The 68,810-nt window shown below is 38.0% G+C and overlaps 11 protein-coding genes across 14 annotated transcripts in view; 4 read left to right on the forward strand and 7 right to left on the reverse strand.

Moving 5' to 3' along the window:
• The first annotated feature begins 7,368 nt into the window (after nt 1-7,368).
• LOC116175649 (TOX high mobility group box family member 3-like) lies at nt 7,369-13,473 on the forward strand. The gene is made up of 6 exons (XM_031493875.1): nt 7,369-7,857; nt 7,904-8,019; nt 11,668-11,803; nt 11,994-12,365; nt 12,415-12,662; nt 12,843-13,473. The coding sequence occupies exons 1-6, from the start codon at nt 7,369-7,371 to the stop codon at nt 12,907-12,909; spliced, it is 1,428 nt and encodes a 475-aa protein (XP_031349735.1). The 3' UTR covers nt 12,910-13,473.
• A 4,873-nt stretch (nt 13,474-18,346) lies between these two features.
• Nucleotides 18,347-21,324, forward strand: LOC116175957 (matrix metalloproteinase-25-like). The gene is made up of 9 exons (XM_031494349.1): nt 18,347-18,619; nt 18,663-18,812; nt 18,871-18,977; nt 19,026-19,187; nt 19,238-19,521; nt 19,566-20,129; nt 20,177-20,299; nt 20,347-20,487; nt 20,540-21,324. The coding sequence occupies exons 1-9, from the start codon at nt 18,518-18,520 to the stop codon at nt 20,731-20,733; spliced, it is 1,827 nt and encodes a 608-aa protein (XP_031350209.1). The 5' UTR covers nt 18,347-18,517; the 3' UTR covers nt 20,734-21,324.
• Nucleotides 21,325-21,607: 283 nt separating this feature from the next.
• On the reverse strand, nt 21,608-22,462 carry LOC116175960 (RWD domain-containing protein 4). Its single transcript, XM_031494353.1, has 3 exons — nt 22,251-22,462; nt 22,097-22,206; nt 21,608-22,049 (listed from the first exon to the last, which is right to left on the reverse strand). Exons 1-3 carry the CDS (start codon nt 22,353-22,355, stop codon nt 21,683-21,685), a joined length of 582 nt encoding a protein of 193 aa, XP_031350213.1. The 5' UTR covers nt 22,356-22,462; the 3' UTR covers nt 21,608-21,682.
• A 26-nt stretch (nt 22,463-22,488) lies between these two features.
• On the reverse strand, nt 22,489-23,393 carry LOC116175959 (probable DNA replication complex GINS protein PSF2). Its single transcript, XM_031494352.1, has 3 exons — nt 22,972-23,393; nt 22,660-22,927; nt 22,489-22,610 (listed from the first exon to the last, which is right to left on the reverse strand). The coding sequence occupies exons 1-3, from the start codon at nt 23,214-23,216 to the stop codon at nt 22,527-22,529; spliced, it is 597 nt and encodes a 198-aa protein (XP_031350212.1). The 5' UTR covers nt 23,217-23,393; the 3' UTR covers nt 22,489-22,526.
• A 314-nt stretch (nt 23,394-23,707) lies between these two features.
• LOC116175958 (RUS1 family protein C16orf58) lies at nt 23,708-26,008 on the reverse strand. 2 transcript variants are annotated; one of them, XM_031494350.1, is made up of 8 exons: nt 25,715-26,008; nt 25,353-25,671; nt 25,153-25,297; nt 24,939-25,102; nt 24,523-24,722; nt 24,228-24,481; nt 23,996-24,179; nt 23,708-23,948 (listed from the first exon to the last, which is right to left on the reverse strand). In XM_031494350.1, exons 1-8 carry the CDS (start codon nt 25,788-25,790, stop codon nt 23,833-23,835), a joined length of 1,458 nt encoding a protein of 485 aa, XP_031350210.1. In that variant the 5' UTR covers nt 25,791-26,008; the 3' UTR covers nt 23,708-23,832. The 2 variants fall into 2 exon arrangements, with proteins under 2 accessions (XP_031350210.1, XP_031350211.1); XM_031494351.1 differs by lacking the exon at nt 23,708-23,948 and having other exon boundaries at nt 24,038-24,179; nt 24,228-24,319; nt 24,370-24,481.
• Nucleotides 26,009-29,285: 3,277 nt separating this feature from the next.
• On the forward strand, nt 29,286-38,844 carry LOC116175404. Its single transcript, XM_031493512.1, has 2 exons — nt 29,286-29,596; nt 29,644-38,844. The coding sequence occupies exons 1-2, from the start codon at nt 29,567-29,569 to the stop codon at nt 38,353-38,355; spliced, it is 8,742 nt and encodes a 2,913-aa protein (XP_031349372.1). The 5' UTR covers nt 29,286-29,566; the 3' UTR covers nt 38,356-38,844.
• Nucleotides 38,845-43,223: 4,379 nt separating this feature from the next.
• On the reverse strand, nt 43,224-44,103 carry LOC116176952 (mpv17-like protein). Its single transcript, XM_031495800.1, has 3 exons — nt 43,950-44,103; nt 43,637-43,904; nt 43,224-43,589 (listed from the first exon to the last, which is right to left on the reverse strand). Exons 2-3 carry the CDS (start codon nt 43,895-43,897, stop codon nt 43,266-43,268), a joined length of 585 nt encoding a protein of 194 aa, XP_031351660.1. The 5' UTR covers nt 43,898-43,904; nt 43,950-44,103; the 3' UTR covers nt 43,224-43,265.
• A 433-nt stretch (nt 44,104-44,536) lies between these two features.
• On the forward strand, nt 44,537-46,119 carry LOC116176951 (neuferricin). Of its 2 annotated transcripts, XM_031495799.1 has the most exons (4): nt 44,537-45,295; nt 45,348-45,488; nt 45,536-45,722; nt 45,771-46,119. In XM_031495799.1, the coding sequence occupies exons 1-4, from the start codon at nt 45,031-45,033 to the stop codon at nt 45,943-45,945; spliced, it is 768 nt and encodes a 255-aa protein (XP_031351659.1). In that variant the 5' UTR covers nt 44,537-45,030; the 3' UTR covers nt 45,946-46,119. The 2 variants fall into 2 exon arrangements, with proteins under 2 accessions (XP_031351659.1, XP_031351658.1); XM_031495798.1 differs by having other exon boundaries at nt 45,536-46,119.
• A 5,044-nt stretch (nt 46,120-51,163) lies between these two features.
• LOC116176954 lies at nt 51,164-60,285 on the reverse strand. The gene is given in 3 exon segments (XM_031495801.1): nt 51,164-53,167; nt 53,170-59,976; nt 60,025-60,285. Coding segments are annotated over 3 exon segments (8,724 nt in total). The 5' UTR covers nt 60,055-60,285; the 3' UTR covers nt 51,164-51,280.
• Nucleotides 60,286-65,274: 4,989 nt separating this feature from the next.
• On the reverse strand, nt 65,275-67,562 carry LOC116175650 (laccase-11-like). The gene is made up of 6 exons (XM_031493876.1): nt 67,536-67,562; nt 66,996-66,998; nt 66,020-66,215; nt 65,762-65,974; nt 65,482-65,712; nt 65,275-65,435 (listed from the first exon to the last, which is right to left on the reverse strand). The coding sequence occupies exons 1-6, from the start codon at nt 67,560-67,562 to the stop codon at nt 65,275-65,277; spliced, it is 831 nt and encodes a 276-aa protein (XP_031349736.1).
• Nucleotides 67,062-68,810, reverse strand: part of LOC116176661 (laccase-1-like) — a 16,598-nt gene continuing 14,849 nt past the window's right edge. For both annotated transcript variants that reach the window (XM_031495384.1, XM_031495382.1), the window contains 3 exons: nt 68,361-68,556; nt 68,102-68,314; nt 67,062-68,056 (listed from right to left, as the gene is read on the reverse strand). In XM_031495384.1, the coding sequence (XP_031351244.1) occupies nt 67,659-68,056; nt 68,102-68,314; nt 68,361-68,556 (807 nt within the window). In that variant the 3' untranslated portion in view covers nt 67,062-67,658. The remainder of the gene's footprint in view (nt 68,057-68,101; nt 68,315-68,360; nt 68,557-68,810) is intronic.

The raw sequence follows: 68,810 nt of genomic DNA on the forward strand, positions 1-68,810 counted from the left end.
CATTGTATTTATCACTATTTTATCAAAATGTCGGCAATAAGCAAGGAATTTTTTTTGTAAATATTGGTGTATGCAATAGCATGCGGTCACCAGGCCACCCACAAAACACCTCAATATTGACTAAATTTAATTTAAAAATTTGGGTTAAGAGTAGCCTCGATCAACTTCCGAAAATTCAAGGAATTAACTAAGTACCTGACAAATCTTGGGCACAAATAGAAAAATCATGAAAAACTTTATCCGGGTCGCACAATGGGTTCGAATCAACACACTATTATTAATTGATTCACAATGACAAAAATTTATTCCGAAGCACATGAAAGAAATAAATACAAAATCCCTGAAAGAAAGAAAAGCTTACAAGGCTTGTTTGGACATATTACCCCGCGACAATAAAATAAGACATCTTAAAATGAATTACAATTTTTTAAATCCAAATAATCTGGTCTTACCATGTTTGCGATACTAGGCGCACTTAACTCACACAAACGCCGACAGTATCTGAATTTGATGACAAACAAAGCTGACTTGATGAATAAGATGACAAATTGGTAGCTGTTCGAACGGTAGAAAACGTAACTTTTAATAGGAAGAGAACCTTAATAGAAGGTCTTACTTTTTTTTCAACTCGGCAAAACTTTTTCCGTGATCAGACAAAACGCGTTCTGACACCACTTTGGTTAACTTGCTTCTGCACAAACTTATTATAAAAATTACGAACTGCGGCTACAAGTAAACTGGCTGACTGCTCGTAAAAAAATTCGCTTAAACAAATGAACACGCTGTTCAACTGTCGCGAAACTAGCAGCCTCGTTGTTACGTTGACTCCAGTATTTAAGGAAACATCGGCCTAAAATGGATCCTTGTGGGACACCAGATTGTACACATATTTCTTTTGAAAATAAACCGTTATATCTAACAGTTTGAGACCGTTCTTCGAACTATGAACGGTCTCAAACAGTTACATAACGGTTTATTTTCAAAAGAAATATGTGTACAATCTGGTGTCTCACAAGGTTCCATTTTAGGCCCTGTGCTTTTCTTAATTTATATAAATGACTTGCCTTTCACAGTTGATGGTCATTTCATATTATATGCCGATGACACTACAATATTAAACTCTGGTTCAAGTCTAGAAATAACAAATATAAGAAGTATAGATCTTCAGGGGCAGTCCAAATCCTGGTTCCACTTGAACAAGTTGTCTCTAAGTGAAGACAAAACAGACACTTGGATAAACTACTGGAAATCGCGAGTTCTTGGCTTATGCAAAATATTTTCTGGCGTTGGTGGTTAAAGGGGATTTCAGTTATACTTACCCTCAAAGTTTATTCTGTACCGGGGGTGGCTTTTGCCCTTTTACTCCTCGGCGATGAAAAATGTTCCATTGAAAATAAGTTTGGGATGATTAGGTTGACTAATTCTTATACGAAAAACTCTCTGAAAACGTGAGTGTTTTGTTGAAAAATTGACATCGGAAAAAAACTTTATAAACCAAAGGTTGCTTCAAATTAGTCAAGAAGAGGCAACCATCCCCAGGACGAAACTCGAAAGCAACCCCAGCAGTCCAGGCTATATTTGCAAAAAAAATTAGTTACCCGGTTCAAACCGGGTTTTTCATGCTGGTGAAATGATTAAAAATTGGGGAAAAATAATGAAAACAGCTGAATTTTTTCGCGGGTAAAATCACGGGGGTTGAAAGGGGTGGTAACTGGTATTTTGCAATTTGTGGCAAAACTATTAATTTTAGGCGAACATGTTCAATATAAAAGTTATAGAGAATAAACAATTGAACAACTTTTGTAGCACCATTTACACATAACCTCCAATTTTCCTAGAAAAACCGGAAAAACTGTTTTTCGTTTCAAACCCCTACGACTTTTTCGCAAAAATAAGAATAAAAAACGAAAAAAAAAACAGTTTTTCCGGGTTTTCTAGGAAAATTTGAGGTTAGGTGAAAATGGTGCAGATACAAAAGTTGCTCATTTTTTTAATCTCTATAACTTTTACATTGAACATTTTCGTCTAAAATTAATAGTTTTGCCACAATTTGCAAATCACCACTTTCCACCCCTTTCAACCCCCGGGATTTCGCCCGCGGAAAAATTCAGCTGTTTGAATTATTTTTCTCCAATTTACTAATCATTTGACCTACCTGAAAAACCCGGTTTCGCCCGGTAACTAATTTTTTTTGAAAATAAATTATTTTAGAGCTATGTAGCCTGGACTACTCCAGGCATAGGGTCAACTTTAAAGTAGAACCTAAATCTAAATGTTTGTGCAAATCGGTACAGGTCAAAATTATACAGGATCGTCGTATTGAACTGAACTGATCTAAAATTAATATCGTACGTACTTTTGTTATGAGTAGTGACTTGAAGCTAGACTGCAGATAAATTAATTTATTTTCTTTTGTTACAGGTAAGGATTTTTATCCGTGCTCAAATTGTGGCATCTCTTCAATGATTTCGGTAAAAGATAAGTAAGGCACATATTTTTTAACATTATTAAGGTGCTGATTTTCGGATAGTTTCATTATACAGGGTGAAAATTTTGTCTGGAATACATAACTTCAGAATAACATTTTTTGTAAAGAAGCTTTTTATGGTATCCAAAATGATAAAATGTGTGCCTTCAATCTACACACTTTATAATTGTGGTCAGTGGTGTACGTCTGCAAAGTCAAGGGGGGCATATACAGGGTGTTACACGACCGTTCGAAAAAAAAAATCGGGTTGTAGAGGGCATCAAAACAAGCACTTTTTCCAAATAAACCGAGGGTCCAACGTGTTTCGTTTGGAAGCCACCCCCCAAAGAGTGTTGAAATCTGCATTTCTTCTTTAATTTTTTTCTCAGCAACCATAAGAGTTACAAAGTCGGGTGGCATGTCTTTGAATAGGTTTTTGGGTATGCTCTTTCCGATTTTGCAATTTGTTTTTCAAAATTCCTACCCCTAAAGGGCGCACCCCTAAACTAGGGTGCAAAAAAAAATTCTGATTTCGACGAAATTTGGTATCTGGGGTTTTTTTTACATGAAAATCACGAATCTGAAATTAGTTTTTGAAAATTCGAAAAAAAAAGTTCCACTGCAATTCTTGGCGGGACAACGAAAATAGAGATAATTCCACGAAAATTGTTGTGTACATACTAAACGAGTTAAGGAACAAAACTGTCGAACAGTTTTTTAAAATACTTTTCAAACAAAAGTTATACTCATTTGAATGAATGTTGGTCCTTCGGGTCGCGAAGTGTCCCAAGCCTACTAGTAAGCCATAATTTCGCATGTGTTGGTTGACAATGTCGCAAAAACAAAAGATTAACGGTTTGAGTCGATATTTTGTTATTTGGAATTAATTCGGTCATTAAATGATTAAAAAATTCGATGTATCGATTAAAACACCTACCAAGGTATCTTAATTAATTAATTAATTAATTCCAAATAACAAAATATCGACTCAAACCGTTAATCTTTTGTTTTTGCGACATTGTCAACCAACACATGCGAAATTATGGCTTACTAGTAGGCTTGGGAATCTTCGCGACCCGAAGGACCAACATTCAAATGAGTATAACTTTTGTTTGAAAAGTTATTTTAAAAAACTGTTCGACAGTTTTGTTCCTTAACTCGTTTAGTATGTACACAACAAATTTCGTGGAATTATCTCTATTTTCGTTGTCTCGCCAAGAATTGCAGTGGAACTTTTTTTTTTGAATTTTCAAAAACTAATTTCAGATTCGTGATTTTCATGTTAAAAAACCCCCAGATACCAAATTTCGTCGAAATCAGAATTTTTTTTTGCACCCTAGTTTAGGGGTGCGCCCTTTAGGGGTAGGAATTTTGAAAAAAAAATTGCAAAATCGGAAAGAGCAAAAACCTATTCAAAGACATGCCACCCGACTTTGTAACTCTTATGGTTGCTGAGAAAAAAATTAAAGAAGAAATGCAGATTTCAACACTCTTTGGGGGGTGGCTCCCAAACGAAACACGTTGGACCCTCGGTTTATTTGGAAAAAGTGCTTGTTTTGATGCCCTCTACAACCCGATTTTTTTTTTTCGAACGGTCGTGTAACACCCTGTATAAGTCATAAGAACATTCAAACCATACACCTAAACAACCTAGTAGAGCTAGCTTCTTCCAGAAATAGATTCCTAGGATGAAACCATCTGTATCAGGCTAAGGATTATGATGTGAGCAGATTGGATTTTTACTGCGTGAAATATGCTATAAAACATCCCTGAATCGGCTTTTAAATAGTTCATATTCAAGTCAGGTACTTCAAATTATGAAGAGCCTTGAAACATTTCGTTGGATCATCAAATCCTCCACAGATATATAGATCGCGATCTTCTTGTACTTGTGTATATCTAGGAGTGGCAGTACAGAGCATTCGAACGAGCTGTATCTAATTTATTTTCAGGGTTTGAAAAGAAATTATTACAATTTTTGGCATTTTTGTGCGATCATTTGAAATTACAAAATTTTTAATCTCTTGACCTTTACTACGTAAAGTTGACTAAAGTTTTTATCGAAATATCATCAATTCGTCTTATTATATTTAGCTGCAAGAAAATGTTACAGATTTTTTTGAAGAACGCCTCAGAAAATCGCCAAAGGTGTTGAACTTTTTTTAATTGAATTCACTGAACAAGTGCCATTCCATTAACAATATTAATTTTTGTAGTATTCAAATTTAAAACGTCTTCTGTCGCGTGTTTGTGGTTATTTTCAATTTCGAGAGCCAGTTCCCATTTTGAAAATTTCCTGTAACATCCTTCTGCGTCCAAATTTTATATTTTAAAGTTATATTATCATATTTGTTGCTGCTATATATTCGTCTTCCTTGCAAGTACTTGTGAGTTTGCGTTATATTTATATATTATTTTTATTGACGTGTAAATAATTGTTAATGCAATTTCTTTTGCAAATATATGATGTGCTTGATATGATATCTAACAAGGACAATGTCGACGCTCTTTTCACATTTTCTCATATCGATATATTTGCATTTTTTGGAAGATTATTGATTTTTCTCGTGTACCTATTTAATTTATGAATTCTTTATTCATCATTTCTGTTTTATTTCATTTGCCAAACTTTAATTATGGTTAATCATAAAAAAAAACAATAATTGTCACAAAATTATCATCAGGATAGAAATATAACATGCACTCAGGCAACTTACTCTCGGCGCAAGCGGAGGGGATATAACACAAAATTGGACCAAGAGGTGTTCCGGCAACATCCGAATTATTAATCTACAAACTTTTCTGAACTGGGATCAATTGGCAGAATGCGGTCCTCGGTTTTTGCACACTCAAAGCCATCCAGCGCCTGCACTACTATAAACATCAAATAAAATTATAAAAAAATATTTATTGCTAAACTAATAATATAATGAGATAGAAAAATAGCGTTGTAAACGACACTACTACACTACACTTAGTGGAATGCATATGCGATTTGTTTTCTCTTGCGCGAAATCTTAACAGAAAGAAAAAGTGCATGGGCGCCGCATTTGTTGAGAAGTGAATGAAATACATTTTCACACCGCTTTTCTTTCGTGAAGGGTGTCATTTTCGAAGGGAGTCGTAGGAAAAAGAATTATACCTATATTTATTCTTATTATATTGCTACGTTGCGTAATTCCTAAACTACACAGAGGAAATTAAATTTCTGAACTTTTTATTACTATTATATTAACAGCATCTTTAGAAATGCAACAACAAACAATGGATAATCTCCTCAACCTTTTCCCTACTCACGTCAAACTTTTACTTTCTTATAGAGTCATTTGGGAATTGGGATATAGCGTTTTTATAAAGATTAAGAGAGCTTAAAGAAAGTAAATGTTATGTCTCTATGCAACACTATATGACGTACAGTTTTCTTAATACTAAAAAGATCGACACGTGGATGGACAGGTGGACAAAGCTCATTGTAGAACAGTAGCTCACATTTTATTCTCGGCTTATTCAGACTTTCACGTTTGTTACATTATTCCATTTCTTTTTTATGCGATTTGGCTTGATTTCGCTATCCAAATTACTAGAGCGTCTTGTCCAAACCAAAAGGCGTAGTCGCAATATGAGAAGTTTCGGTTTGCGTATAACAGGTTTCCGAAGATATAATGACAGCAAGTGTAAAATAGTTATTTAAATCCCTTTGAAAGCGAAGAAACTTCAACGAACTTTTCTAGCAGCCGGCTGAGTTGTGCAACGTCCATTTAAAATTCGTGTAACGGTTAGGGTGCCTTTAAATCTCCGAAAGTATTTACATTGTGTACGACCACTACTAAACCTTTCATTATTATTGGCGTTATTCTTGCCCAAGTTAAACAGAATGTCACTTTTGACACTATAATTGCGGGCAAACAAAGGCGAGCCTGTCAGAATTTTCTTCTTCGGTAACACCCTATGTGAACGTTGTCTTGGGGAGACCTATTAAGTGTTAATTCTCGAAGAAATAAATTTAAATTGTGTTGTAAACAACATTTAATTACACGAGGAGAGAAAGGGTCACAAACCTTCACGAGGTTCAAAGCTCAGTCATCGACAGGAAACGTTTTTAACATGCCCTTGAAATTATGTATAATTTTTTTCGTTATTATGATTGTTCGTTCGGACGAAAAAAAAACTTCTGAAATAAATGTGGCGGAAAGAGTTGCGCAATCAGAAAAATTCTCATTGTGCTGCTGTTCGGTAATTGAAAATGTTAATGGAAGTCGCGAGTGGCTCACGGCAACTTTACGATATACTGTAAAATTTCGAGTTTAAAATGACGTGCAGAAGGAATTTCATTCAAGAGATTGAGTGTATTTTCTTGTTTGAATTTAAGTAGTCAATCAAAATTCATTTCTTTCAAGTGAAATACCTCTAAAATCTGGCGTCGGCAGCGCCGCGGTGGTGACCTACGAAACCAACTTTAATAGAGTTGAGCTGAATACCCCTTGGATGTAATTTATTTGGCAGCTAAGAAATATGGCCCATAACTTTGTATAAAAATAAAGAAGAATTATATGAACATTATAAATCAGCTCGTACCCATTTTTATTTCACTTGCCAAATTTATTGTTGAATCTAATTATAGTCGGCGGCGGTAAGTGTGTATACACGTAATGAATAATTTTCGCCGCAATGGTTGCATTAATCATTTTAGTTCTATTGTTTCATAAAGCCCCATTCATTGACGCCGTTTTCATGTGCAACTTTTGTACGACTGGTTCCAGCATCCTTAATTTCTGTTAGACCGCCGCCACTTTTAATGCATCTACCATTCTTCGAATCTCTACAAAACGAAACTAATTTCAAACTCTCCCAACTTAGAAAACTCGAATTATAGTTAAGTTTCCGTCTTCAGTTAGTTCTAAATGAGTGTTTCCTTTTTCTTCCAGACGTTTCATACTCCGAGTTTTGGCGATGAGGAATTCGACATTCCAGCGATCAATCCAGAGCAGCAACACGCGGCAAATCAGTATCAGCAGCAGCAACAACTTAATATGCAACAAATGAACCAGCAGCAGGACAATATGGGAATGCACGACCCTTCCGGCGGATACCAACAGCCGTTGTACCTCTCAGGCCCCGATCACGGCATCGTAAACCCCTCCTATCACAGCCCTCAGCCGCAACCGAATTATGCGATGAGTCCCGGACAACAACAGCACAACAATCAGTTGTTGATGATGCAACAGCAGCAGCAGATGATGATGAGCCACGGTCAGCCACCCCCCGGCGCTTTAGGACAGTACAACGCCTCTCCGACGCAAGGACGGGGTGGAAATAGCCCACCTGCCGCTCCGGGACAAGAACCAACTACCAGCGAGGACTCAGACGATAGCACTCCACATCCTGCAATTGTAAGTTTCGCCTAGTCCTCGTTCGCATATGAATACGTTCTTTCAGATCACCGCAATGAAACGGCCGTCTCCCGAACCTGCGGATCAAGGGTTAGCAAAAGTTCAAAAGAAGCCCAAAGTACAGAAAAAAAAGAAGAAGAAGGATCCTAACGAACCACAAAAGTACGCTTATTTATTTATTTTAAATTAAAAAATCACTTTGAAGGAAAAACCGAAATACAAAAGCCTGCAATTTTAATTTCCATTATCGTAAAACTGTCGTAAACATAAAAGTTTTCTTAAATTTTCTTGCAAGTTAGCTGTATAGGTATATACTCGTACTATATATTTATCTTTATATATGGCGCCATAAAGAGGGAATAAAAGTAAAAAAGGATCCCAAGAAGGAATATGACAGATGTAGTTCGTGCACTTAACGGCGTTTATGTTTGGATATCAAAATTTACTAGTATGCTTGCCGAAATTTTGTTTAGACAAAGCATGTAGAACGCCCAAAACGTAAGAAATTTAGAATTGAATTGCCCTGGTATAAAGTATAAGGCTATTGATTTTTACTCGGCTATTAAACGGTATTAAAATGTTGAGAATGCCATTTTCCCCCTTGTATCGAGAATGGAAGGGGGGGAGCGTTTATATGGCCCATAAACCTAACATTCTCCTGCGCAAGTTGTAAAGCAGATTTATTGTTGCAATTTTCTTTTACATACTATGTATTTCTATGTTTTGAAAAATTGATGGCTTTAATTTTGAAGTCTGTATTTTTGCGACGTTACTCGATTTTTTTGTTGTGCAATTACGTTTTATGTTTACGATTTTGGGAAATCAATACGCTTTTACGCCTTCTCACGGAAAAGAATAAATCCACCTCCACTTGTAATGGAAATGTGATGAAGTTCTCCGATCAGCTTTGGGAATAATTAATTGTTTAAAGAGAGAACGAAACTAACATTGAACTTCTTTTGTAGGGAAAGTCATAATTCATAATCATAAGTAAGGTAACTAGGTACTTGTGAAGACGCAAGTGTATTTTTTAATAACAAACGAAGGGCTAAACAAGGGGTCTGCAAGTAAAAGAAATATAGTTCTCGACTTCAAGTCAATCATTCAATCTTTCACGTTTTACAAATGAGACATAAAACTGAAATCCCTTCTTTACTTTAAAATCCACGTTTTCTCACCTCCTCACCCCTCATCCAGCACCTCACTCTTATTTGTTGCTGTCATTTCCACCTTCGAAAAGTTCCATAACATGCGTTCTATGTCCTCTTCTTCGTCACCGCATATTCTACATTATCTTTCTTCTTCTTCTTGTTTTCATTTCTTTCCCTCCCTCTTTATTTCCGCATCTGAATCTCGCTATTGTTTTAATATTTTTTCTTCCTTCCCACAAATATTTTGGTAACCACTTCCTTATTAGATCTTTCTTCCTTTTGCGCTCTGTTATCATATTTGTACATCTAGACCCTTTTGAGCTCATTTTCCATCTTTTCTTCTACCCCTCTCCTCCTTTCGACTTCAACCCGTCCGTATTCATTTCTTTCGTAATATTTTCCTCTGTAGTTCTTCCCACATTCATTTTGCGTTCATCCTTGTCAAGCATTCTTTCACCAATTCGCTTTCTCTATCTCCCCTTTCCTGCGCCCCGACGATATTTTTATCTTTTCCATTTTAGATTCTTCTTGTAGTTTACAACGGGGTTAAGTAGAGAATCGTGCTTGTCTACTCAAAATTGATCATGAACGTAGCAATCTGAGGATGTCGAGGTAGAATTAACATTTCAGCATTGTAAGATTTCACTTAACATCAAATTCTAGGAACTCTGTTGACTATTTGGCCTTCTGAAATCAACTCCTGACTTGACAATAAATTTACATTTTCTTTTGTAATTTAGTTGTAAAGTAAATGGTCCATTTTTGCTAAATAATAGTTATTTACATAAAAATCAGAAAAATGACGCATAAAGGGCGAGGAAATATTAAAGTACGAGGCCCCTTTAGCACTGAGTATTTTAATTTCCGAGAACTTACGCATAAAATATGTAGATGACGCGGAAATTTACACTAATCATTTTCGATCGCGCTGTATATAATCCAATTATTAATTTAATGTTCCTTTGACATTTGACAACGACGTCAAAAGTCTCACTAAAGTGTCAAATTTACGCTAAAACGTATATTTTGTGAGATTCTAGTTTTGCTATCTAATCGAAAAGAGGCAAAAAAAAAATGTAAGTAACGTGTACAAAAAACATATCCGTAAACAAGGTTTGCTATGAATTTTGAACAACAATTAGTCACACAGGGACATTTGACAGTCCAAACGGGTTGTAACTATTTTAAACAAAAGAAATGTTTGTCAGCTGAAATTCTCAAATCCTCATTTACCTACATGTCACATTTTATCTCTTTGCAGTGGCGGATTTACATATAGGCACACTAGGCACGTGCCTAGGGGTGGCAGCTTTAGGGGGCGGCATTTTTTGCACTATATTTATTTTACGTAACATTTTAAGTTTTAAAATAAGTCCGTTAATAAGTTACAAATGACAAAAATGTTTAATTAAAATTATGAAATAAATTGGAATTGGTAGATAGCGAGGTAGATCGTTTCTTTTCATATTAGTTTTAAAAATGTCATGTTATAATTTGAATTTTATTTTAGAATGTATTGCAATTTAAAGATTATTTTGGGGCGCATATCTTTCGGTGTGCTTAGGGGCAAAATTTAAATCTGCCACTGTCTCTTTGTCAATATGTTTAATGAAATCCACACATAGCGACTGCAAAGGGACCGGTATATTGCGTCGTACTAACAGGATGACGCAAAAAAACGGATCATTTTTTAAATTAATTTTATTAATATACTAAGCGGCGATAAGGTAATCCGGCACCCAAATTTTTCGCTTAAGTATGCCGCATTAATAGATTTGTATGGGAAATAAAGCATTTTTTATATCCTACATGTACTATGTGAGAAATAAATTCTCTCATAGACTCCTACAGTAAAAGAGTGCGAAAGTAGGTACATAAAAGTCCACCATTTTGTTTAAGCAACCGACGCGCGCGGTCTACTACTAAATACTCTCCGCACGCCCGCGACAGGCGCCAACGAAAACAAAAAGACGCGTGATTTCCTTGGCAAGGTAAGTCCATAAATAGGTACCCACCTACCAAAATACCGATTTACATTGCCGCAAAACAATAATCAGGCTTATACAGGGAAAAGGGCGCGTGGGAGAACAGCGTTTTACTGTTTACTTGTGAAGACATATGGCGCACGCCGTCGATTTTATGAAAAATACGTAGTCTAATACAGTTGGTCCCCAAAAGCTGAGTCCTATTAAACGGATGTACTTTGTAATATGTATCAGAACCTAATTTAACGTTTTTTCCGCCTCCAAAACGGATCGTCATTATTAAAAGCGACGTGGCCGTAGTAACCCGCACCCCACTGTACTTTTCAAAGAATATGTGATTTTGAGTTTGTAAATATTTTAAACAAAAGAAATAATTTTGTCAAATGTGGGATCAATCTGTCAAACAATTACTTTTTGATTTTTTGTCTAGAAGTATTTTGCAGGTGCTTTCAAATATCAGTGATATAGGTACCAAATTTATAAGTGATTTGGGTTAATTAACTTAATTAATCAGTCTATGTATCTAGATACGAAACAGTTATCTGGAGTTAGATCCAGAAATTATTAGGTATCTAATATAATATCCATCAACAACGGTTATTGCGTTTGAATTATTGTAAAGTCCCAAAAGTACCGTCATAATGTAATAGAAAAATAATAAGATCTCTTTTCAGGCCTGTGTCCGCATATGCGTTATTTTTCCGTGATACTCAAGCTGCCATTAAGGGACAAAATCCTAGTGCAAGTTTCGGTGAGGTTTCGAAAATTGTTGCTTCAATGTGGGATGCATTGGATTCGGAACATAAGAATGTGAGTATTTTTCATAGACTAATTAGGTCTACGTATTTTTGTCTAAATTAATTTCTGACCATAGTCCTCTAAGCCTTTTATTATCAGGAATTTTTAATATCTCAAATCATGTGAAGTAAAAAAAAGGAGAAGGTGTCTATTACGCTTCATACCCTTTATTTAGTATTTATTTATTCTTTTTTGTTGCTAGGTATATAAAAAGAAAACAGAAGCTGCTAAGAAGGAATATTTGAAAGCTTTAGCTGCCTATAGGGCGAGTTTAGTTTCAAAAGGAGCCGGTGAAGGAGACGGTATGTACGGAAATTATGGCAATTACGGCGCGGGACCACCTCCTCAGTATAACGCCTACTCGCCACAAAACACCTTACCCTCACCACCAATGACGACAGCACCCGCACCTACGAGCCAGCAGCAACCGCTCATGGCCAAAAAGCCTATGATGAGTCCGATGAACGGACAGCAACATCAAGCGATGTTACAATCACCTATGGGTCCAGTGCCAAATCATATGAACATGCCCCAGCACATGCCGCAGGGACACAACACAACCTACATGCAACAGGTAGCACCTTCACCCTTTCGAAAAATCCACCTAACCGCCTGTCTTACAGCAGCAAGTCGCCCAGCAGCACATGCAGCACGTATCGCCACCACCGATGGTGTCAACCTCGCCTCCCGTCTCATCGGCCGGACCGGCGGCTTCCCAAGTTCCCCCCAACTCGGCGCAGCCGAACGTTGGCCAAGGTCCGATGCGCCCACCTAACTCCTGCATTCGTAACGGCTGCCCCAATCCAGCCATCTCCAACGCCGAATGGGAAGACGAGTACTGCAGCAATGAGTGTGTTGTCAGTCACTGCCGGTAAGTCCGCCAATGTGGAAGAGCCACATGCAAATGTTGTTGCCTCATTGAGGGAAAAAAATGTCTAATGCCAATTAATTCTAATTAATAACGATATCACAGCTTAAATGAGAACAGTGACAACATCTACATGTTTTGCACATTTAACGCGCATCAAATCTAATTTAAATAATTTTCCAGGGACGTATTTTCCAATTGGGTGGCGACAAATCAAAATCAATCACAAAATTACTCGACCGTTAAATAAATTTCGAATAGATAAGAGAGTTTATATTCGAAAACTTTAGCAATACTGAGATGGTAGTTATGTTTTACATATAGGTGGTGACTGCAAAGTCTGGACATGTTTTAAGAATAAAGTTACGAGTTATGTAAATAAAAAATGATTGATAATCATCACGGTGGGATTGTATTGTCGCAGAAAAATGGAAGCAATACAGTTTCGCTAATTTTTAGGTATACAAAAAAAGACACTTGTAATCTCAACTTTTTTCTCTCGCTTTGGAAGACTGTTTGATGCCGTATTTATTACTCTTACCTTTGAGAAAAGGGGAGGGACATTCAGTAATAAATACGGGCCCGATCCGCACTCCAGACTGAGAGGACATAGCATTAGTATAATGTGTATATTACGACATTTGTTAATCATGCTCTGTATATGCATGTATCTTGATAAAGTTAAAGTAGGTAGATATGTCCAAAGTAAGGTAAAATATCATTACGTTTTAGTTTTTAGGTAATCTGTGTTGTTGAAATTTTATTAAAAATTGTGAATATCAAAATCATACCATAATAAATACCGTTCCTTCTTTTTAAATATTTTTAATAACAATCGAAGGTAGTGAATTGAAGATAGTGTTACCTTATTCTTCATGTTCCGTTCATCGTAAACCAGTATTAATCTCCAGTTATTTTTGTATCGTTCATTGACCAATAAAATTACGCTTTCCCAGTGTATATATCAATTTTAATTGTTATTTTGTTGTTATTGTAAGCAGTTTGTTCGAATGCAATACCTTTACATATGGAAACATGGTGACGGATGTACATTTTGTGAATATATAATTTGTTGGACCAAACTGTTTGAAACAGTACTCTTTTTTAAAAATGCAATATTGTTTTCCGTTTCAGCAACACCTTCGTACTGTTTGAAATACTTTGGACTGTGTGAGAGATTAGACGTAATGTCACATGATGGTCGAGACATTTAATTAAGTTAGAATTTTTAAGTTGCGACGAAAGTGAACGTTCAAAAATGAATTACTTTTAAGCAATCTGCAATTTATTTAAGCTTTAAAAAATATTGTTGAGTACAGTTTTGTTTCATTTTTACATTGTAAATATCATACTTTATCCGACATGCACACTACCTATAATGTGTAATCAATATTTAAAATAATAAATAGATCTAATTAAATTTATTATCATTTACTGAACTGTTTCTGGTAGATGGTAGTTAGATGAAGTATACCACTGAATAAAAGAAGTACACTGGTTCAAGTAACTTCCACCGCGCGAGTATGAGGAGTAGGGAACGCGGTGCTCTCTTCACTCATTCTCCTCCAAGCGTTTCATTATTTTCGTGACCGTAACCGCTGAGCGCTGACGCTCCTAACATTCGATCTTTCACTTTAAAAAAAAAGGAGGCGCTTTTGAGGCTCTGCAGAGAGGCGCGGCTGATAGCGAAACAATGCTTATTTATATGGACTTGTAGTGCACTAGCACTTCGGCTACACAAACGCGTGCTGCTGGTAGCGCGTGCCCTTCACAGGGCGCGATTCGCAGCGCCACTCTTAGCGGAAAGCGCACGTACCAAAAGGGCCGCCATTCTTTGAAAAAATGCGTTGGTGTCGCACGTCACTACACTCACACCCCCTCCAACAACATGGATACAAAAGTCACAGTAATTTGCTGATATGTGTATGTGTATGCGCTGCTTTATTATTAAAGAGTAATTGTTCAAATTCCCACAGGAAAATGTTTGTTGACCTGTTACGCCATTCATTGTAATTTGGATGTTATAACAATTATTTATTAATTACGGTAAATTTTTGTTATTGGTATCTATAGGTACAACCTACATAACTGAAAATTGGTTTGTTTTAGATTCCTTTTTGTGCATCTTTTTATTAACACGGGACTCACTCATTTTCCCTTTGCGATCTTGACGCACTTCCCGTCAGGCATTAATAACTGTCTATAACGATCTTTTAAAAAGCAAAGCCCCAAATTCGCGGCATCCTTTACGTGTGCCCTTTTTTTAAAGAAAAGATTCTCCAATTGGATTCCCTTAGATCACAGATTTCCTTTCTGGGACACCACGTTGAAAACACAAGTTCTCGACGGAAGTTAAGCAACGTCGCGGGCGCGGTCAGTACCTAATTTGGGATGGGGGTGACCACTTGGTAACACTGCATGCGTGCAATTTTTGTTAGATGGGTCGGGTCCCAGTCAACTTTGGGATCCACTGCTAATACATTCCATGCAAGCTCCTGCTAGCGTTAAAGGCTTTTAATTTGGTTTTATGGTTTTTAAGTACCTAAGTACCACCTCAATCCAAAGAATCTCTCTAAAAGCCTCCAAAATTATTTAAGAACCTTTTAAAGCCGAGTTTTTAAAGGCGTTTAGTTTTATCAACTTTTAGAACGGTGAATTTAGACATTCAGTCTTTAAGAGCTCTAGTCGTCAAGAAGAGCGAATCTAGAAGTCTGAAAATCCTTAAGGAGCTTTTTTGTCTCCCTAAAATACTCTACGAATCCATAGAGTAAAATAGAGTAAATAATATAAAGAGGTGTCATGGGATAGGATATTGTTGCAGTAGAAAAATCTTGTAAGGAAGTGTTGCTATCTTGTGACTGTTCTTCAAAGCTGTTGTATCGTAAACAAAGTTGAGATTTGAATTACGTCATTACTTTGCACCAGACACAGACCAGACCATGATACTGTCAGCATTATATTTAATCACCGGAATGTGATATTATGCTTCTTATGCAAGGAGTCTTTTAATTCTTTCAGGCCATAGACCTATTTATTTTATTATTTTTAACGCCTTACCTTTACCCAATTACAAACTTTATTTGAATTTAGCTAGCAATGAAAATTAAATAGGTACAGTGAGAAAATATAACTGATTATGCGTATCATTTCTAACGTCCTTTTGCGCAATTCACTAATGTGGGAGAGCTGTAAGTATAGTGTATTTGTGAGAGAAAAGATCAATTCCATCCATACTACCATTGTATATAAAGATGTATATTATATACAATGATATTTTTTTTTCGGGACAGAAAAAGGCAGTATTAACCTTCCTTTTTTCCAAAAATCGACTGCACCAAAATTTCTCGGGAAAACACTTTTTCTTATTAATTTTGGTGCGTAGAATCCAAAACAATTCGTACTTTTTCGATTTGACTTCTCAATCAAAAGTTATAGACTAGAAACCAATTTCGAAAGAAAATTCAAAGGGCTGTAACTTTTGAACTATTAGCCCAATCTTGGAACTGTTTGAAATTATGGATTCTACAGGCCACATTCTATAAGAAAATTTTTTTCCGGGTCGATCTGAGACCATTTTTTTTCGGGGCTCAAAAAAAGGCAGTGTATAACCTTCCTTTTTTACCAAAAATCGACTGCACCAAAATTTCTCGGGAAAACACTTTTTCTCATTAATTTTGGGGTGTAGAATCCAAAACAATTCGTACTTTTTCGATCAGACTTCTCAATCAAAAGTTATAGACTAGAAACGCATTCAAAAAATACTAAGTACATCGGAACTGATTTGGCACTGGGCAGTCGGCAGTTCCGCACAGAAAAATCAGGAAAATTCTCTCTTCGCTGACCTATTAATCTACAGAACAAAGCGATACAAGCTTTATACAGGAGGTCGATTGTGTCCGTCTGTCCGTCCGTGAACAGGATGGGTAACTGCCAAACGCTTGAGCCGATTTGGTTCAAACTGCGCACAGTTGGCCTATAGGTACTATATATCATGTGTAATAAACTTATTAAAAATGGGCCAAATCCAAGCACCCCTTACATGCATGTACCTATTTCTCATGTTCAAAAACATGCACACAATAAATATGAAATATTTTTGCCTATTGTACACAATATACGAATTTGAGTTTTCATAAAATAATTGTTACGTAAATCAGTGATGTCATTTAAAACGCTATGCCTTCTTGCGATGCAAATATAGCTAAGATAATGTTCTATAATGGGCATCATCAAACGATATGCAAAAGTTTATTATTAAATGACAAATTGTGGTACAGAGGTCAAGGTAAAGACCATCTTTCGTCAATGGCAGAATATTCATTATGTTATGTGAGTAGCAAAATGTTGCTGATAAATAAAAGTATACATTTCAGGGTCGCGGTCGCCCCTCCATTCTCCCCTTATATTAACGCACAACGAGATAACAACATTAACAAGCAGTGTTACTTGTTAGTAATAATTTTGTACACTATTCTTGAATTCAGAGGGAGCGTCGGCATCTGCTTTTCGCCATCTATGTTCAGGGATAGTCTCTCACTGCCACAAATTTATACAACATGGAACCTCTTTATAAGAATCCTTGTAAAACTCCTTATAAAAGTCCCCTGTATATGTATTCTCAAAATTTTACAAGAACATCCACTGCAAATGCTTTAAAATCTTTACAAGAATTTTAATTTTTAAAGGGTTTCTTGAGTCTTGAGTTTTCATATGTGCTTAATAAAAAACCTTTGAGGTCCTCCAAGAGCTTTCTAGATTACCTTATTTTAAAGTCGGCATCAGGATTTAAGAGGGTTTATGTAACTTGCCGAGCCTACCAAGCAAAAGTATTGGGATACAGTGTGAATCTAAACCATGAAAACTGGCGTTTATCAAAACCTTGTTCATAAAAGGCCCTGGAACGGACAACTAACGGCGGTCGCCGCCTTCCGAAGCTTTTAAGAGACAAAAAAATATCGAATAATTCCTATTTAAAACTTTTCAGATTTGGAGACGAAACGTTTTAGACTAGGGAAGTACAGCATTTTTTGTAAAAAATTGTTTCTTTCAGTTTCCTATGTTTCCTGTGAGAGCTGAAAAAACCTTTCAAGAGCATCGGTCTCTTGCGGAACTTGCATCTGCTCAACATCCAATTGAATAAGGTTTTCCCTTAGACCAGCAGGAACCTCTACATCATTTCAAAAAATCCTAATAAATTGTCTAATTTTGTATGTAATTGCGGAATTTCAGGAATCGAAAATGTAGCACGTCTCGTTTCTAGAGTTGTCATGAACCCACATATAGATAGACGAATTCAATTAGTTCTCATCAACTCCGAAGGTCTTTTGACTTTTTTATCAATACGAACACATCACTTAAATTAGAGCGGAATGGATGGCGGACCCTGACCTATACAATAATGGTATCCGCAAAATTCATGCGAATGAGTGTATTTGATAAAAAACACTCATTCCCATGACAAATCACTATGCTGATTTGCGTAATCTGGATATTGGCGTCTTTACGGAGGAAAACAACTCGTAAAACATATCTCCGAATGAATCTCATTGATAAAAGTGGAAGTTTTGCCAAATTTTGTTGAGGAAGTGATGTTGCGTATCGGAAAACTAACGAATTAGCTTTGGCAACCGCAAGTGATTCACGCGCACTTTCTTAATTGTCGCGCGGGTATAAATAAATAAATCTATGAAATACCATCAGTCAACAAACTATTGTCACAATTAGTAATTCCATTGCCCGCGATGACGGCCTTAAGTTCAATGTAACCGACAGCTTATTTTCTATCGGGGCAACTTATCTATCGTTGCGTTATCACATTGCATTACCATCCTTATTATAATTACAATAATTGCATAAAAATGAAGTGCTTTTTTTGTTCTTTAATATTGTTAAAAGTTGCGCTATGCCATCCAGTCCCATCGGTTTCACCAATAGCCTCAACTTTACCAACGAGTGAAACGGTAACACCCTCTTTGTCCTACAAATTTTTATCGAAATTTTTAGTTTGATTTCATGAAACGGTATGGATATTTGGATGACACACCAAATTCCGAAGCTCTCTATACTGAAGATGCAATACGCGATGTTATCAAGACTATGCAAAAGTTTGGCGGGATACCACAAACTGGTGTTGTTGATAACGCAACTTTGGCGGTGAGTACCTACTGCAAAGGCCGTCCTTGGATTTTGAATCTGTCTTCTTTGATAACAGCTAATGAAGGCGCGAAGATGCGGAGTGCCCGATATTATAAGAAATTCTAGGAGCAAGAGATATGTGCTCGGATCCAAGGGTTGGAAGAAACGCCATATTACTTACTAGTACGTAATGGCACAGCCTGAAAACATAATGCTAATGATTTGTTGCAGTTTGTACAATTGGACACCGAAGCTTGGTGAAGAAGTGATAGCGCAAAATATCCAACAAGCTCTGGACACTTGGGGCAAGTACGGAAGGCTAACATTTACTCGTGTCTACGATTTCAATGCCGACATCATTGTCATGTTTGCTCGCGGTCCTCATGGCGATAAGTAAATCATTCTTCGGTTATTATAATCTTAACATTAGCGTGTATCTTCAGCTTTGCTTTCGACGGACCTGGAGAGGTACTGGCTCACGCGTTCTTCCCCTCGGATTTCCACGGGAGAGGAGGTGACATACATTTTGATGAAGAAGAAGAATGGAGCATCCACACCAAGGAATCAACCCAAGGTACTGATTTCTTCACCGTTGCCTTCCACGAGTTGGGGCACTCGCTTGGCCTCTCCCATTCCCCTGTAGTCTCATCGATAATGTTCCCCTACTATCAAGGTTACGCGAATGATTTAGACTACGACGATATTTTGGGAATGTACGCTCTGTACAGTAAGTAGTACTCGAATTGTAATTGGAAACTATCAATCACGTAGTTCAAGGAATGCCGGAATCCGGACCCGTGCATTTTCCTCCACCGTCTCCACCAAGAACAACCACAGCACGGACTCCTCCAGCGTACGACTACGATGAAGATGAAAATAGTGTTGAGGAAACCGACCAAGTAGATACCGATAAGGAAGACGGCAGCTACAATGAAGATGACAACGAAATACCTAATATACCTGAAACTGAGGAACCCGAACAACCGGAAACCGGCTACGAATCTAATGAAGATGACAAAGATGAAGGTTTGACAGACGATGTTGTGAAAGAGGAAGATCTTGATGAAGATGAAGAACATCTACCAGACGAAGACGTTACACCAGGTGCAGAGCCTTCAATTCCGGATGTATGCGAAGGAAATATTGACGCCATTTCTGCGATACGCGAACAGCTCTTTGTTTTTAAAGGGGAATACTTCTGGCGTTTGAGGGATAAGAACCAATTAGAGCAGGGATATCCCGCCCGCATACAGCAGATGTTCCCTCTTCCAGAATCGATACGAAAGATCGACGCGGTATACGAAAGACCAGACAGCATGATCGTGCTATTTTCAGGTATGTGGTTTTTCTCTCGTAGAACAAAGCAAACCAGAAATTTACAGGCAGTCAATTTTGGGTTTATGACGGTCACGTGTTTGTTGAAGACAGCCCTCAAAGCTTATCAAAGTACGGTCTCCCGGACGATTTGGATCGAATTGATGCTGTTATTAGCTGGCCTAAGAATGGTACTTGCGTGCCGAGCGCTTGGATTTTATAATCAGGATTATTTCAGGAAAAACTTATTTGTTCAAAAATGACAGGATGTGGAGATATAATGAAGATACACGAACTGTAGATGCCGGTTATCCGATGCATATACAAAGATGGCGTGGTGTTCCCGAAAATCTGGACGCAGCAATGTCATGGAATGATGGTAGTTGAGCTCTCTACGCTAACTAATGCACTTTATAATGTTCAAATTCCAGGAAAGACGTACTTTTTCAAGGGGAAGCTTTATTGGACGTTTGATGATACATGGATAAGCGTCACGGAAACATCTCCTCTGCCGATGCCTCAGCTATGGTTAGGCTGTCCAGAAAAGCAGTTTGTTAGAGATTATTTTGCTAACCATAAACCGAAAAACGAAACTGATTACCATCAACTTTATGGGCAGCCTTAGTTGTATTTACTGTTATTTGTTCATTAATAAACATATACATTGTTGAGCTAACTTATTTAAGAAAAAAAGGTCTTATGAACGAACGGGCAGCAGTACTTATAACCCACACACTGGACCTCTCTGCTGTTCGAAAGACCTGTAGTTATCGACTGATATGAGAAAGTACCTATATAACTTTTGAATGTAAAGTTTAGTCTTGAGCTTCACTTGACATTGCCTTTGGTGTTATTATATGTTACATTACTCATAGGATGATTTCAAAGTAGTTTTACTGATTACAGTTCCGAATAGCCTTCAGGAGATTTTGACTATGAATTGGAATTCTTTAAAAGGGAATGGCGTTTTAGATAAAAAAAATCACGTATAAAGGTTTTTTTACAGGTGACTGTGACTAATAGTTTCTAGCATCATCCTGTTCATCATTTAGTCATATCAATCATCTTGGTTATTTAAGCCCCAATTGCCAGGGGTGGGTAAAATACCTACATCTAAAAATTTATTTTATTTAAAATGTAAAATTGGAAATTGTTTTTGGACGTTTATACCTATTAAATAGATAATAACTAATTAAAATTTCAAATACAAATGTTATTTGACGATTTCTTTATTTGGCATGAATCATGAACATTCCTGCCACAAGGTGACTCCCAGAGTTTTACAACTTTGATGATTTTTTGAACAGAGTAAAGAATTTTGAGATGTAGAAATCCAAAAGACCAAAATTTGTTAAGATTAGACCTCTATATGAAAAGTTGTACTCCTACTTTGGAAATCATTTTTTTTTTTTTGCATAATTTTTGATGATCTGGCTATTTAGTTCTAGCTTTACTATCTACAGCATGTAGAATGTAGAAAGGTTAATGTAAATAACACATTCGTAAAAATCATTTATAAATAATTCGTTATTAAAAGTTACTAATCGTATAACGTGACTTATAAAGGTAACAATTTATGATGTAGACGCCGAGACTTGGTCCTCCTTGCTACCAGTTTGCGATAGGTGTTTAACAATATCGACCCAATCCCAACCACGAGGTCTTTCTCCCTTATCTCCAACCTTATCCCACTGTCTCCTTTTTTGTGCCTTTGTCAATTGCTCCTTCTTTAAACATTTTTTCTTATTGTCGTCCACTTGATCACCGATTGTCAATTCCTCAACTTTGTCGGTCACAATTTCTGCATTAGCCAATTCCTTTACAAAGTCATCGAATTTTTCCTTGACATACTCGAAGAGAGAATACGTCATTGACATCCCTAAGTATTGTTCGGCTTCCCCCAATACCATGTCTTTTACTCTCTGCTTTAAAGAAGCATTTCTAAAAGCATACAATTTATTGAACGCAACTTTCTATTCAACTATTACATGTGACGATTGTAGAATGTGTCCATATTTACATCGGGTTTTTCGGTTGGGTAATTTTCGCCCCATATTATTTCTAACAGCAATGATCGTGGACTATCGGGTTCTCCATACTGAAAAGGAATTAATTAACTATTGAAGTACGGCAAGGTCTCACCTTATACTGAAAGACGGTGTTGGAAACTTGCTTGAAGGCAGTGTCGCCTTCGTAAATTGATAACAAAGCTTCTCGTTCCTCATCCTGAAATTCCAATTCGCTCATAATTACGGGACGAGCATTACGTATTTTTTTGGTTTACTTTTGAAAATTCAGACAAGACGGCGTGACTTAACCTTACTTTTATTTGACGTTAACCACACACTGTTGCATTTTTTATTTGGAGGGAATACACATGTCAAATTAAATAGAACATTTATTATTTAAATTACAATATTATTTAAATGTTGAAATTACAGTTGATGAGTTTAATAAACCTAATGAGGTACTTTGAGATGGAGTGCTAAAGCGTGGTCGTTCCTGAAACATAGAGGGTAACTTTTAACTTAATAACGACACCACTACTAACCATTTTCATGCGATGTATTTGATCCATTGCATGTGGTATAAGGGGACGCATACTATTAATTTCCATTATCGTTAGATTATCTACATTACCATATGATTTTCCAGTTATCAATGTGTTAACAGACGATCTTAGCTTAGCCATGCGTATATCCCAAATATCTTTTATTATTGTTCGAACTTCATCAGCACGTGCGATATCATCCGTGGCTATGCTGAGCAACAATTTACCCTCAATCATGTAGTGTTCACTCGGCATTTTGACAAAGTTTCTACAAATTTATTCAAGAATCCCCTCGACAAAAGTAAACTGTACCTGGAAGCCTTTTCGGCTTCTTTTAACAATTCTAATTGCTCGACATCCATCCAGTCTGGCGGCTGAATTTTGCATTTACGTTGCTGCTTCAAATTGACTGCTACCCATAAAGGGACATTAACTGGAAGACTTGCACGAAAGGGTCCGATGTCTCCAGACACTAAATGTATCGTGCTACTATTAAAGGTTGGGATTATGCTAATTAGTTGCTTTTCTCCGAGAAATTCTACTTCTTCGGGATTCATTTGTATTAAGTCCTTAATTGTTTACAAATTGTGTAATTCGGACAGTCCTAACCTAAGAAAACAAAAGGGTTAGAAACCGTGACAACACTGTTGCAGTACAATGACTGTGGTTGCAGTAACGCACTCACCAGTGGCGGATCAATGGGAAGTTTGCCATCAAATGCATAAACAAAACTACAACTTTTTCTTTTGTCACCTGCATGCGATATTTGTTTATATAGTTAGGAACAAATTACACTTTTTGATCAACGCATATGTTTCTGGATAGGTCTCACCATCATATTTAGACACTATTGCACACTGTATCCAATGGTGCCTTGCGCCTTGGTGCTTCCACATCTCTTTGCCTAACAGCTCTTCTGTTCATCACAGCATAATGAGACATTTGTTGCCAATTAACTTATTGAGATAACACCTTGCTAAACATAACAAGTAACAACGGGATAACAAAGTTTAGGGATCCATCGGTCTGTTGGTAAGAATACGCCAACTTTGAAATGTGAAAAAAATAATTATATCTTAAAGAACAAATATAAACAATATACAATTCTTATTAAAAATCAACAATATTTATCAAATCTCCCTTCAACCGATAACAAGTGCTCATAAATTTGTATTATTCAGTTTTTTGCCGACCAAAGGGTGGATGGTGTACAGGCGACCGTGTTAGTAAATCCTTCCACTGTCCTCTCCATCCTCCAATTTCAATAGAATGAGTATTTAAATTCCAACCTAGAAATGGGCAATAATAAAATTCAATTACTCACGTAAAATCTTACCATTTGTTCGAAGTGCCACAAAGAACATGGCCACTTCCTGTTGTGCAAAAGTGAAAAATGTTTTCAAGGCATCTATTGGAAGCTTCTCATTCTTATGAACGACAATTTTTTGGTGCGATTTTAAGGCAGTGTGGAGTCGAGTCACGGACGTCGTATGGTTCAAATGCCTATTGGCATAGACATTCTAAAAGCGAGAGTAAAATAAGAGTATCTCTACTGGTTGTAACTTTACAGAGTTCTCCTGGTTATAATAACAAGTGGCAATCCCTAAAAGGACCGTGTGAAAGTATGCACCAATAGCATCCTCTACACTTTCGCCTTTTTCTAAAATAACATACATAATTCGGCTTTTAACATCAGGTACAACTAAATACTTTGAGTTCTTATACATATCTACTAAGAAAGACAATTCAAAAGCTGTTACAGTCGCAGGCAATCTCTTAACAGATTGCCCTAATTTTATTTTAAATCCACATAAATCTGAAACTGTTTAAAATGAGAGTTTACCAAGTAGCAGTGTGACTTACTGGCTGGTCCGAAACCGATGATGACAGACTCATTCTTGTTGACTATTGTAGGTTGTGGCACTGTGTCATAATGCAAGTATGTGTTTAAGACGTGATTTAAACGAGCTGTGTTTAAATGTGGCAAATTAAGCGAGCATACTGCGAAATAATTCGCCACCAGGTGAACTCCGACAAACAGAAAGAACACAATCCACTCCCATCTGAAAACTCGGTATACAAGACGTGAGCTCCGTCAGTGATTGTACTACATTAGATAGATCAATAGTTTTTGATGTCATAAAACAAATTCATTTCCATTACAAATAAATTGACAAAACACATTTTCCTGTGGGTGGAGTCAACCCATTCTTGGAAATCAAAATTATGCAAGTGTTGCCTCTCTAGTCTAGTACCATCATTACTTCTGTTTAACTTACCGCCAGTCAGTAACGACTGCAAGTAGGAAAATGCCTACAATGCTTGCAATCAGGTTAACACATGTCTCCTGACTGCCATCCTTCGCAGACACATCAGCCATGTTACCTTGAATTGCTTGATGTTGCGTTATTGACGCCCTTGTTGCACCTCCAGCAACACCAACCTGCATTGAAAAGATAAACCTACGCTTTCTCTAACCCCCCTAAGACTTACAACAGCCTTCATCGAGGTCGTAACACACAAAATCTGAAGAGAAAAGTGACCGACATATGGAGCTAATAGTTCTAAGAACATAGCGCCATCATTTAAAATGTCTGCGCATAGCCTCCACTTTTTACAATCAGCATCTAGACTGTTTCTAAAGTAAAATTGCAGGTTATGCGAAAGTTGATATTTGTAATAAGCTGCCTTACCCTTTCCACCATGCGAATACAATCCGACCCAGCATTCCAGTACCATCTTTCATAACCCACGTTAATGCGGCTGCAAATGGAGTCGCTTCCGCATCGCCCACTCCGACACTCTTTAGAATCGCTTGAGTTGTAAATGTTCCTGTAATTGTACTGCAAAATGCCTGAATTGTATCCCACACTTGGTATTCCAAGTAGTCGCCGCTGACACTATCGGGATAACCGTGAGGAAGAAAGACGTCTCGAGCTAGGTCCTTAACTCTATCGACAACAGATGTGGCTAACGAATTGGACGTATTCAACCTAATTACTTTGTTGGTAACTGAAAAGCGGTGTAATTATCAGATCTGCACAAGACGCCTTACCTGAATTCTTTTGATAAATTATCGTCCTTCCCAAGGCGCCGCATTTTTCCGATAATAAAGTATCAGTGTTGGGCATTGTGAACTTTGTAAACACACAACGTCAACAAAAAAAAATGGTGTTAGTGTGTCAAAGAATCACCCCATTTGTGAATGTCCAAGGTTTTTGTACCTTAAATTAAAAATTCGTGTTTTGATTTTGCCCAGGTTTAACGAATGTTTAAATTTTAAATTTTTGCTTTTGGGATAGGGTTAGTTTTTGCGATTTTGTGGTTAGAATCTAAAAAGAAATGGGTGCATTCAATGAATGTCATTGTGTTTAAATTGAAGACAGTGTGAGGAACTAGGTATAATCTATAATATAATAATAATAATAAATAACCATCTCCAAGCCCATGTAAAATCGAAACATCACAACCAGCTTCCGAAAAAGTGTTTATCGTTGAAGGTTACTTAAATACTTTATACACTATCAAGTCAAGTCAATTTGCATTTCAATGTTATTGCAATTGGTTAGACCACCAACAATACACATTTCTACGTATATTCGTGGAGTGCGAAAACGGTATAATTCTATCCTTTTCAGTTTTGCATATTTTCTTCATTTATTGTTAAACACAATAGACTAGGTATAATGATCAAGGACTAATTATGTAAAAAAGTGTATTGAAAAGGTGTAGTCAATATTTGAATGAAGCTACACAAATACCTGTTCCTTTTACTCCATTTGTCTATAATGTAAATCTGTAAATTACTTGATTCTAAGGTAATTAGTGGAGAAAATTGGCAATATTTGCTAACATTTCCCAATACATTGTTAATTACCCCTTATTATTATTTCCTGATATTTGTTTTAACAATTTTACTGATCAAATTTGATGTAGACATTTTTATAATTACTAGATTATTTTTACTTATTTAAAAAAAGTTCTTATCTTTTCAAAAAATAATTGTACCTACAGTTAGCGTATTCTTTTTATTTATGCACGGCCCATGAAGGTTTTTTCCGAACAGACAAAACTGCTGGTAAAAATGTAACTAACACAATAACACATGTCTACATATTGTCATTGCAACCTATCTTCCATTTTTGTGGGTAGAACCATATTCGGCACCAAAAAGCATGAGATATCACATGGACATCAAGCAATCGAATTTACACCTTTTGGTCTGTAAGTATCGATATTGGTATCGTTTGTGCGGTATCATAATTCGGTTTTTTAAATCCATAATTCGGTAGTGAAAATTGAAATTGAGCATTCCTCTATTTTTTTTAACGAATACATCTTTTCATCCTTGTTGATATCAGATCATATTGAAACAATTATAAATGGCGGGTTATAAGGCTCTTCGTTGTCAAGATATTCGCTTCAATTTCACCAATAGATTCATTCTGCCTCTCCTCCGACAAACTGTATTCGCTCTTATCGTGTTGATATATTTGTTCCAGACGTCCCAATCGCCCTTTGTGAGTACCTCCTCCGGCAATTCGCTATAGAGATAAAAATTATAACCGATCACGATGAGGCGTCGAAGAGGTAGAAATGGATTCCTTTTGTTGAGACCTTTCATTAGAGTATGGATAAAACTAGTCCCTCTCTTCCCCGAACTCCCTATTTTGATAAGGGTAAAAAAGAGGGGGGCCTTAAAACAACTAAACGTGATGGCCGTCTGGCGGACCTCCAAGGTATAGGCTACTTATTCCAAAAACTACTATTATATATTACCATTCCCCTAAAAGTAGTTCAAAAAAAGTGGGCCCGGGCGAACGGGCAAAACGCAAACAATTACACAGTATAGAACATACCGTTTTCTGTTGCCACGTAGTAATGGAAATTTAAAAAAATCGCAGCAAAGTTGATGTGAAGATTGCGGGACTCTATCAAAAGGCATAGGTACTCAAACGGAAAAAGTAAATAGTCCGAAATTTGTTAAAAGTGCGAGACTTTTTTATATCTGCCACTAATTACCGGGAAAACCAACGAATTATGCCGCTTTTTTTTTGATACGGATATTCATTTTGGTGGTGTCTCGCTAACTTGACAAACTTTACTTTTGAATTGATGCTGATTGAGACTTCTGAAGTATTTTGTTAGGATACTACATAGGAATTGCGGTATTGTGCTTTCTCCTTATGTTGAGGTCATACGTTTGTCCCGCCCTACCACACTTTTTTAAGAGTCTTCTGTACCCACTGCACCCAATGTAAATTTCCATAAGAGGGCCCGCCATAAAAACTCTATTTGTTTTTACAAAAACAATTTTTTTTAAGAACTATTGTATAAATTTAGACCTTTATCTACAAAATGTTCGGACTATTTTTTTTTTAAAGTTTATAGCAACTGAATACAGATTGTTTAAAGATTAGATGTTTCGCACCGACTATTGCGCTGATCTGTTTTATTTTTTTACTCTCGATCAAGACGATTTATGGAAAAAGTAAACCGACAGTTTTTTAGATAAGTTACTTCTAAACATGACCCCAAAAAATGAAATCATAATTTTTGTAAATAAAGTCTGTATCTTGGCGGGCGTTAAATCAACAATTTGAGTGTAACAAGTGGCGCCGCTGCACAGTGTCGGTGGGAACTAACTAAGGACCAAGACAAGAGTTGACAAAGCAAGAATATCTCTTGCAGCTATAATCATCTATACACTATAATGTAAAAAAGTTGCGCTTAGGTAAAGAAGACTCTTAATGTTTTTGTGCGCGTAGATAAGCAGTTTCGTGGTACAAAATGTTAAAAAAACAAAAAGGAGTCACATTTTTACATCACACCTGAATTGCGACAAGAAGCCACCAAATTATTGGTATAATCGTCTCAATATGTATGTAAAACACATAAGTGGTCGTATTTCGCTTGGGTTGAGCTAAAAAAATGGGGCTACTATTTGATACCTTCCTAAACAAATTTCTTGAAGAATCTAGATAGAATGAAAAATGTTTTAGAAATAAAGTATTTCTATAAAAAAAAATAAACATTAGTTAATTATATAATCCATGTCATTAGGAACGAGGTAACAATGTGCCAGGATAATGCCAGGTAGGTAGTTTCTCTTGTTTTCCCTTGCAAGTAATGAGATATCGCCTTAGGGGTTTTAAGTGCAATTTGAGTTGCCTACCTTTATGTTAACGTTGCGCTCTTTTCTGAAAATCGCGTAACTCATTTTTTAAAATAAATGCCTTATCATAATAGATGGAAATAATATCTTTAAGTACCGCCGTAAGAAATACTGTCGGATTTCCAAATTGGTGCTGTACGTTTTTCTACCCTCATTACAACGGCTGTTATTTACAAAAAACGATTTTTCTATTCATCGATCTTCCTAAAAAACTAAGACCAATATTTCAACTTTTTTAAGTACCGCCGTTCTTTTCATCATTGCAATCCACTATCGAGAATTTGTTAGACTTCAACTACAAAAGCAGCATTTCATAAGAAAGTTTAGCTGTTTTTCCAATATGGCGGATTGACTACAGATGAGCCTTAATTATACACACTGTATAATCAATGACAGGTGGAACCTGTCCGTATTCCTCGGTTGGCCACACTGAATTCCAAGGTGCTGTTTGCCACTTCCAAATTCGTCATCCTAAGTACCAAGTTTCCCACTCTTCTTTAAAATTTTGGAAATATTGTGCAATATTACTTCTAGTTGTGGAACGTATAAGTGTGCAAGAGTAACTCAAAAAGGTTCAATCGTTGCTGTCTGTGCACATAATTTTTCAACGTGAGTGCTAAGATGTGAAATAATTAGGTTCAGCGTGCATTCCTTTCCTATAAACTGCTCATTTCGTACATCTGCATCTTCTACAATTGACAAAGGCCACTTCAGTGGGTTACTTTCAAGACAATGGATGAACACACGAGTCTCGATCCAGAGGTAAGCCTCCTGAATTCCCTATGCCATTTAATAACCTTAATGAATAGGTACGGCAGCAAATGGATAAGTACCAATTCCTCGAGCTTTTACTGCTGCGATGTCTCCCACAAGATCAACTAGACTTCAAGCTTATTTCCCATGACAACAATGTTCATCTAATTCTGGATGACGATCAGGAAACCTGTGTAATTTGCCTTCATCACCTTCCTGCAACTCGAAAGTTTAGCCAGCGAGATTTCGACGAGGGAGGTTTGTTTTTGAGTAGCTGTTCAGAATGTGTAAGCCGGAACGCTAATTATTTTATTTACACAAATTGCGCAACGGACAATCTCAATTTAACCGAGCTGCACGATGACAAATTTAACTTCCTAAATTTCACAAATTTGCGCAGTGTTGTTACGGGTGGAGAAGGCTGCGTTTTTATTGATCAAGTGCCTTCAAATTTACGTTTAAGTAATAGTCGAGCTTTACAGGTATTTGCTAGTCACTACAATCTTGGGTCGTTTCATTCCCAGTATATTTTAGACCGATTTTACGCTTATGTTAAAGAAAGTGAGAATTTTACCAAGGAAGAGGCGAAATGCGCTTTGTTAGAGTTATTTATATGCAAGTACAAAGTAGATTTAGCGTTTGATATTGACAGTTGGAAGTGTAACGATTTTTGGAATTCTGTCACTTGTGGTGAATCATTTGTTTTTGTCAATTCCAATTTTGTAAGTGACACATTTTTAAAAGCACACACTATTGGTGTCATTGCCAACTTCGGTGATGCATCCGAGTTGGCTTACAAGAAGTTGTGGTTCACTGGACAAATTTCCTTGTTAACTTTGGCAAGAACATCGGATGATGTGAACAGTATTGTTAGTATTGTAGAGGCTGCTTCTGGTAATATAAGGGTTACTGTGTTAACAGTGGCTGATCATTGTGACACTGTGTTCCACTTGGATTATGACCATGTAAGGCAGTTGTTGGGGTGTAAAGTCAGCTTGCAAGGGAAGTTTTTGGCCAATTTGGGAGATTTGGTGGATCCCGCATTGTTGAGATCGTTGCATGCTAGTGATATTATTAGTTTAATTACGAACAATTTTGTTATGGACTATTATTATAAGGAGCTACCTCCTTATTTTATCGAAAGGTCATTTTTGAAAATCATTCTTCGACTGGATGTCGTTAACGACTTGAGGAATGAACTGTTCGTTGTGAAAAATGAAGGGGGTTCCGTTAATCTGCCGTTAAGAACTTTAAAATGTTTGCCCAATGTGATTGTTGACACAGATGAGCATGGTATGATCGAGAAGGCGCGAAGTGAAAATCGTTCGGTACACTTTGTAGTGTCGCATGGGGAGAATTGGTTGGAGTGGACCGGCTCTTGGGGTTGTGTGGAAAAGTTACGCCAGTTTGAAGCATCACAAGAATACAATTTGACGTGTGATTTTCGTCATTTAGTCGGCAACAAGCATAGTGTACACATCATCATAGATTCATCAATGGGAAAATCCACTTTGCTGGATTATATTGCGCTGAGTGTACCTGAGGAGTGGGTGATCACCGTCGACTTACAACAGTACATTTTCAATCACAAACCTACATTAGACCACGTATACCAGTTATTCAAGCAAGAGGTTAAATCAGAACTGGCACAGAAGATTTTTAAACAATTTGTCGATTCGAAAAAAATTCATTTACTTCTGGACCGGTATGATGCAATAGCTCACACGCATTTTAATGAGGTTGTCGAATTCCTTGAATTCCTGCAAAGAAACAATTTGAACACATGGTTACCGGTACGTCCCAATAATGCTGTGCAGCTTACAGAACGTCTTGGTACCATTGCGACGGTCACAAAACCATTCAGTGCCCAAAATCAGCATGATTTTTTAACCAAGTATTTTAGCCAATTTTGTAACCGTAATGTAGCTACCAATGATTTTGTAAATACTCTACTAAGGGTTGTTAGAACAAAAATTGACGCATTTCTCGATTCCCCTTTGTACCTAAAGTTTATTGCTGACATTTACACTGAGAGGTTTAAACACTTTTGTGTGACTGGCGGATTGCGAATCGAAGAGGAATTTGTTTTGCTTAATTTTTTTGACGAATTTTTGGCATGGTATCTTACATATCTCGTTGACAAACACGGATATTGCAAAACTAAGATTCTTCCCCACCTGTTTGGCTTAGCATTTCAAAGCGTGTTTGACGAGAGCGACTTGCACGGCTTCGATTATGTGAAGGTCCACATTCTACAGGAGCTTGTGGCAACAGAAAGCGATTTTCCTTACCCCATCTTCGTACATTACGTGATCGCAAAGTGGATGGCCGAAAACGTTCACAGTAATTTGGTAAAAGTCTTCAATCAGAAACGATCTCGCTACATGGAAAAGTATGCCAACATATTTCGAATGTTTGATCTAATGTTGGCGAAGAATTTTCCACTACATACCGCATTGATCCAAGGTAAAATTGACGAGGTAATCTCATCCCCGACTTTTCAATTTAATGAAACTGATGGAGGAGGCCGCAACATCGTGCACATTGCTGCATTGTATGGAGTCCCCCACCCAAAAACTGACATAATTCGTAATATTAATATTGAGGACAATTTTGTGAGTATCGTAAGGTTAGCAGATACGAAGGCGCTCAAGGCCACCGACACGCTGTTAGAATATTCTCCACTCGAGTATGCAATTAACAGTAGTTGTTTAGCTGTTGCAAATGCAATCTGCGAGAAGGCGCCACATTTGACGAACAATGCATATATAGATCTAGCTGAACTGGGGAATTATATCAATTACTGTGGTCACGTTACTGATTACAAACACTTATTCAAAACCCTACTTAAATACATCATTTGCGTCCGGGTGACTGTCGAACAATTGAGAGAAAACAATAGGTTTGATGTGGTGGTACATCACTTGAACCTTAATGAAGTTACGGAACAGAATTTCGAACACTACCTCTCGAGCTACGACGTGAGGACCCTAAGTCACCTAATGGAGAAACTCGAATTAAAAAAAGTGGGCGCCAAGTTCTTCGCACATCTACAGCTGGCTGCTGCCTTTGGTAACAAGCAAAATATCCTGGACCTGTTGAAAGATGGCGCCATGATCAACAATTTGGGTAACGGTTCCTATACTCCTCTCCATGCAGCTGTAATGAATAAACGCATGGATAATGTTGACACGCTTCTAGCGGCTAGGGCTAAAATAAATATAACCGACGCTCTTGGCAATACTGCACTACATATAGCCTGCCAAAATTTTGGTACGCCTCTCGTAAGGAAACTGATATCGAAAGGCGCAGATATTAGCATACAAAACAAGGAAGGCGACACTCCCTTTCACCACGCGTTAAAGCACCACTGTGAGCAGAGCGCCGAACTATTCCTGCCTGACAAATACTACTCGCTGTTTTTCTCGCCTCAGACCAGTATATCTCGGGACCGATGCCTCGACGTAAATATACCAAATAAAAACGGAGACACCCCCTTACTGTTGGCGCTCCAGTACAACTGTACCAATATCGTCAGAGAGCTACTGGAATATCATGCCGATGTCCACGTTGTAAATAAATCCGGTAACTCTTGTCTGCACTACGCTGCGAAAACGGATGATTACAAAACCACCTTGGAATTGATACACTATCGCGTTAATGTAAACCAAACCAACAGCGATGGCGAAACACCTCTTCTTTTAGCTTTGAAATCTGAACGCGTAAGAATAGCAACGTTGCTGCTTTCTAGGGGAGCTAGAGTGAATGATTCGGATAAGTTGGGCATGTCCTGCTTGCATTATGCGGCCCAATGCGGCCTAAACAACGTGGTCGTAAACCTGTTGGACAAATCTTCCGATATTGATAAACAAAATAATGAAGGCGAAACACCATTGAAATTGGCGCTAGTGTCGCAACATTTAAATACGGTGTTGCTGCTATTAAACAGAGGTGCAAATCCCAATATTACAGATCACAGCGGATGCAATGGTTTACATCACGCGTCAAACTACTCTCTGAGAAGTGTGGTAACAAGTTTGATAGCAAATGGTTGTTTAGTTAATCATGCCAATGGCGACGGAGACACACCACTGATTACGGCCATTAACAACGCAGCAATTGGTATTGTCGGGCTTTTAATAAAAAATGGTGCCGACGTTAATGTGGTGAATTCGAATGGACTCTCATGTTTGCATCTCGCTGTGACATTGCCGACTTTAGTAGAGGATCTCCTTAGACTAGGTCTTGATGTTAATAAAGGAGACAATAATGGCACAACGCCTCTTATGGTCGCGATAGAAAGGCAATGTGAAGTTGTCATTAAGATCCTAACTGCGAATGGCGCTGATATTTTTGCGGAAAATAAATGGGGACTTTCAGCTATCCATTACGCAGCTCAGTATGCACAAGATGGCTTGCTACTTGAATTGATTGACAAAGGTGCGGATGTCAATAAGAAAAACCACAACGGAGAAACCCCCCTCTTAGTCCTCCTTAAACATTGGTACGTGAAACGTAGCACTACAAAGATACTCCTTGATAATGGAGGCGATACCACTGTAATTGACAATGAAACCGGAAACTCACTATTACATTTAGCCGCGGAGAAGGGCTACGATGAAATTGTAGAAATGCTATTCGGCACATCCGCTAATATTAACTTGCAAAATAACGAGGGGGATACGCCGTTACATTTCGCGATCAAAAGGGGGCGTACTGGCAGCATAAATCAACTGCTCCTATCCAAGGGAGCGGATCCTAACATTACAGATCGCAACGATAATACCTGTTTACATAGTGCCATTATGGTGGGCGTTGATGATGATCTAATTACACTCTTGCTTAAAAATGGTGCCAACGTTAACGCTATAAATAACCATGGAGACACCCCGATTTCGCGAGCTCGCCGCTTAGGACACGGCAATATACTTTCCATATTGTCCACTAATACTGTTACGGATGATGATCCCACGGCTCTATTTTCCGCAGTAAAAAATGGAGAAATCCACATTTTTAAAAATCTTTTTGATGTAAATAAACGAGATGGAAATACCCTACTTATGCTTGCATTGAAACAGTCTCAGATCGGAATTGTCGATTACCTCCTGTCGTCGGACATTGATGTAAAAACCCCGAATGATTCGGGACTCACTTGTCTGCACCTCGCCGCCGAACTTGGTGATGCCAGAATTGTCCGTCAACTTCTCTCGAAAGGCTGTGAAATCGACGCCGTTAGTGTAGCAGGCGATTCACCTCTACTTCTCGCGGTAACATCCAATCGTTTTCACATTGCTCAATTGCTACTTGACCATAATGCGAGCACTGACTTACCATCAAGCGACGATCACGGATCATGCTTGCATGCTGCCTGTACCTATGGCTCTAATGAGCTGGTGTCACAAATACTGCAACGCGGCGGTGACGTAAATCAATTGAGTAAATCTGGTTCAACTCCTCTATTGCAAGCGCTTACCAACAACCACAGGCAGGTTGCGATAACTCTAATACAACATGGCGCGGATGCCAATTTGACAACCGAATGGGGATGGTCTTCTCTTACTTCTGCTGCGGAATCGCAATATCTTGACGTTATCAACTTACTGTTAGACAAAGGAGCCCAAATAGACTATTTAGATGGTTCCAACACCGCTTTGAAATATACGATATCAAACCAAAAAAGAGAAGCGGCGAAATTACTGCTATCTAAAGGGGCCAATGTTCACCTGGGGGACGAATGGAATGGCTACCCTCTCCACCATGCAGCCCAGTACGAAATGGATGACATTGTCTCGTTAATACTAGACGAAGGTTTTGATATTAACAAAAATTCTGAATACCACGATACGGCGCTATTTGCGGCGGCTTCCAGAAAAAATTTTACTACAGTCAAACTGCTGATGTCGAAAGGAGCACCTATCGACACGTTCAATGGCAATCTCACCTCCTTTCTGGGAGTGGCAGCCGAGAATGGTTGGGAGGAACTCGTTGCTGAGCTGATAGCGAGCGGTGCCGATATCCATCATGAAAACCACGATCGTTTTACTCCATTACGCTTAGCCATGGATAGTTCTCAGGTGAACGTCGTAAAATTGATATTCGCAAAGATTATATCGCAAGGACGCACAGACCGCCAGTACTTACACTGTGCCGCCGAATTTGGGGACAACAAAATTGTATCTGCCCTTTTACATAACGGTTATGATATTAACGAGTTGAATTCTAACGGTGAAACTCCCTTACTGTTGGCGTTAAAGAGGGAGAAATTGAACACTGCTAAACTCCTGTTGGCCGAAGGAGCAGATTGTCACGAACACACATCGGACAGTTGTTTGCATTACTTTGCCCAGTTCGGTTGGAATGAAATGGTGTCGAAAATGTTGCAGGAAGGTTGTGACGTTAACATTAAGCAACAAGACGGCGCAACTCCATTACTTTTCGCTGTGCAATACCAAAATTTCTCAACAGTTCAGTTATTGCTATCTCACGGTGCTGACCCCACTTCGCCGACCACCTACGGTAGAACGCCTTTATACTGCGCCATAGAAAATAATTGCAAACGTACATTGAAAGCATTGCTTGATAAGACTGACATCCTCAAGAGCACGAAAGCCATTACCTCCGCCATATTTACCTCGATGGATTGGAAATGTTTCGCCTTGACCGAAATATTGATCGACTACAGCGACTGCACCTCCGAAAATGAAACTGGAGAAACCATGCTTTTTGTCGCCGTCAAAAATGGGTGCGAAAATCTAGTGCGGCAAATCCTAGCAAAGGACAGAAACGTGAACGAGATTAACTCGAACGGTAACACTATTCTGATGGCAGCGGTGGAGAATGGAAACGTAAACATGATAACGTTGTTACTGGAATATGGAGCCGATCCAAATATCGTCAATAAGACGGGAAATTCCTGTTTGCATTACGCCGTGCGTTGCTCCGAAGAGGTACTGTTTCTCTTTGTAGAACGTTGTGCCCTTAATTTGAAGAACGCTGACGGGCTTACGCCGTTATTGTACGCTCTGGAAGAAGCTTACACGCATTCTGCACAGTTGCTAATCGCCTACGGTGCCGATATACATATTGAAGATGCTGGGGGTAATAGTTCTATTCACTACGCTGTTAAGGTGGGCGCAGAAGAACTTGTAAAGTATCTGATGGAAGCTGGACTGGATATACACAAGAAAAATGCGCAAGGCGACGACTGCTTAGATCTGGCTATAAGCAAAGGTTACGTGAATATCATAAAGTTGTTGGTGTCTTCTGGCGCCAACGTCCATCAAGTGAACCGCTTCGGAGAAAACTGTTTATTAAAAGTTGTCGAAGAGAACAACGACTATGTCGTCGACTTATTAGAGAAGGGTATTAATATTGACCAGCAGTCGAATACAGGCTTTACCCCATTCACGATGGCCTTAGAAAAGGCCAGCACGACATATGCGAAGATGATGCTAGCAAAAAATGCCGATGTTCACATCAGAAAACAATGCGGTTCCAATTTGCACTTTGCAATCTCCCAAAACGTCGACGTCATCGGTGACTTACTAGACCTGGGCATGGACATCAACGAACAGGACCAACAAGGCAATACTCCCCTTCTTCTAGCCCTCGATTCCGGCTTGAACGATATCGCAAAACTTCTATTGGAAAGAGGTGCCAATGTGCACATTCGGGATAATGCCTACGATTCCTGTCTGCATAACACAATTCCCAAATGCGATGTTGCAATTCTATCAACGCTAATTGACAGAGGTGCAGATGTCAACTGTAGGAATTTATCGGGTGAAACTCCCTTATTAAAGGCGCTGAAATGTGAAAAACTACAACATGCTAAAGTGCTACTGGAAAAAGGTGTGGCAGATTATGAAGCATTCGATAACAACAATGGCTCATGTTTATTTTACGCCGCCAAAGCTGGGTATGAAGATTTAGTTTGTCACTTCATATCGAAAGGGGTTAAAATTGATCAGCCTCACTATGACGGTAATGCATACCTAGCCGCGCTTAGAGAAAAACACTTGAATGTAGTGAAGGTGCTGATTGACAATGGAGCGGATATTTGGTGTCGTACAAACTATGACACTTGGCTAGATTTAGTGGTGCATCTGAATGATACAGATGTTCTCGATATGCTACTAGCAAAGGGCATGGATATTAATTATCGATTATCCGAAAGCGAACCGCTTATTATTGCTGCTTTGAGAGAGAAGTGCAGGAAGGCTGTCGACTATTTAATTGCAAAAGGAGCGGATCTTCACGTAGTTAGCTACGAAACTGGAAACTCCTGCCTGCACTACGCCGTATCGGCAGAGTACGAAGATGTGACCAACCTTCTTTTAGACGAAGGGTTAGACATAAATCGCGAAAACAACGAACGTGAAACTCCCCTACGTCGTGCGTGTATTGACAAACACGCCGGTATGATAAAACTACTGCTGTCACGCGGAGCGTCGCTCGATGAGGGAAATTTTAGGTTTTCGTACATGCATTATGCCGCCGAATTGGGCGACGATGCCATTGTTACCGATTTGATACAGAAGGGGGTCGATTTAAACGCGATTAACCGTGACGGTGATACGCCTTTATTCCTAGCGGTTTTATGTAAGAATGTAAGCACCGTAAAGTTATTACTCGAACATGGTGCCGATTATAATATAACAAATAAAAATGATCGTAACTTGTTACAAGTTGCAAAAAGCATTGCCGATGACGCTGACGATTTGATAGACGAATTCGTTAATCTTGGTCTTTTAGATATCGAATTGTAGTACTTATAAACAAATTAAAATACATGTTTAGTGTAATGGCTGTGTATTAATTGATAATAACGTTATATTTTGTTTTGTATTTCTTGAAAAAATATATTTTATACAAGTTTGTCTCTTATTTAATGTAGTGGGTTTCATCCCCACCTCAAATCACCAACACATACTTCGTACGTAAATAAGTGACTTATCCAGACGTTACACATGGCGGATTTGGTAACGATTAGGATGGATCCTTTTTAGCATCAGAACACACTCGAGAGTGAAGTTTGCTTCAATACAGTGTAACATAGTAGTTAATTAATTATATTATAGCAATGGTCGTATCTGCGAGCTAGCTGGGGTAGGAGATGGAGCAAGACTGTCAATTGACAATAAGTCTTACTTGGTGATGCACATTTGAATATCTTATTCAATCAAAGGGTTCCATAATAGTACGGTGCAATTAGTCGAAAAAACGGCTTAACCTCAACATCCAAAGTAAAAGTTTCCCATTAACTGCAAATTGTTCTGTACAGTCCACATATTGTTTGGTAAAAATTTACACCAATTTAAGCGTCGGGTTTGAATGGGACGGGGGAGGAAAGTTGGTAAATTAGTAGTTTTTGGAGTTTTTCTTAAATATTTACAAAACTATGGGGTTTGGCGAGAAAAGTACGATATCCAAAAATAATCTACATTAAATTGTGAACAAAAATAGTCTTCTGTATAATCTTGCTCAAGTGAACGATTCCAGAGTTATGGAGGGTGTAAAAGTAGACATTTTTCGTATTTTTTCGATTTTCTGGAAAAATGAAATTATGTTTGAAGTAAAGAACACTGAAGATCTGGCTTGTTTTCGTTACCAGTGTTAAGAACACTTTACACTTGTCAATAAAACCATGAATTTTCTAGTCTATGTTAAGGATTGCCAACTTTGAGAAAAATTACCAAACGCCTAAACAAAACAAACAACCCTCTGTTTACATAGGTTACCTATTCTTATTAGATTAATGAACAGCAAAACAAAGTTAAGGCATAATAATGCAGCCAAAGTTAAAGCAGCAGTAGTTGCTATGAGGGTTGCTGTTACAGTGCTTGACACTTATTTGCTGTAGGTACTGTAAAAGTACAATACCACGGACGCTTTCAATAAAAGTGTGGTTATAATCTACACCCTACAAAATTAGTACAAATGCCGCCGTCTATTGGTATACATGGAATAACAACAAAATTACTAAAATATCACCAGAAAATTGACGAAAATTAGAGTTCTTAATTCATCAAGGAATCCACCAACAAACCCATGAAGAAATTATTGAGAAAATTGATGAATTTATAGTACTTTACACTTGACAATTTAACCTTGAATTTGTCCATGGGCAAATTCGTGAATTAGTTGATAGATGTAATGTGGGCTTTACTTGCAAGCCATTTCAAAGCATCCTATACATTCACTGTTCAAGTTGGCTGCGCTTCTCTCCACTTCAGCAGCTATACCAGGTATAACATTAATTTAGAAGTTACCATCAGGTGTAACAGTGGCTGCATGAGAAGAAGAACCCGCTGAAGTGGGGATGGAAGATTGTCGAACACCTGAGAGCAATAACAACACATCCTGCAACTCCCCAGGAATTACTGTCCCTCATAGTGGAAGTCTCTTGAAAAAATGGCCCCCCTTGAGAAGGTGGTAAGGTTATTGTTCCTTCAAGGACTTATCAGTAACATACCACCGGTCACTAAAGTGCAATTTGTTTGAACCGGTTTTAATAAAAAAAAATAGTTTCCTTAGTGATAATCTCATATTTTTTCCAAAAGAATCTAAAAAAAAAAGATGAAAATTTCTACTGTTACACCCTCCGTAACTCTGGAACGGTTCAATTTAGCAAGATTATATACGAGGCCATTTTTGTTTGCAATTTACTGTAGATTATTTTTGTATACAGCATTTTTCGCACTAAATCGTATAGTTTTCTAAATATTTAAGAATAAATTATCACAACTACTAATTTTCCAACTTCCCTCCCCCCTCCCATCCAAACCCGACGCTTAAAATGGTGTAACTTTTTACCAAAGAGTCTGTGGACTGAGAACAATTTGCAGTTGGAGGGAAACTTTTACTTTGGATGTTGAGGTTTGGGTCTAATTGCACTGTACTATAAGTAAACACGCCCTAGTCTGTTTTGGAGTTTAGGTGAAATTTGTAAAAGGCCATCAGTATTGTAGTCAGGGAGACATTTCTGAAAAAGGCTCTCTAAATCATGTCTAACGGCGTTTTGTGCTACGAACTGGCAACAAGCGGTTCTAGACTAATTCGCCCTCGCTGAAAACGACGCGCCCTGTTGCCAGACCCGATTTTGACATTTAAGCCCTTAAATCCAAGATGGCGGCCAAAATTGCCGTTTTTTCGGTTATTTCGAGCCCACAAGGCAGCCACTGAACGTTTTGGGTAGTTTAAGGGTAGAATAACATCTAGTACACACGACGACACCGTTTAGGCACACTTTCGTATTCCTATTAAGGGCGTAAATGCCTAAACTCCGCTTAAAAACGTCAAAAATGCAAAAATTCATCATTTTTTTTTCTTCCTGACCGGTTACCGGCGTCCAATATGCATTCATATGGTCAAGTTAACATTTAAGTATGTGGGGACCTCCAGCAGCGCCATATGCCTGGGGCCTAAATATCAAGATGGCGTCTGGAAAGTCCAAAAACAGTGAAAAAGTCGTTCTTTTTGCCGTAGTTTTACTACACTGGCCACTCTTTACGTTCGCTGTTCTGGAACATTATTATGAGTAATTGCGACTGCCATCCCGGACGTAATACACCCCCACGAGAGGGGGGTGGAATTATCGTCTCGAACCGAACGGATTCGCGAAACTATCAATCAGTGCACTCGCGTGTTGTTGTGCATCTTCGTCGGCGCCGCTCCTGAAGTTCGTCTGTGTCGCTTCGATGGCGTCTTCCACCTACGCCCGATATTTCATTTAATATTAAAAGTCGATTAATTTTACATCATGTAACTAAGATTACATTCAAAGAAGATATTTTTTAATGTTATTGTTTAATTGTCATCGTTTTTTCCCCATGCTGCCTTTCAAATTTTGCATTGTGTACTTCTAAAATATTTTAACAAGATTCATTCTGTAATTTCCTTAAGCCAGAAGATGACCGTTGGTCGAAACTAGTCGCGGCTTTTACAATTTGTCTATTAAAATCGAAATTAAAATAGTATGGGGAAGGTTTTGTGTCTTTTTGGGATTTAACCTGGGATTTAGCGACTCACTCTAACATTTACATCAACATTAAGCTCGTTCATACTAATTTAACATGATATCACATTACATTCTAACGCATGAAGATGCTCTATTCAAACGTTAGGCCACATCTCTATTGATCGTAGATGGTGCTCATGTCTTCTTTCGCGGTGATGACTTCCATTTGACTGTTTCAGTTTTCCCTAGGCCATGCAGCATGAATCAGTACCTAGTCTATGTGTAATATGCCAAAAACAATCCAGAGAGAAAACGTCAGTGCTTCAAGAGACAACGTTTAACTCTGTAACGTTCTTATTCTTGCATAATACCTTCTTCATAGTATTAGTGCTCATTATTCTAAACAGTTTCGACTGCCAAGTGTTAACCTTTTAATTTAAAAAAATCAAAGAAAACTTGGGAAGCATGCTTTAATATATTTGCCCTCAAATTACGCCCCCAAACCAATTTCTGCCTCTTGGTTCCATAGTTAAAGTTTATAGGACACGAGTCCCCACTTCCGCAGTTAAGCCCTTCAGTTGTGTAACATCCAGAATTATATTCGCAATTCTCATATTATGGCTCCATGCCATCGAAATGGGAAATGTGTGGCCAGTGTAGTAAAACTACGGCAAAAAGAACGACTTTTTCACTGTTTTTGAACTTTCCAGGCGCCATCTTGATATTTAGGCCCCATGCATATGACGCTGCTGGAGGTCCCCACATACTTAAATGTTAACTTTACCATATGAATACATATAAATGACGAATTTTTGCATTTTTGACGTTTTTAAACGGAGTTTTGGCATTTAGGCAATATAATAATATAATACAAAAGTGTGCCTAAACGATGTCGACGTGTGTACTAGATGATATTCTACCCTTAAACTACCCAAAACGTTCAGTGGCGCGCCTTGTGTACTCGAAATAACCGAAAAACGGCAATTTCGCCCGCCATCTTGGATTTAAGGGCTTAAATGCGAAAATCGGGTCTGGCAACAGGGCGCATCGTTTTCGGCGGGGGCCAATTAGTCTAGAACCGTCTGTTGCCAGTTTGTAGCACAAAACGCCGTTAGACATGCACTTTTCAGAAATGTCTCCCCGACTATTGGTAGTAATCAACGTTATAACTTGTCTCATTAAAGATGTAGAGGCGGCGGTTGGAGGCAAATATTTTTTGCACAATACCAACTATCTCATCATCAAAGATGAATCTTCGAGTGAATCTTTGGTGGCCTGTGTGAATTTTTATAGAATATTATAGGTCTCTTGAATGTCGTTATAATAAAACATAAAAATCCAATATGGCGTCCATTTAAAATAAGGAAGTTGATGCCAATATCTCTGCATTTTCAAAATTTTCGATAGCTCTAATAGTAATTATAAGCCTTTTCTTTAAGTAAGACCTTCGGACTGTGTCCAACATTCACTGTAATTGGAAAACACTTTCAATGCAAAAGTAAAAGATCAGTTAAAGAACTTTTTTTTAATTTAAATAACAAAATACATAAATTTTCTAATACTGATTGGCTAGGCTATGTATAATAAGTTATTTCGTCAGTATCACACAATCATTGTGATATAACAATAAGTTACATTAAATTATTTACATTTGCTCCAGCATCCCTTATTTAATTGTTTCCAGGTACAACATGTCTAATTATCTAATCCCCAGAAACGTCAATTCGAGAGTAGAACAGACGAATTCGATTGATGTATCCTTTGCTCTTCTACATCGTGCGATACTTTATCCATATATGAAAGAAAGCATCCCCACACCAAGCTGCACATGCTTACAAATGGAACTCGGTTGCGTTCCTTGATCACCAAAAAATTGAAGGTTTGAAGAACGGGCCATACACAAACCCCCACTTTGTAGGTGGGCCAAAATTTCATTCGTATTTCTTGTATACCTTCGTCGATAGTTTTGTTATTAAGCATACTCATTCCAAAATAAAAACTAACTAAAGCTGCTGGTCCATAGGTGAGTTGCTCTACCACAGCCTACAATTATATAACGTTAAATTGGAATAACAAAACAAAGTGGATACCTTTGTTATTGCCGTTTTCACTGTGATTGTTGGCCACAGTATTGTGCTAATTCTGACCCAACCGTAAAGTGTAGGGCCTATAAAAAAAGAACCGTAAAGACCGAATCGTGCAACTTGGTGCCAATCGTAGTTATTCCATCGTTTTCCTGCGATAGATTGTTGGATTATGCAAGATGTCGGCCACAAGACTGCGTAGCTTAACATGCCTCGTATGATGGGATGTCGTCGTGTGAACAGTACGATTTTCGAGAAGACCGTCATTGTTTACCTACAAAAAAGGGCTGAGTTTTTGTTTAGATTTGCTTTTGCGTACCTTTCTTAATGCGCTCCTTACTATAACGTCACAGCCTGAATGAGAATGTGGTTTTAAATTGAACCAATTCCAATTATTGGCACGCGCGTTATGATTCATTTTACTGATAACTGCCAGGCAGGTGTTGCGAAATGTAGGAATTCCCGACGTCATTAAGGTCACAGGGCACGTCCTTGCCTAATCCAAAGCATGGTGATAGGTGATAGACGACGTGACGTCAAAATTCGCACGTGGAGGAAGCATGGGAAACGTCCGAAATTTGAGAGGTCAGCTGGGACGCACCAGTGTGCGTATTACTAAAATGGTATTGCAACGAAACTACAAAGTGCCTTAGATTAGACAATTTAGTGTAGATTTTGAAATAAATATTTTGTGGCTTCAATTCCAGACGTTTTAAACCCTTTTCAGATCCTTCTGTAACGTCTTTGCAAAGCATTCTAAGCTTTTTTCAAAATATGGAACACTTTAGCTCTGGGTGATACTAAGACAGTCGGATTCTTAGCCCTTATCCATTTAAATGTTGTTTTTGTTCTTAGGACCAAGGTTTTTTTACACCCTTTTTTTTATTTATTTATTATCCCTCTCTTGTTCTGGGCCCTCAACAGGCTTGCAGAGTGACCAGCATAAAGCTTTTTTTAGAGGTGCCTGAGTGTTCTAGACTCCTTCCAACATCCAAATGCAAGCTATGTTTAAAGATGATCCTCGGGCACCCCCTTTAATTATTAGGCCATTGGGGGAAACAGTGTGGTAGATTAGAAAAAATGTTTATAATTAAACTTTAGTGCTTGTAATTCGTATTCGTAATTAAATTATAAATCTAATGCACTTTACTGTAAAAAATAATTCTATTTATAGACAACGTATCTACTTACTAATTATATCACTTTTGGCAAGGATTGCACGGTTAAAAATGAAACTGTTCAGCACGTTGAATTTCTATCTAACATCCAAATCATCCCATAATAATTTGCTAATTAATCAACCCCAATAACGGGGCAGTGTACTATTCCCATGTGGATTTAGTTATACGCACCCTGATCGTGTGACGTCATACGGTCACTCTCATCCATAACCTCAAAAAATGACTACAGTTAAACTTGCCCTTTCCTTTACAGTTTTAGTGCTAGGTTTAATATTAAGCATCTACAATCACCAGTTCGTAATTTTTTTAAATAGCATACTTAACAAATCGAGCAAAACCGAAGACTTATTGACACCGGAAGAATTGAAGGAATTCAACGGTGAAGCTAATCCCAGGTTGTATCTTGCAGTCTTAGGTAGTGTTTACGATGTATCAAAAGGACGCAAGCATTACGGGCCTGGAGAAACGTACAACGTATTCGTCGGTCTGTATGCATTGCTTACATTGAAGTGAACGTTCCGTTTTGTGTGCGATAGGTCGTGATGCGTCACGGTCCTTTGTCACCGGAAAATTTAAAGACGCGGAAGCTTCCGATGATGTTATTGGGTTGACAAACAAAGAGCTGCTGTCCTTAGACAATTGGGTGAAGTTTTACGAAAAGCAGTATACAAAAGTGGGTATGTCTCAACCGATGCTAGCAATTTGGTGTTATCACTTCCCTTAGGCAAAGTGATTGGAAGATATTACGATACCAACGGCCAAGAGACACAGTATCATAAACAGGTGAACGATCTAATAAGGAATGCTCTGAGTGATGAAGAGCAACTAAAGTTGGTTGCAATCGAATTTCCGCCTTGCAACATCGAGTGGAATGCAGACACTGGCACGAGAGTGTGGTGTACCGAAAGAAGGTGTGGTTGTGTTTCCCAAAGTCATGCATTGATATCTTTGCTTCGCAGTGGTGGCTTAGAGAGAAGTTGGATTGGATTTCCCAGAAAGTTATACGAACCTGGCTCGGATTCGTTTAGATGCGCGTGCATTAAGGAGGAGGATTTAGTTCTACCTAATATTCAAGAGTACCAGGATTGCAATTCTAACTACGTTAGTTGCAATGTGAATACTGCTAATGTTTGATACCAATGTATTATTGTTAATGCTTATTATTTATTATTGTAATTTTAATTTTCTATGAGTATTTTACATTTTTATTTGTTAGAGGATTAGGCAAATATCCACCATTACATATATTAAGTCTTGGGGTGTATCGGGGCAAACAAATTGTGTAATGATTACAGTGCGTTAATTTTCCTCATGTGTTTTTGTGTGGCATTAAATAAAAGCTCTTAAAAAACCCCATTTTTCTGTATGATGCTGAAGGGAATTTTTCTGGAGCTTTTAGTTTGCACACTAGAGGTGTGGCAGTAACAGATATACGCTTTTTAGATAGTTTAATTAATCACATAGGCCCAATCGTTATTTAGATGCATCAGTCTAAAAGAATTGGAGGACAAAAACCATTTTCGCAAAAGTCTATTAAAGGTGAAAATATACAAGGTATCAAAAAAAGTTTTATATAACAGATTTGAGGTTCTTTAATGTTTACTAGGCAATAGTAATTTTAATTATACAGGATTGGTCATAAAGGCGTGTCACACCAATATTGCATTTTTTAATGGAACACCCTGTATATTATTCGATATTTCAATTCTCTCAGTTTTGAGCATAATTTATAGGAAGCATAATATATCCAAATGCAATCGTTTCAGAGTTTTGAAAATAAAAGGTTTTGTTTTAAAATGTATTGAATAAAGAACAATAATTAATTATAGTTTTTTGTTAATTGCGTTTATTTTCACAACTCGATAACCCATAAACGATTGCATTATACTTATTACAAATTTTGCTTAAAATTGAGAGAAGAATTGAAATATTGAATAATATACAGGGTGTCCATTTAAAGAAATGCGCTCTTCTACCCATCTAATCACGCGCAACTCCCGTGGGCCGTGAGCCGGTTTTCGTTTGACTCACCCTAATATATTAGCATTAGGGCTAGTCAAATGAACCCGGTTCGCAGGAGTTGTGCGTGATTAGATGGGTACAGAGTCGTGTCAATGGGTTGTACTGTCAGGTACACGGCTAGCAGTGCCCACTAGGGTAGCTCGTTTAACAATTGTTTCAAGTGACAGTGTCAGCATGGAGGCGTCGGCGAGGCCAATACAATGTGAAGATTATACGGAGTACCATGCTTAACGATCATCGTTTTCCACGTTTTTGGACCCATGAAGAAGTATTCGAAAGGTCGCCGTTTTTCATTTCGAATTCAGAGGTGCAGGGCGAGGATCACCTCACGCCCGAGGTAATTTTGAGAGCGAGGCAAGGCAACAAAATTCAGTCACATTTATGGAAAATTCCATCAGAAGCCGTAGAGAGATGTGCTATTCCATACATAATCCTATCGTGTATAGTTTTTTTAACCATTAATAAATCGCCATTATTAATTAAGAAGTAGGTGACCGGTGTTTAGTACTAAAGTGATTACTTCTTGCGTGCATTTTGGGACACCCTTTATATTACAATTGCATAAAACTCTTAAGACGATTGTTATTTCCTACTTTTTTTCTAGTCGTTCCCGGCGTCCGGCGATTTCATACCGCCTATTAGTCAAAGTTGCGTATCTATTTTTTCCCGTTCCCGTGCGAGTGCTTTCGGAGTACAAAGAAACCTTTTTCCCGATTCCCGTTGCCATGGTAACTTTGCGAAGTGTTTTACGAAATCAGAAACCTTCGCGAGCATACGTCCAACTATTCCCCAACGTTTGATTACAATTTGATGAACGATTTCGGAAGGCATAAGAGTCATACAGACATTCGTTTTTATTTATATGGACTATTACAACCCCATATTTCAATAGGTCATTTTCATACAACATTGCTAAGGTTTATAATGCTACACCCCTCAAGTACTAACAAAGAGAGACAAATTGAAACCAAGTGCGTAACTTTCCTTTAGGGAAATGCGCCCCCTGCAAATTCCATCAACTTGTTCTAGATTAAAAAAACTGCTTTAAACGCAAAATGATAAAATCAAAAATTAAACTGATCGTGCAGAGTCCTTATATTAGTGAGCCTATTGGAAACAAGCCGTCCTGAACTATCATCCAAGGTGGTTTATATGACGTGCACAGCATTGTGACCACAAAATCCTTTGCAGTTATAATGGCGTTTAAATGGGAAAAGAAGTGCTCATTTTGAAGTGTTTTGCTTGTATTGTAGTCGGACTTACTTTCATATTAAAAATTGGACGCGCAGGACGAAATAAAATGAAGTTCAGATCATAAAACAATATTCTTTCCGAGGTTACAAGTTACAAAAGGTATATTTCTATACAAAACTCGAATTATAAAAAATGTGATTACCTGCATTAAATAACACCAAAAAACTATGCTCTTTTCATGACCGTTCAAATTAAGATTTTCCTTCTCCTAAATTATGTATACAGGGTGGAACTCCTCTGCACCTATTCTAATGAAGCGTCTCAACAAAAGGAATTGATTTCTACACTACTCCTCTTTGTACCCCGACATGTTATCAAGATCAGTTATCAGGTATGGTATCTGTATATTAGTCAGTGTTTTGAATTGTACAAATATTAGGTCCCGTGTCCAAATAAGTGAAGCAATATTATGCGATACATCAAAATTTTCGGGAAAATGAGTAGAATACGAATTTCTATGGGGCGCATCTCGCAAAGGTCGCAGAGGGGTGAAAACTACCCTTATGTTGTCCTTTTAAATACATTATTAAATAATTGAATTTTTTAGTTAAATTGATTAATGCTTGCTTAAGTAAATAAAAATACTGTGTTTTACTAAAAAATTAATATTAGGAAGACCCCCCACTACCTGAAGGGTTGCAATTTTTAATATTGTATAATTTTACTTATGTAAATATAATTCTACGTCAAGTTTGATATTAATGTTAATTTTGTGTATGTTCTGTAATTGAAATACTTACTATTAGAAGTATAAGATAGGGGTTGCAACCCCCTTTACCTAAGGATTAGAAAATAGTTTGTAGATTCATAATAATATAAACCCCTAATAGGTTTAATATAAAAAAATATAAATTACCCGCAGCGCGTTCGAAAATAGGTGGGCATTTTCTGGGACAATCGGTTAACTTCGCCTTTTGTAAATTAGACTCGGAACTGATTTTTCACAGAAGTTTCCACCTATTTTTTGACGCCCCTTTGCCTGTTTTTGATATTCAAATGCAAAGATATATGTGCTATGTCAGACATTGGTGAAAAAAAATCGAAAACGACTTTGTTGAAAACACGATAAAAAATAAAATAACCAATTTTTGGGAAGCTTTAAAGTCTTCTTTCTGGTTTAAGCTTAAATACATCCATGTTAAAAAGAACTACGGTAAATATAAAAAAGGTGTTGTGCAACTAAAGCAAGGCCATAGTATGCTTTGTAGGTGCGTCTTGATTTTCCGAAGTTGTCCCGACTTCAATTTAAAAGAAATAATTGGTAATTTCGAACTTACTGCGTAATACCACGGTCACTTTTTTACGCTGACGGTTCTATGTATGATTTATCTACAGGGTAAAAGTAAGATGATGCACCTTTTAGAAGAAATTGGAAGCAAGGAATCAAGTTGTGATAACGAAGACAAAAATTATTTAGATAGGGGTTTCAGCATTGCGGTTATTGATGGTATGGCGGAAGTACAAATGCTCCTACTAAAAGATTGCATCTACCTTTCTGACCTATCTGAGCAGTTTTCAAATAAACTGTTAAAAAAATTTAGGAAATAGGCGCAGTAATGAAAAGATAGTTTGTCTTATAAAAATACAATGCTTTGTACTGTGATATGCGGCGATATGAACCACTTAAGAGTTCACATGAACCACTTAAAGAGTTCACATGAACAGTAAGAATTTTTCGCCAGCTGCTGATGTTTTGGTACTGGCTCTAAGACGAGCTCCATTATTATCTAAAAATACCATGTTTATATGTATTGGCTCTAGGGGTCGTGAAATGCCTTTACAACCACTTTACGAGGCTCTTGGGCCACTCAAAGCTGAAGCACTTCCAGGTCTTTATGCTCTTTCAGGGCCAAATGTCACAGGCGATTTTAAAGGCAAAGCTGAAATTAGTTTTTGGAACAAGTTCTTAGAAGGAACTCCTCTACACTTCAGGCATTGGCTTCTTTGGGTAAAAACGAAACTCAAAGTGACTGATTTTGAGCAGATCGAGGCTTTTGTTCTTTATATTCAGCATCAAAACTATGTTTTAAAAGTCTAGCAATACAAAGATGTCACTACCAATGTATTGAATGGAATCGGGATACACAGACTCAACCGAATTTACCGCCACCAGCAGAATACGGTTGGAGATAGGACAACGAAAAATTTGAACCCATTATGTGTACTCTTCCTTGCGCACCCAAAGAATTACTAGATGTTTTAAAATGTTCTTGTAAAAAAATAATTGTACTCGAAGGTGCAAATGTTTAACCCAAAAAATGCATCCTACGGAAATATGAGGCTGATCCCGAATTTTGTTCAAACAATGAAATATGTAGATGAAAAAACTACTGATTCTGACGATGCACTGGATAGCCATTCCGACAACGAATAATAAATCCATTTTTAGAATAAAAAAAGCTGTCAATAGCAACTTTGTTTCCTTAAAACTATGCAAATATAATATAAATATAAAGCATTCTTCTTTCTCTCTTCAGCCACTCCCTATTGGTACCCCTTATAGACAATCTAGCAGAAAAATATATTTTATAAAATAGTTTCAGCTATTTTTTTGTCTTTATTTTTATATAAGGGCTGTTTAAAGTTGTTTGAGGGTAGTTTTCTCCCTTCCACCACTTCTTAGAGGTACGCCCCAAGGAGATTCAAGCGAATAAATGCATTTTGAAAAATCTTTATAGTAATGTTTTATAGCAACATTTATTTTTCGATAGGGGTTGTTTAAGGGTAGTTTTCTCTCTTCCGGCACCCCTTACAGGTTTGCTCCATAGAGATTCAAGCAAATACATTACCTTTTGGAAAATATTTTTAGCTATTTTTTATCGTAATATGTATTTTTGTATAGGGGTTGTTTTCTCCTTTCGGCCAGCCCTGAGAGGTACGCCCCATCGATATTCGTAATCTACACATTTTTCCGAAAATTTTGATGTATAGCATGATATTGCTTCACAAAGTTGCACACGGAATACAAATTGAAGACTGACTATATGACTTTCAAAATACTTAGCACAGAAGAAAAGCAGCAATGGGCTACCACAATCCGAAATGGTCTAACTAAAAGAAATAAATTGAAAACAACTGACATTGGAAGATATTTTTTAATAAAGTACAAAAAAAGTAACAAATTCATACAATAAGGCCATACAATAACAACAAACCTAAATTTGCAAAACTTAGACAATAGCTGATCAATACCCTATTCAACATCTCCAAGTCCCAGACTAGCAAAGTCAATAACCAGCTCACCTGCCTCTATACTTTTTGCAACACTTAATAAATTGCGACCCTCTTTATCGGTGAGATTATAATCTGCACCATGTCTGATCAACAGTTTCACAGCCCCTACATTGTTAGATAACACCGCAACAAATAAAGGTGTTTTACCATCAGTGTTAACCACATTTAAATCAGCGCCTCTGTGTATCAGCGCTGCAACAATGGCATTATCACCCATTTCAGCCGCATAATGCATGTAAGAATGTAGAAAATTGCCATCATCGACAGAGGCACCATGTGACAACAGCAATTTGATCATATTCCTACGCTTTTCCTTAAATGCAAGACGTAGTGGTGTTTCACGTTGATTATTCTCGCGATTTATATCTAAACCTTTGCTTAAAAAATCGATGACAAGATCTTCATAGTCTGCTGCTACTGCGTAATGTAAGCACGAGTCCCCAGTGGTGTAACTACACAAATTAACGTTGGCTCCCTTCGCAATTAAATGGTCCACCATTCTCCTACATTTTTCTTTAAGAGCGGAGAGAAGGAGAGGTTCGCTTTGGGACAATCGGTAATTAATATCTACGCCTTTTGCCAAAACCAAATCAATTAGTTCGGTATCGTCGACGTGCAACAATAAATCCATCCATTTGTCCTTTGACGTGAATGAGTGAATATCGGTACCGTTTTTAATGAGCATCTTGGCAATATTTGCGTGTTTGCCTCTGAGAGCCACTAGGAACGCATTGCCGTTGGGGTGAAGCTGATCGATATGTACCCCTCTCGCAATAAAATCGCTAACTAGCTCGTCGTAGCCATGTTTCGCGGCGTAAAGCAAGCAAGAGCCATTTTGAATGTCAAAAATATCACAGTCTGCGCCGTTTTGCAGTAGTAGTTTGGCAATGGTGAGTTTACGCAATTTAAGCGCACTCAGTAAGGGATTTTCGCCGGCCAGATTTCGATGGTTAACATCGGCGCCTTGCTCAATTAGCATTGATAACGTTTCGATCTTGCATCGAGCAATTGCGTTATGCAAGCAAGAGTTATTAGCGTTGTTTGTGATGTGGACACTGGCGCCTTTACGCAGTAAAAGTTTGGCAGTGGCGTCCATACCGGATTGGAGAGCTAGTAGTAGTGGCGTGTCGCCGTGATCATCTTGCTCGTTTATGTCCAGACCCAAATCCAACAAATCGCCTATTACGTCCACCTTTTGCGAGATGGCAAAGTGCAAATTGGAACCGGGTCGGTGTCGCAGGTGGATATTAACAGTTTTTGCCAGCAGCATCTTCGCGAAGACTACATTGGCTTTCTCCAACGCCATGAGAAAAGGTGTCATTCCCACATTCGACTGCTGATTAATGTCCACTCCTTTTGCTAGCAAATCGAGTATGAAATCGGCATTTTCTAAATCGGCTTTTTTCTTCATCTTCCTTTTCTTTTCTATGCATTTCAATAAACAATTCTCACCTAAGCGATTCACTTGGTGTACGTCCGCTCCGTAGGACAGCAACAATTTCATAATGTCGACGTTACCATTGCTTACGGCCAAGTCGAAGCAATCGTCTCCTTCTCGATTCCTCTTGTTTATATCCAGCCCTCCTTCTTTCAGGCACTTTACTAATTTTTCCGCGCCTAGCTTAACGGCGTAATGAATGCAGCTGTTATCCAGAGCATCTTCAATGCGTATATCCGCACCGGACTCGATCAACATATGCGCAGAATGCGTACACGCATTTTTCAAAGCATACACTAGGGGTGTATCTCCATCAAGGTTCTTTAGATTAACGTCACAGTTTTCTAAAAAGATACCCAGCACCTCTTCTGAACAATGTACGGCGCAATGCAAACAGGAATTTCCCTTTCTATTGACGATCCTAGGATCAGCACTTCCAACAACAACTTAATCATTTCTACGTCACTGTTTGCGACCGCTGCCATCAGAAGCGTGTCACCGTCTAAGTTAATCTCATTAACATTTCCGTGCTTTGCCAGAATTTGTCGCACGAGATTTTCACAGCCATTTTTGACGGCGACAAAAAGCAAGGGTTCTCCAGACTCGTTTTCGGAGCTACAATCACTATAGGCGATCAACATTTCGGTCAAATTGAAATAATTCAATTCCATCGAGGTGAATATTGCGGAGTTTATGTCCCTTTTGCTTTTGTCCACGTTAACAGTTTCAAGTAAAGCTTTCAAAGTGCGCTTGCAATTATTTTGAATCGAATAGTATAAAGGCGTTCTACCGTCACTGTTTTGCCTAGTGGGATCAGCGCCATGAGATAGGAGGATCCGAGCAGTTGGTAAATTTTTATATTGCACGGCGATAAGTAAGGGGGTTGCATCATCGTACCGCCCGATATTAACATCAGTACCTTTCTCCAGCATTTTTAACACCATGTCATTCCACCCGTACTGAGCGAAGAAAAGCAAGCAGTCCTCCGTTACAACCGCCCCTTTGGCTAAAAGTAGTTTGGAAGTACTCAATCTTTCATTTTTCAAGGACAACAGTAAGGGAGTTTCACCGTTAGCATTCAATTTGTTAACATCGTAACCGTTGTGTAAAAGCGCAATGATTATTTTGTTGTCCCCAAACGCGGCGGCGCTGTGCAAGTAGTTAAGTGGGGAGTCTGCGTGTCCCTGCGCTATTATTGCGCTAAATAATAATTTAACGACGTTTACATGTCGATGCAACATTGCCAAGTCTAACGGGGTGAACCAGTCATCATTTTGATGATGAATGTCGGCGCCACTTGCAATCAGCTGCCCCACAAGTTCCTCCCAGCCATTCCGAGCTGCTACTCCCAGTAACGAGGTAAAGTCGTTACTGAAGGTGTCAATTGAGGTCCCTCTGGCGAGTAGTAGGTTGACTGTTGAGAAATTCTTGTTAGTCGCAGCGGCAAATAATGGGTTGGAGTGGCAATTGGTTTTTTTGTTAATATCGAAGCCTTCGTCTAGTATAAACGAAACCACATCATCCATTTCATTTTGGGCGGCTAGATGCAAGGGGTAAGAGGTCCACTCGTTACCTATGTGAACATCGGCTCCTCTAGACAGTAGCAATTTAGCTGAACCTCTTTTTTTGCTTCTAATGGCATTTTTCAACGCAGTATAGGAACCGTCCATGTGATCTATGGGCGCACCTTTATCTAAGAGGAGGTTTATAATATCGAGATATTGCGAATTGACGGCGGAGAAGAGGCACCCCGATTCTGTTAGTAGATTGACATCTACCGCACTTTCAATAAGCATTAAGGCCACTTCTCGCTTGTTATTGTCGACTGCTTCCATGAACGGTATCAGTCCAGATGCACTCAGCTGGTTTACATCACAGCCCGTTTGTAGAATGCGCGAGACAATCTCACATGACGCATACTTACAGGCGGCGTGCAAGCACGATCCCTCCTCAGTTTGTGGTACTGTGTGGACTTTTGCATTCAAGTCGAGCAACAGTTGTACAATATGCAAACGTCTGTGGGTGAGTGCGATTAGTAGAGATGATTCACCGGTCAAAGTCACGGCGTCAATGTCACAACCTTTCGCAAGGAGCTGACGTACAATTCTAGCATCACCGAGTCGCACAGCCCGATGCAAACAAGTGTAGCCTATATTATTACGAACCGTTATATCGACGTCCATGGTAAGGAGGTAGTCGACGACCGCAACCTGAGAATTTTCCAGTGCATACAGAAGAGGTGTATTTTCATTCCCATCTCGTATATTTATGTCATAACCATTTGCTGTAAGTCTTTTAAGAGTGTCGATCTCTCCATTTGCTATCGAAGAAAATACTGCATCCAAAGTTGCATTAGTCAGCAACACAGGAAGTAAAGTAACGTGACCCAATCCCTGAGCCAGCTTAAAAAATTCACCATTAGTCTTAGCGCCGTGTTTAAGTAAGGCTTTAACTAGACCTGCATTGTCTGCTATTATCGCGCTACGTAGACAGGTATTATTGCTGCGATCGGCAATGTTAGGATCTGCTCCCTTGGACAAGAATAGCTGAGCTGTACTGACAGCGTGCCCTCTCTTGATTGACATGTGCAGTGCAGTCTCCCCGTCATTATTCTGCAAATTTATGTTAGAGGTTAAGCGAAGTAGCATCTCTAAAGCTTCAACGTTGGCTTGGGCGACAGCTAAATGTAATAGAGAGTTACCAGTTTGTTGATCGATTACACCGAAATCGGCCCCCTTATCGATCAGTATCTTTATAGTGGTACGCTTTAAGTTGCAATACTGTGAGTGCAATAACAGAGGGGTTACTCCACTGTTGGCCTTCTTATTGACATCTGCCCCTTTGTCTATCAGTTCGAGCATCAAGTCGTTTAGTGTAGCTCGAGCCGCGTAGTGTATAAGCGAGAATCCTGATTTGTTCACCGTGGAAATACAAGCGCCATTTGCCATGAGGATCTTGGCGGAAAATACACGTAGTCGTTCTACTGCAACCATAAGCGGCGTATTGCCGTTATTGTCTTCTTTATTAATGTCAAGGCCTAGTGTAATGAGTTCCTCAAGTAATGTTGGTAATGTCACAGCGAGATGCAAGCACGAGGAGCCATCTGAATCGACCACATTAATATCGGCCCCGTTCTTTAACAAAAGCGTGACAATGGGTGTAATTTCCTTATTAATAGCCGCAATCAAAGGTGTATCCCCATAATTATTCGCATGATTGACTGAGCAACGGTTAGTTACTAGACTTTCCACAACACTCCCAAGTGAGAAGTTGATCGCATGATGTAAACCGTTGCGGCCATTGCCGTCTAAAAGATTAGGATTTGCTCCTCTGCTCAATAAAAGTAATACTGTACGTACTCGTCGAGATACCAATGCCATTTTCAGTGGTGTGTCGCCCTCAGTATTTTGCAAGTTAACATCGCCACCTTTATCCAAAATGCTCGCAACCACGTCGTTCAAACCGTACTCAGCTGCGTAATGCAAGCAAGTAACTCCCAATTTGTTCGCGTCAGTAACACGAGCTCCTTTAGAAAGTAGCAGTCTTGCTATCCTTACATGCTCACATTTTAAGGCAATAATCAGAGGTGTTTCCCCATCATCATTGATACCATTAATGTTAACGTGCGAATATATCAACTCCAAAACCGTTTTGTAATCGTCAATTGCCGCGGCATAGTGCAAACATGTGTTTCCGGTGTTGTTTACCGCATGTACGTCGGCATGGCACTCCAATAGTCGTCTAACAATATTACTACAGTAATGTCGTAATGCTAACAAAAGAGGGGTGTCTCCGTTTTTATTCGGTAAATTTACGTCGAGGCATCTATCACGAGAAATACTCGTTTGAGGAGAGAAAAATAACGAGTAGTACTTATCGGGGAGGAATAGTTCGGCGTTTTGCTCGCAGTTGTGTTTCAACGCGTGGTGGAAAGGGGTGTCGCCTTCGTTGTTTTGTATGCTAATATCCGCGCCTTTCGTTATCAGTTTTCGTACAAGGGCCGTACCAAAATTTTGGCACGCTAGGTGTAAGGCGGTATTACCGAGAGAGTCGGTGATGTTTATTTTAGCCCTTGCCGTTAGTAGCGTGGTGACGTTATCAATTCGTTTATATACCACTGCTGCATGTAGCGGAGTAAAACAACCGCAACTCGAATTGATTTTAGCGCCATTATTCAATAACTCAAGAATATTTGGTTTGTTTCCAAGGGCGGCAGCTAAATGTATGTTAGTGAAATACCTTGCACCTTCCTTTTTCAATTCGAGTTTTTCCATTAGATGGTTTAGGAATGTAACGTCGTAAATTGATAAGTAGTCTTGAAAATTCTGTTGTGTCACTTCGTTTAGTTTTAAATACGAAAACAGCGTGTGTAGGTTGAAGATTTCCAGTACCTTTTGAGTGGTCACAGTAAAACAGATGATGTATTTAAGTAATGACTTTAATAAAGGTTTATAATCGTCAATTCGAAGACAGTACTGGATGTAGTTTCCCAGCTCTGGTAGATCTATGTACGCATTGTGTATCAAGTGAGGCACTTTTTTACATATTTCATTTGCAACCGCTAGACAACTACTGTTTATCGCATACTCAAGTGGCGAGTACTCTAATAGTGCGTCGTTTGTGGTAATTGCCATTAAATCTGCCAATCTGATGACGTGCACAAAATTATCTTCTATATGAATGTTAGGAGCAATATGACTTGATGAGTGGGGAGCTCCATACATAGCAGCAATATGCGCGATGTTTCGACCACCAGCATCAGTTTCATTAAATGGAAGAGATGGAGACGAGATTACCTGATTGATTTTGCCTTCAATCAGTGCAGTGTGTACCTCTAAATTCTTCGCCAACATTAGATCAAACATTCTAAATATGTTGGCGTATTGTTCCATGTATCGAGACCGCTTCCGATTGAAGATTTTCACAAAGTTACTCGATAGGTTTTCGCCCATCCACTTCGCGATCAAATAATGTGAAAGGATGGAGTAAGAAAAATCGCCCTCCTCTCTTACAAGCTCCTCTAAAATGTGGACCTTTAAACAATCCAAATCTTGTAGGCTGCTATCCTTAAAAACACTTTGAAATGCTAACCCAAAGAGGTGGGGAAGAATCTTAGTTTTGCAATATCCGTGCTTGTCAACGAGATATGTAAGATACCGTGCCAAAAATTCTTCAAAAAAATTAAGCAAAACAAATTCCTCTTCGTTTTGTAATCCGCCAGTCACACAAAAGTGTTTAAACCTCTCAGTGTAAATGTCAGCAATAAACTTTAGGTACAGAGGTGAATCGAGAAATGCGTCAATTTTTGTTCTAACAACCCTTAGTAGAGTATTTACAAAATCATTGGTAGCTACATTACGGTTACAAAATTGGCTAAAATACTTGGTTAAAAAATCATGCTGATTTTGGGCACTGAATGGTTTTGTGACCGTTGCAATGGTACCAAGACGTTCTGTAAGCTGCACAGCATTATTGGGACCTACCGGTAACCATGTGTTCAAATTGTTTCTTTGCAGGAATTCAAGGAGTTCGACAACCTCATTAAAATGCGTGTGAGCTATTGCATCATACCGGTCCAGAAGTAAATGAATTTTTTTCGAATCGACAAATTGTTTAAAAATCTTCTGTGCCAGTTCTGATTTAACTTCTTGCTTGAATAACTGGTATACGTGGTCTAATGTAGGTTTGTGATTGAAAATGTACTGTTGTAAGTCGACGGTGATCACCCACTCCTCAGGTACACTCAGCGCAATATAATCCAACAAAGTGGATTTTCCCATTGATGAATCTATGATGATGTGTACACTATGCTTGTTGCCGACTAAATGGCGAAAATCACACGTCAAATTGTATTCTTGTGATGCTTCAAACTGGCGTAAATTTTCCACACAACCCCAAGAGCCGGTCCACTCCAACCAATTCTCCCCATGCGACACTACAAAGTGTACCGAACGATTTTCACTTCGCGCCTTCTCGATCATACCATGCTCATCTGCGTCAACAATCACATTGGGCAAACATTCTAAAGTTCTTAACGGCAGATTAACGGAACCCCCTTCATTTCTCACAACGAACAGTTCATTCCTCAAGTCGTTAACGACATCCAGTCGAAGAATGATTTTCAAAAATGACCTTTCGATAAAATAAGGAGGTAGCTCCTTATAATAGTAGTCCATAACAAAATTGTTCGTAATTAAACTAATAATATCACTAGCATACAACGATCTCAACAATGCGGGATCCACCAAATCTCCCAAATTGGCCAAAAATTTCCCTTGCAAGCTGACTTTACACCCCAACAACTGCCTTACATGGTCATAATCCAAGTGGAACACAGTGTCACAATGATCAGCCACCGTTAACACAGTAACTCTTAAATTACCAGAAGCAGCCTCTACAATACTAACAATACTGTTCACATCATCCGATGTTCTTGCCAAAGTTAACAAGGAAATTTGTCCAGTGAACCACAACTTCTTGTAAGCCAACTCGGATGCATCACCGAAGTTGGCAATGACACCAATAGTGTGTGCTTTTAAAAATGTGTCACTTACAAAATTGGAATTGACAAAAACAAATGATTTACCACAAGTGATAGAGTTCCAAAAATCGTTACACTTCCAACTGTCAATATCAAACGCTAAATCTACTTTGTACTTGCATATAAATAACTCTAACAAAGCGCATTTCGCCTCTTCCTTGGTAAAATTCTTACTTTCTTTAACAAAAGCGTAAAATCGATCTAAAATATACTGGGAATGAAACGACCCAAGATTATAATGACTAGCAAATACTTTTAAAGCTTCATTAACACTTAAATGTAAATTTGAAGGCACTTGATCAATAAAAACGCCCCCTTCTCTATCCGTAACAACACTGCGCAAATTTGTGAAATTTAGGAAGTTAAATTTGTCATCGTGCAGCTCGGTTAAATTGAGATGGTCCGTTGGGCAATTTGTGTAAATAAAATAATTTGCTTTCCGGCTTACACACTCTGGGCAGCTGCTACTTAACAGCAATTCACCTCCCTCGTCGAAATCTCGCTGGCTCAACTTTCGAGTTGCTGGAAGATGGCGAATTACACAGACATCGTGGTGGTCGTCCAGAGTTAAATGAAAATTGTGGTCGTCATGAGAGACAAGCTTGAAGTCTAGTTGATCTTGTGGGAGACATCGCAGCAGTAGAAGCTCGAGGAATTGGTACTTATCCATTTGTTGCTGTATTATTCGGGTTATTAAATGGCGTAGCTAATTCACAAAGCTTACCTTTAAATCGAGACTTGTGTGTTCATCCATTGAAGTAGCTTTTGTCAGTCGGAGAAGATACAGTTGTACGAAAAGAAGAAATCCACACTGAACCTGATTATTTCACATCTTAGCACTCACTCAGGTTTATCAATTCTCTGCATACACAGCAACGACTGCAGCTTGTTTGAGTTAGACATGCACTTTTATACGTTCCAAATCACTTCCAAATCTAAAAGCACTATTGCACAATATTTCCAAAATTTTAAAGTAGAGTGGGAAACTGTGTATCAGCTGGATTTGGAAGTGGCAAACACCACCTCGAACTGCAATGCAGCCAACCAGAGAATACCGATGAGAGTTCTACCCTGTATAAACAACTTTATACGATGCGCACTTTTTCGAGACCTGGCAACTACGCGCAGAAGGGAGAAACTGTCTGTATACCGCCTTTAAACCGAATTTTTTATTTTATTTATGAGGCCGAATCTCAGTCTTGTTCCTTCCATGACGAAGAAAGAATAATATAGTAATTTTGTTTATTTAGTCTATTATTTAATGTAGAGGTTGTAATCCTTGGCGTTCATTTATAATTTATTTGTACACAACAACAAACGTTTTTGTCATAGATATTATTCAACCTCAATGCTGGATTACCGTGTGTAAAAAATTCACAGATTTCGTAATCCATGCAACCATCGGAATCATTGGAAATTATAATCGTAATCGTAAATAAGCACTTTAAAGAAGTATAACTACATAACCTGAAATTGGTGTAAGGTGTGTTGCATACACTGCAAAGTGGTTAATTACCACAAATATTGAAGGATATTTGGCCTCGGGCGGTAAATAATGACTATTTAAACAGGGAAACCAGTTATACTTAGGGGTCCTTTGTTTTCCTTGTTTATCAGAGTTGAACAGTGTTGTCATATTTACCAGATCCTTATATGGAGCTAGGTAAAGTTTGATTGTTTATTATGTAAAGATAATGGTCCTTAGAACAGTTATTGTTGTTTTCTTATTAGATTAAACTTCAGTTTTTACTTTATTTATTGTTCCTTATGATCTTACATTTCAGATTGATCCTCCCTTACATAATATTGTTATTGGCATTGAATAAAAGCTTATTCAATATTTTGATCTAGTTTATTCAAACTCAAAGCGCTTGCCAAAAATCTGGTAACGTTGGAATTTTAAAGAAGTAAAGAAATCTGCAAAGTCGGTAACTAGCTTTAAATTTGTGGTTCACTTTCCCCCCACAACAGAGGGACGACAGAATCCTGGGCAGATTTTCTTATTTCATCAGTTAACACGGGTGTTATATTTCTTTAAGCTGCTTATTCAATGGCTATAATATGTAAAACACAAATAAGCTTTATTCACACTTTCTGAATAATTAGCCTGATCATAATATGCTTTAATCCTATTTAAGGAGATGTGCGAGAATTTTAGATTGGAATTATCAAAACAATTGCGCACTATACGTAAGTACCGTATCGACAGTATCCGAGATTTTTCCCAAATCAACCGATTGCGGTCGAGTACGGTACAATCATCATTTGATGGGACACCGTGTCTTTGTTTCTTCAACGAAAACTGGTAACTTCATACCCATAACAAAACATAAGCATTTCCAATGCTAAAATGTCGCTACTTTTTAGCGCATTTCCGAAAAAATGAAAAAATGCGCTATTGTGGGCACTCCGTCCGTCCGTCTGTCTGTCCGTCCGTCCGGGGCTACTAGATATCTTTATCTTAAGAGCTATCGTTCTACTTTTTCGATATTTGGTTCGTTAAAGTGTTGAGGCTTGCACCAAGGAAGGAATTTTTTCTGTGTTTCTTACTAAAAAAGTTATTGTAAAAAATCAATTTTTTCATGTATCAAAATTTTATACTTTTGCCGTTTATTATATTATTAAATAAATAAAAAAAACTAAAGAAAAAGTTGATATTTCCAATTGGTATAGTGGCGGTAACAGTTAAAGGAGCTTAAGAGATTTATTTTCTGTGAAGCCAAAGCAACAATATTCAAATTAATAATTAATATGACAGCCAGATCTTTATTTGTTTCAAGAAGTTATTTTTGTTGCATAAAATTAGGCGTTTTTCAGAAGACTTTTTATCATTTGAAAGTAGACATAGGAAATCCCTATGTCTACTTCTACATGAATATTACTGTATTACATTAGACAATGAACTCAATTGGGAGACTCACGTGGACAGATTATGCACGACATTATCTTCCAACATTTATTTGTTATTAAAATTACGACAATCTGTAAATGTTCATGTACCTACTCATATCAAGCTACTACGCTTTCATTCACTCCAGAATTAGCTACGGGATAACTGTATGGGGCAGATCTCCTCATTCTGAAAGAGTCTTTAGAATTCAAAAAAAAAGCTGTGCGGATTATTGCCAGTATTGGAAATAGAGATCATTGCAGAGATGTGTTTAAACATTTTAAAATAATGCCATTACCATGCATATATATTTATAACACATTAGTTGATATCCATAAATTAACAATCTCTAAAGGAGAAGTATCAGATAGGAGCATCCACAATTACAACACTCGCCATTGTCAATTGTTATTGCCCCCAAAATTTAAGCTATGTGTGTCCGACAGAAACTCACTGAATGTAAAACTCTACAACAAATTGGATAGTCAATTAAAACTAATGTCATTGCCTAAATTTAAAATTAATGTTAAAAAACTCTTGTTGCAAAATTGTTTTTACAGTATCGCAGAATATTTGAATACTCCTTAATGCACGCGAATCTAGTCTTGTAGTTCCTAACATACTGTGATATTTTTAATGTGTGAAATATTTATATATACCTATACTCGTTTATATCTCATATACCATTTTGACGTGACAAACAATGTAAATTGAATAGGTCCAATAAACATTATTATTATTATTATTATTATACACACCTTCAATAAAATTAAAACCAGTTCCAAATTAAAAAATTTGATATTACAAGCTATTTTGATCTGAGGGGACTCCTTAAGGAGGTGTGATGTAAAATTGATGGATACATGAATTAAAGTAATTATTATTGTCAGCATCTCAGCAATTGTTAATTAATTGACGATAAATTAGTCTATTATTAGTCTATTCACTTCTTCTATATGTATCTAATTTTAGCTAATCCGGAGGGTGGAATCATTATATTACCCCGAAATCCATCGCAAAAAGAAAATAAAAATCAATGAGTCCGTTTTTAATACGCACAATTTTATAACTTCCACCTCATTTACCCCAAGACCTTCATCTTTAGTGAAAATTTGTGCCAAATTTGGTCTAGCAGTTCATTGTTCGGGTATGTAATACTTACATGACGTCAACACTGAGCTTGCTTACACCTAACTCTCGACATCATAAGAAAGGATAAATATAAATTGCTTCCGGGGGCTACTTTAAAAATATGTGACGTTTACCAGCTGCACCGGCTCTGGACCCTGTCAAGCGATTGGTGGGCAGGAAGAGAGTTGAAAGACATATTTATGTCATTTGGAGAACTTTCGCATCTTATCAAACCACTTTGGACCTTTCTCAATACCCTCAGACCTTATTCCCATAGTTTTCCACGCCTTTCCATCGCTTTTCGAGCAGGCAGCAAGCGTCTAATAAGTAATGGAACATGTTCTATAGTTCTGAATGTGAATATCACTTCGAGTATGCTATGTAAAGCACTTAAAATGAGGGGCCAGAACGCTATTTTAAATAATCTGTTAAAATATTTGAAAATTTCCTTGATTTAGTTTATATAATTGTAAAAATGAGGTAGTAATGGAACAAGTGAGTTGTTTTTCGTTGCCATAAATAGTGAGTTGTAGGAACACAAAAACTGATTGAATCTGTTTTGGTCATTATTTTTTTCCATATTTTTGCTCACGTGTGTTCATTAAAGTGTTTTTTACTTTCCTTTACTTTAGTTTCTTTAAAGAACTCCAAAATAATCCTTAAATCTAGCTCAATCTTCAGATCATACCGATTTAACGATTTTTGTATTCTTTTGAAAACGTGGTGTTCGGAATACCTATGTTCTTTGCTTATTAAATGTCATACTACAGTAGCAAACCCAGACATCACATTAGGCAAACAAGTAACACTTGAAATGAGATATTCAGATCAAATTATCTATAAGTACTTATGTTTTAGCCCATTGCGCGAGTGCGACAGCTTTATCGTACCTACATTTTGCGAGAATTGCCATGCCTATATCGCTTTTAATAATAAAATAAGGTGTGAAAATTTGTACTCTTAATAAATTAACGGAAATGGTGGAACATGTCAAATTTGAATTGAAATTTTTAAGGTCATTGATCTCCTTCGGTGGGAAAGACAAAGAAGAAAGAGCATTGATTGCCCTTTGTCGTTTGAAATTCTGTAGTGGGACGCAAACTTTTGATTTTTATACATTTCCCACTCGAACTAAGTCTCAAAAATCTCGATTTGATTGTTTTTGTTCTAATCATAGTATTAAATGTCCCAATGAAAGTTTGGATATTCCAATTTCCGTAAGAATAATAAAGAAAGGCTCGATACATCAAATTTATAACGAAGGAAAAGGACATCGCATTCTGTTTATCGTTACTAATCCCTTGAAAAATGTGACAGAGGGGTCGTATGGTACATACATGCTATCGCCTCCCATATAAAAAAAATGCTTCAAACCATACGGATTTTGTTAGTGAGAGAAGGGGGAGATATTAATGAAGTGGCTCTATTTTGCAACTTCGAAACGTTTTAAGATTAATTTATGACTACAGTTCCTTTTTTTGTTGATACCTCCACTCTCATGTAGGAACAAATTACTATTTACCAAAATTCCAGCGTTTGGGAAAGGGCTAATGAAGCCAATCCATTTTTGTTTAAAAGAAATGCGAATAAATGAGATCACCCTCGTGGATCTCATACGAAATTGATCAAACTTCTGTTTGTATTGTTTATAAATAGTTACATCAATTCTGAGGGACTAAAATTCTTCCTCATTGTTTTTATTTCTATAGAATCGTATCGTATTATGTTAGCGCAATTAGAAGCATCCTTTAGGTGTATTCTGAAGCGTTTAGAAGCAATCACCTATATTCTGGACACAACCTGCACTGGTGCTTGAAAAACAACAATAAATGTCTAAGTGTTTAATGGCATTTTGTTTAACAACAATGTTGTAACTTTCTCTCATAATGTTCAGCTCAAACGTCCATTTTCTTCTTTAATGTAAACTCAATGGCTTTCAGTCTGCATATAACACTACCAATGTCCATGATATTGCGTGATTGGTGGCAAATGATCTCCACATTTGGGGAAGCTTTTAGGAACCGGTGGTAAATCGCCTTGCGTTCCGACGTGTATTATCAAACTCATTCCTATCACGATGTGGAAAAGGAAGTGACAGTGGAATAACCACCAACCTGCAAAGTAAATATTGTCGAGGGTGCTGTGGATTGTGACACGTACCCGGATTGTCCGCTCTAAACCTGAATATAACGTAACCATTGTTGGGAACTGCTATCGTGTCTTTGGCAGGTGGTAAGTTGAACTGCCTGTGCAACAGACCTCGCCGATCTAAATCTAAGGCATGCTTGAGGTTGATCTTTTTCACATTTTGGTCGGGTGAACGTCCAATACCGACCACGTTGAAGGTATACCCGTGTAAGTGGAAGGGGTGGCTCAAGTTTGGCGATTGTACTGCAAAACCAAGTTCGATCCATTGGAACCTTGGTTAACACATACTCACCCTCGTCTACGAGTACAACTTCTACGATTGCATTTAATGGAATATCAACTGTGTGTGTACACATGCAATTTTGTCCGCAATTTGGCGGTCGGTTATCACCATTGCAGAATTGCTCGGGGGGTATGTCATCCAACTGCGACAGAGGGGGAGAGGGAGGTGGTACGAACGAAATTTCGTCAACCAAACTAATGACATGATCACCACCAACCGCAGCTAAATACTTAATTAAACAATTAATCAGACTTGCTCGTTACTCACCCAAGAATCGGTTATAAGTGTTTGGTGCGAACAACTGCTCGGGACGATAGAAGAGGAAACGGAACGGCAGGAAAATTTTAACATCTGGCCGTTCTTGTAGGATACCTTTGTCGATTTTCTTTGCGTTTCGCAGTTGGCTGACGCAGACCGCGTCATTTCTCGGCTTGTTACAGACGGCGTCCAGGGGGTTCAGGACCTATGCAAAAATTTTAGAAATGCAATTCTTCAGTAATACAACTGAATACCTATACCTACCACCCAGCTTACCCATCACTTTTGATGCGTATTTACATCATTTTCTAAATTATATTATACATGTAAGCAATTTTCGGCTATGTACAGTATAGGTAGAAATGGGCACTCTTTCCATTTCCAATCAATTCTCAAATGAAAACTTGAGCAATTTTTCGCAAACGAAATCCTTGTTGAACAGACCTTTAATTCGCAATGGAATCAAGGGTATGGCAAAATTGGCAAGAAACTTTAGTATATGTTATTATTTCCTCGCATTAGTGCTAATGCTCTACCAATAATTGAAGAATGATTGTTAAGTTTGATTAAGTGTATAGATGTAATTCTAAGTGCTGAATTGGTCAGGTTTGGTTAGTTCAAACAAAGTAGTAGTAATTAGAAAGTGCACTAAAAAATTCTCTTTGTAGAAAAGTAACGGTTTTTGTTACATTTTTACCAAGTTTTTCGAATCAAAAGCAAATCCAGTCAGATAGAAAGGTAAGTCAGGTTACTATTTAAAAGAAATTAAGCCACACCGATTTCAAGTGTAAATATTGAAGCAAAAGACAATGACTCAAATTGGCGCAAGTACCATAGTGGTATTCCTGGATAGGTTTCTGTTCTGTTGTACAGAAAAGAATCCATAGACTGTCACATTTCATCCACTTCCACCGACCACTCCTTACCTCCCAAGCGCATATCAGCAAATTACATGCAGTTTGGCATCAAGCATTACACAACTTACCTCCTACCGATAAAGCAAATAAAATACATGCGTACAAACATTAAATATTTTTATTAAGTACGTACACTAAACAAATAGTATCTACAAAAATAACGGCATGTAGCATTCACATACTAAACTACGTCGATTTTTGAAAATTATTAAAGACTAGGACAACCTTAAACATCTATTTTCATATGGGACAGTCTGTGATTTGTGGTAGATTCGATTAAATTAATTGAAAAAGAATGGCAAAAATGGTAAAACGAAAAGTAATCGATGAAATTATTTTACAACGAGTAAGGGGGAATTAAAGGGAATGATTCCTACAATAATTACAATTACTAGGTAATGATCAAATATTCAAGTACCTTAAAGTTTACCTACTAACTCTACACAGTTATATACAACGAGTGATGTGGCTTCCAAAGAAATTATTCTATATACAGACATTCGTGCGCATCTCATATTAGAGTGTAGCACCAATATTAATAAAAATACAAAAAAAAACTCAAAAACATCCCAAAATCAGAAATGAAAGCATGATACACGAACACTTACCTTACGTAATATGGCGTTTGATACCATTGAGTCTATACTTAATAACAAAAACAATATAAATACACACAGGTGAAAAGAGCAAGGGGAAAATTTACAATATGAAAATAGTTACGATATAAACAGTTATAAGAGTTTGTCGCTGAAATTGTAATTAATCTCGGGTAAGTGATCCCCGCAGGTTGGGAAATTAGGTGGTACCGGAGGTATGTCGGCCAGAGTACCGACTTGTAGAATTAAATTCATACCTATCACTATGTGGAACAAGAAGTGACAGTGGAAAAGCCAAAAACCTGGATTACTTGCTCTAAATCGAAGTACGACGTAACCATTGTTTGGTACTGCTATTGTGTCTTTGCCGGGTGGAAGATCGAACTGTCGGTGGAGCAAACCTTGCCTGTCCAGGTCCAAGGCGTGTTTTAGATTGATTTTCTTTACGTTTCGATCGGGCGAGCGACCCATGCCAATTACGTTAAACGCGCTGCCGTGCAAATGGAAGGGGTGGCTAAGGTTGGGTTGTTGTACTGTAAGGGAAAGATTAAACGTGGCCGTTAGAAAGATTGGCTTACCTTCATCGACCAGTACCACTTCAACAACGGCATTGAGGGGTATGTCCACTTTATGCGTGCACATGCAGTTCGGTCCGCAGTTCGCCGGCCTTTTATCGCCGTTACAGAACTGTTCGGGGTCTATATCATCGTACTGAGAAATGAGCGGTACTGGTGGTGCCATGTAGGAGATTTCGTCGATCAAACTGATAACGTGATCGCCATTTGGAGCAACTGAAAATCGAGGTTACAGGAATGCGATTGTCTCGACGATCGTTACCTAAATGTCTGTTGTAAGTGTTCGGCGTGTAGAGATCCTCGGGGGTGTATACGTGGAAACGGAACGGCAAAAAGATTTTGACATCTGGATGTTCTTGAAGGATACCGGGGTCTATATCTCTTGCAAATTTCAGTTGATTTATACAGACGGCGTCAGTCCGTTGCTGGTTACATCTGGCGTCGAGTGGGTTTAGCACCTAACGAGGGTTTGCGTTGAGTAAGGCGGTATTATTTACATGGCGTTGTTTTGCTCGTCCGCATACACTCCAACATGTACATTGCCACAACCCCACACTAGTCTAAATGGTGGAAGGAAGCTAGTGTTGACATACCCTGTTGTGCAGAGTTTCCCAAACTCGTATCTATTGTACTTAGAAGCACCCAAAAGAGTTTTTTTGGTAGAGTAACTGACCCAAGAATAATATTTGGACAATAAGGCAACTAGGCAATA

The sequence above is a fragment of the Photinus pyralis genome, unplaced genomic scaffold, assembly GCF_008802855.1.
Source record: "Photinus pyralis isolate 1611_PpyrPB1 unplaced genomic scaffold, Ppyr1.3 Ppyr1.4_LG7, whole genome shotgun sequence".
NCBI classification, from domain to species: domain Eukaryota; kingdom Metazoa; phylum Arthropoda; class Insecta; order Coleoptera; family Lampyridae; genus Photinus; species Photinus pyralis.

Coding starts and splice junctions, on each gene's coding strand:
- LOC116175649 (XM_031493875.1), top strand. CDS start 7,369: ATGAGTGTTTCCTTTTTCTTCCAGACGTTTCATACTCCGAGTTTTGGC. Junction 8,020..11,667: donor GATCCTAACGAACCACAAAA/GTACGCTTATTT, acceptor ATCTCTTTTCAG/GCCTGTGTCCGCATATGCGT. Junction 12,663..12,842: donor TGTGTTGTCAGTCACTGCCG/GTAAGTCCGCCA, acceptor ATAATTTTCCAG/GGACGTATTTTCCAATTGGG.
- LOC116175957 (XM_031494349.1), top strand. CDS start 18,518: ATGAAGTGCTTTTTTTGTTCTTTAATATTGTTAAAAGTTGCGCTATGC. Junction 18,620..18,662: donor CTTTACCAACGAGTGAAACG/GTAACACCCTCT, acceptor CGAAATTTTTAG/TTTGATTTCATGAAACGGTA. Junction 18,813..18,870: donor TTGATAACGCAACTTTGGCG/GTGAGTACCTAC, acceptor CTTTGATAACAG/CTAATGAAGGCGCGAAGATG.
- LOC116175960 (XM_031494353.1), bottom strand. CDS start 22,355: ATGAGCGAATTGGAATTTCAGGATGAGGAACGAGAAGCTTTGTTATCA. Junction 22,207..22,250: donor ACACCGTCTTTCAGTATAAG/GTGAGACCTTGC, acceptor ATTCCTTTTCAG/TATGGAGAACCCGATAGTCC. Junction 22,050..22,096: donor ACATTCTACAATCGTCACAT/GTAATAGTTGAA, acceptor GTATGCTTTTAG/AAATGCTTCTTTAAAGCAGA.
- LOC116175959 (XM_031494352.1), bottom strand. CDS start 23,216: ATGAATCCCGAAGAAGTAGAATTTCTCGGAGAAAAGCAACTAATTAGC. Junction 22,928..22,971: donor GAAGCCGAAAAGGCTTCCAG/GTACAGTTTACT, acceptor ATAAATTTGTAG/AAACTTTGTCAAAATGCCGA. Junction 22,611..22,659: donor AAATACATCGCATGAAAATG/GTTAGTAGTGGT, acceptor TCTATGTTTCAG/GAACGACCACGCTTTAGCAC.
- LOC116175958 (XM_031494350.1), bottom strand. CDS start 25,790: ATGCCCAACACTGATACTTTATTATCGGAAAAATGCGGCGCCTTGGGA. Junction 24,180..24,227: donor ATTATAACCAGGAGAACTCT/GTAAAGTTACAA, acceptor TCTCGCTTTTAG/AATGTCTATGCCAATAGGCA. Junction 23,949..23,995: donor TGTGGCACTTCGAACAAATG/GTAAGATTTTAC, acceptor GCCCATTTCTAG/GTTGGAATTTAAATACTCAT.
- LOC116175404 (XM_031493512.1), top strand. CDS start 29,567: ATGGATGAACACACGAGTCTCGATCCAGAG. Junction 29,597..29,643: donor ACACGAGTCTCGATCCAGAG/GTAAGCCTCCTG, acceptor CTTAATGAATAG/GTACGGCAGCAAATGGATAA.
- LOC116176952 (XM_031495800.1), bottom strand. CDS start 43,897: ATGACGGTCTTCTCGAAAATCGTACTGTTCACACGACGACATCCCATC. Junction 43,590..43,636: donor TGAAAACGGCAATAACAAAG/GTATCCACTTTG, acceptor ATATAATTGTAG/GCTGTGGTAGAGCAACTCAC.
- LOC116176951 (XM_031495798.1), top strand. CDS start 45,031: ATGACTACAGTTAAACTTGCCCTTTCCTTTACAGTTTTAGTGCTAGGT. Junction 45,296..45,347: donor AACGTACAACGTATTCGTCG/GTCTGTATGCAT, acceptor TGTGTGCGATAG/GTCGTGATGCGTCACGGTCC. Junction 45,489..45,535: donor AAAGCAGTATACAAAAGTGG/GTATGTCTCAAC, acceptor CACTTCCCTTAG/GCAAAGTGATTGGAAGATAT.
- LOC116175650 (XM_031493876.1), bottom strand. CDS start 67,562: ATGGTATCAAACGCCATATTACGTAAG. Junction 65,975..66,019: donor CACTTATAACCGATTCTTGG/GTGAGTAACGAG, acceptor TTAAGTATTTAG/CTGCGGTTGGTGGTGATCAT. Junction 65,713..65,761: donor AGTTGTACTCGTAGACGAGG/GTGAGTATGTGT, acceptor TTGGTTTTGCAG/TACAATCGCCAAACTTGAGC.